The sequence below is a fragment of the Nicotiana sylvestris genome, chromosome 2 (genome assembly GCF_000393655.2).
Source record: "Nicotiana sylvestris chromosome 2, ASM39365v2, whole genome shotgun sequence".
Classification (NCBI taxonomy): Eukaryota; Viridiplantae; Streptophyta; class Magnoliopsida; order Solanales; family Solanaceae; genus Nicotiana; species Nicotiana sylvestris.
This window is the reverse complement of record NC_091058.1, coordinates 202,561,072-202,633,160: the sequence shown is the minus strand read 5'-3', so window position 1 is coordinate 202,633,160 and position 72,089 is coordinate 202,561,072. Positions and strand designations below refer to the sequence as shown.

Below are 72,089 nucleotides of genomic sequence, written 5' to 3'. Positions count from 1 at the left end.
TTAATATTTATTGATTTAGCCAAATCAGTTAGCAATTGAAACCTAAATTAGAGCTATGTGTGTAATCACCACTGAGGCTTTCCAGCTATCATGCAGAACCAACAGTTACTAACTGATATAATTTACAGCTTAAACAAACATCTGATCAAATATTGGCTATCCAAAACCCCTAACTCTAACTGATAACAACATATAAACTTCATAGCTAAAGATCAAATCATGTAAATAATTAATTTCATACAAATCCACAAATAACTTCAACTAAACGGATTTCAATCATTGTTTAACATGATGCACGCAGTAATTCAGTTCATAACCTAAAACTGCATTCTAACAATAATCAAACAACACACAACTTGATAGATACCAAACGATGTTCCCAACACTAAAACTTGACAGGGCAACAAACACCTTCATACTTCAAGCAAAACTGAAATTTACATTATTTGATCAGGGGTAATATCTCAGTAGCAACAAGAAGCAAAAGAAACAGAAAATAAGTCTCTCAACTTGGGAGACAACTAAACAAAGATTCCAACAGAGCTTGATAATAATAGCAGCAAATAACAGAAATTATAGCTGGACTGGACTTTAGAAATCAGAATGTGAAACCCAATATCAAGCAAAGAGCTAACTAGAGACTTTTTTTTAGTTTTCTCATGTTTTCTCTAACTAGAATGCTGAAATTCCAGAATTTCTTTTGTGAGAACTTAGAGTAAAGATGAGCTAGAAAGTATCTCTAAAAAATGCAGGAATTAGTTTGTAAAACCAGCCTAAAAATGAAGAGAAAAGTGTGAATTCATGGGGTATTTTCGTTTGTGTGTGTTCAGAATTCAGAGAGAGTAAAAATGAGAGGAGATGAGGTCTTATATAGAGAATGAAATATATCATATGCTCAATAGAATGAAGAAAAAATCAGAGAGGTGTGAGAGAATCTCTGGGAATTCTGTCAGCTGAAAATCAGATGATAAGCATCTATTTTCAACAGAAATAGACAATTGTCCCTGTTTCTAGATAGTTCTTTTTATTTCCTACCCTTTAGCTTCTGAAAATCATTTCTTTTAACACCAATCTGACCTAATTCCTTCAATTTATTGCAGTTTAGCCCCTTTTCTAGAAGCTTCCCATATAACTTAAATATGTTTCCCCCTTAAGTTCTGTTTATTACAGATAGCCACCCCAAAAGAGCAAACATGCTCAAACAACTGAATCAACAGTCTATTTCCATTCCCAAACGTCCCCTTTAACTTCTGGTTAATGATAAATTAGCCATAGCTAAACCATACGGATCAAAATAGAAACAATAATGCAAAATCAAACCAATTAGCAACTAACTTATTTTAATACCTAATTAACTTAAAATTGATTAAACTAACAACTTATGCGATTAAAATAATTAACATGTAATTAACTAAATAATTCTATCAATCAAATAAACCAATCAAAAATTAAAACCCAACTGATAAAAGAAAAAGAAACAACGGAATATGAGAAGAGAAATATATTGAATTTGGACCAAAAATAAATCGACGATTGAGGCGAATCGACAAGCAATGATGGCGATTGAGCTTTGGCCGATCAGTGATGAGTTGGCCGGAATCCGGTGGCCGTGAGATGAATCAAGACTAGCATCAATTGATTGCTCTCATCAAGAGCAATCAGTTGATGTAGGTTTCAAGTTCAGGCGGGCCTAGATTGAGGAGAAATCAAAGAAGGACGGATTTAGGGTATTTTCGGCCTTCTTAGATATGAAATTCGAAGGATTTGGGGAGGTTTTTGGAGAAATTGATGGGGGGATAAGGTTTAGGAAGGTGTGGTATCAATTTGGGGTGGTTTGGGGGTGTTGCCACCGCCGTAGGCGATTTTCGGCGGCGGCGGACGGCGAGGGTTTGAGAGAGGTGAGAGAGATGGTCTATGAGAGATCATTTGGGGGTAGGGGGTCTCTCTCAAACAGTTTCAAATGAGAGGTTTGTTGAGTTCTCAGCAATTAGATTGAAGATAACCAAGGGTTGAGATAAACCACGCCCAAACGATGTCGTTTTGATTCAAAGGGGGCTTGGACCGGTTGGGACTGATTTGGGCTTGGCGGAATTGGTGATTTTTTAGGAAATTGGGCCATGAAAGTTGGCCCAGTCTGAAATTATAGCCAAGGCTAACCTTTCCCCCTTCCTTTCTTTGTTTTCTTTTTCCTTTTAAGTTTAAAAATTAAAAATCCTAAACATACTAACTAAAATTCTAAATTAATCTATTTTGTAAAATTATTCTTAACTTATTTTCACTAATTTAAATACTAATTAATTTAAAACTAAAGCTATTACAATTTAAAACTAAAAGCTAAATAATCTATTTTCACTAATCCTGAATTACTTACTTTGATTTTTGTTTAATAAAGCACTTAATTAATGTTATTAAATCCTAAATGCAATTAAAATCTAAAATACTATGCAATAAAGAATTAAATATTTTTGGTATTTCTCATGACTTTAAAATATTAAAAATGCACAAAACTGCAGTTACATGTAAACAATTAACAAAAATTCCCAAAAAATTATATAAAAAGTTCAAAGAAATTAGGAAAAATATTTATTGATTTTTGTTGGAGTATTTTCGGTGAGGCAAAAATTACGTGCTCACACCAACAACAACAACAACAACAACAACTCAGTATAATCCTACTAGTGGGCTCTGGGGAGGGTAGTGTGTACGCAGACCTTACCCCTACCCCGAAGGAGTAGAGAGGTTGTTTCCGAAAGACTCTCGGTTCAAGAAAACAAAAAGAAAAAAGGAGACAATATTAGTATCAGCACAAAAATCATAGGAAAAATAGGAACAACATGAAATCTTGAAAAAATATGCAAAGCAAAAGCGATAGCTAGTAAATAGGTCATGCACTGAAAAGCGAAATAGTAAGATACAACATTGCTACTAGCTATCTTAGACAAAAATCTTACCATACTAGTCTTACAATGATACAAAGTAGGGCAAGACTTAATTACCTCCTAACCTACAACCCTAATACTAGACCTCCACATCTTCCTATCAAGTGTTTTGTCCTCGGAAATCTGAAGCCTTGTCATATCCTGCCTTATCGCCTCTCCCCAATACTTCTTAGGCCTCCCTCTACCTCTTCTCGTGCCCTCCACAACCAGCCACTCATACCTCCTTACCGGAGCATCTAGACTTCTCCTCTGAACATGCCCGAACCATCTGAGTATCAACGGGCCCACTTTTTTTTTAAAAAATTTTACGCGCTTTTATTTTATTTCCTTTTTTTTCTTTCATATCAACCTTTAGGGTGTTATTTAATTCACCCCGAATAAGAATAGGAGGGGGAGGGGTAAAAGAACACTCGTTTAGTTTAAGTGTTCAAACTTATTTTTTGGACAAGTTTTTTTAGAAAAATTACAAAATAAATTTTAAGTTAGCACATAAAATAACTCTTTAAATGCGCAACCACAACTCTCGATTTAAACTCACTTACATACTAAATTATTACAATAAATTGAAACCGCTTCGCTAAATCCTGCATGCCAACTCATATAGGTGTTTCACGAATAAATTACAAATAAGTAAAATACATTTGAGTGATTGATCCAGAATTTAAATTTATTGGTTCAATCTTTGTGATCTTTAACATAGAACTCATTGAATTTTTAAAGTTATGAGTTCATATCTACTATTTATTGCATTTAGTAAATTTTAATAAATTTATGCTCCGCATAAAAAATATTGGATTCAAATAAAACACATACTCATGTGCTACATCCGTCCCTAAATCTATTATCTAAATTAAGTTCTCTCGATAGTAGGATTTCAAGATTTGTCTGAATCAAATTTACTTGTTCCTTTGTTAGTATGTGAAGTAAACGATGTTCATATTGTTTACCCTAAAATCGGATAACAATTGAATTTATATGCGGTTTTAAGGACATGTGATTAACTTGGTACAAATTAAGAAGAATAAATTCGTATTGAAATTGACTATAAAAGAATAAGAGTGATAGCCTTGGCCCTCGAGTTCAGTCACCCTTGAACCAACGATGTTTCAACTGTCTTATGAACAAAATAACAAGATAATGAAAGCTAGAAAATGATGCTTTGTATTATATAAATATGATCGTCTTTTACAAATGATCAAACCCCCTTTATATAGTAGGGGAGTCCTACTCTTGTTAAAATTCTATATGAGGTAAGAAATCTCATGATTAGCTAATTAATCGGCCTTTCTTCATATGTGTCGGGATGTCCGTCGTTATCCTCGCTCGATTGCAGATTTTTCGGCTTTCCATTATTTGGCTCGGTAAGCTTTCCTCGATCTTGCTCGATCTTTATCTTGCTCGGTCTCGATCTTGGTTGATCTCAATCTTGATCAGTCTCTGGGTCACGAACTCGACAATCTAACTTTGCATCATGGTTCGATATAACACAAGGTTGAAACTTCAAACTTGGCCTGTCATGTTTTGGTCTCAATTAGTCATACAAAAGGACAAGCCCGATTTTGACCATATACAGATAGTCCCCTTGTTTATCGGAGAGAAGATGACGAGAAACAACATGAATTTCTGAGCTCCGCCTCGATAGGCCATGACGTGAACGGTGAATGTCATTGATACACCCGATCATTATGTAAGCAACAACTCGAAACGTCCTGTCGGTCCAGTTACCAAGGTATTAAAAGCCTGTCAGTTGCTGGTCGGCCACCATGAGTTCTAAGCCGTCGTCGGCAAGCTATAAGTATTGTAATCTTCCTCTATTCAGACTTTACGTTCAAAGCTTCTCCCCTTCTTGCTTCTCTTCAAAAATCTCTTTGCTTTGCAATTCTTGTACCAAAATTTCTTGAACTTTTAGCAAACTACATACCATCCTAATTCCTTTTTCTTTTACTCTATAATGGCAAAGACTTCTAAAATTGTACCACAAAAGGAGGTTGCCTCTTCTTCACGGCCCGCCAGTGACGGAGCTACAACGGAATATCCCCTTGAGGATTTTATTCCAGGTGGGTGCCTTACTGTCGCCGATTTTAAGATTGAAAAGACCTCCTTAGTACCTGGTTGATGTGAACCGGTCTCGAGGTAAATATGCATGATAACCGATGATCTCCTTCCCAAAGTTAAAGAGGATTGCCACTGGGTCGATAAACATGTTGTGGTACCTTCGCCCGAGGAGTCGATCACTACCCACGTGGAGGGTTTCCTAAGTGTTTACACTTACCCTTTCACGTTGGGTCCCTTAGAACCTATCATCATCGCCTTCTGTAAGAGGTATGACGTGACCCTTGGCCAGATCCATCCTTCCTTTTGGAGAATAGTGATTCTCATCCGATTCTTAGTGAGAAAAATCGAGGGATGACCTTTCACCCTCGATCACCTTATGCGCCTTTACAGTCCCCGACTCTATCGAGGCAGGCTAATCAAGCTTGCTCGCCGGGCCAGCAAGTCCCCATTCTCGAGCATAGACGAGGTTCGTGACCGAGGTTGAATGGGCCGACTTATCCAAATAAGGACTTCAGACCTGATCTCTGCTGAAGACATGTCGTTTCCTGCGAAATGGAACATGACTCGTGAGTGTTACTTTGCCTTGAATGTTTAGTTTTGACGTTTTACTTCTTATCTTCTTTCCTCATCTATGTTTTTGGTATTGCAGTTGTGGCCCAGGTGTCGGAAGTAGTCCCCAAACTCAAGAAATGGGTCGAGGTCATGGTGTCGCAGAGACCATACTCCTAGCGTGCTTGGATGGAGTTATCGAAAGATTGATGGGAGGCCCGCAATCATGGTAATTTTATTTCTTAGAACGATTATCGTTCAAGCTTTTTCTCGAGCTTACTCATCTTTTATCCTTTGTAGGCCTCGGGAAGAATGCTGAAATGAGGCCCCTATCTGGTGATGAAGAAGTCCTTCCCCGACCACCTGCTCCAAAGCAGGCCAAAGAGAAGAAAAAGAAAGTGGCTTTGAGTTCCCCGGGCTCGAAAAAGAAGAAACCGACGAAGAGGTTGCGCAAGCCCAGGGGAGACACCTATTTGTGTCCTCAGACTCAATTTTCCGATTAAGGGATGAGTCCGAAGAAGAAGATAAATCCAAACTAGTGGCCCACATGCGGGCTGGTGTCACAGTACAAAAATTCTCGAACCGGCGAGCGCTGAAACTGAAACATCTCGACATGAGAAGGTCAGTGACAAAGCTTTGGCTGAAGCTTCCAAGCCAAAAAGAGTCGAGCCCATTTTGCTCCAAGTTAGGGGGTTGAGAGAGAGACCGGGGCGATGGTTCCCGAGCTGCGGAAAGTGCCCCGATAGACGAACTTGGAGCGATCGACATCAATAGGTCACCTCAGATTTCGGACACCATGCTTCGTGAGGCCAGTATGTTGAGTCCTCAAAGGGTGACTGATATTCATGGCTTCTTGGATGGGGTCAAAGATGCTGCTTTGGAAGACGTCACCGGGCTTGGTGACCTGTCGGTGCCAAGGAAAGAGCCTTTCTCGGGTGCTACCGGGTCTTCATTGAGCCCAAAAATGGTGGATCAATTCCCGGCCCCAAATGTTAATCCCGACCAAAACGGTCAATAGCATTTTCTATCCCGGAGGACGCTTGGGTTTTCTCTGCCCCCGTGGGGGTCGCGAGTTACCTTCGGTGTTTAGTTACCGAAAAAGATCAAGAAGTGATGGACGAGGTGGAACCCACTGCCTATTCAATGAAGCCCAACATGTATTAAATCGGGTAAATTCGCGTGGCTTTTCTTATCATATATTCTAACTTTTAAAGTTACAAATAACATCTTCCCTTACGCTTGCAGGCTTCGGTGCTGCATTACGAGGCTTTCCTCCGATATCGGGAGGAATTAACTCATTACAAGGACGAGGTCCGAGATCTCACTGAGAAAAGTTATACCTATAAGCTTCTCAGTGAGAAGCTTCAGTTCGATCTAGTAACGGCTTGGGATAAGCATACCGAGATAGCCGAGTAGGTATTCTGAGTGCTTCACGATAGTGAAGACGAATTGGAGATAATGACTAACAATCTGATTCTGCAAGTCTGGCAGAGGCTTGAACAGATTGGGGAGCTTCAGAAATAAGTAGATACTATTCGAGCTAAGGCAGAGGAGTTCAAGAAAAATATGGACATCTTAGCCTTGAAAAGGGAAGATGCCCAAGCACAACTAGAGTCAGTCGAGATCCAGCTCCGATCTAGAAGAGAGAAGGCCTCAGTGTAGGTCAAGAAAATCGAGGAGCTTCAGTCCCAATTAGCAAGCTTGGCCAATGAGCTCGAGGCAGCCATATCTGAGGTGGTCGTGGCCAACACCAAAGTTGATGCTAATGTGACCCAATATAAGGTCGACGTCGAGGCCATCTTGGCTCAGGCCAAAAGCATGACAGATCATGCAAAGTGGCAAGCTCAAAGGGAAGCCCTCGAGGGATTCCATGCTTAGGGCTTCGATATACAGGCTGAACTCGAGAATGCCAAAGCAGAGGAAGCCATGGCTCGAAAGCTGGCCTTTCTCGAGGAAGACTCAGATAGTTTTAATGAGTCTGGAGGCAGGGAAGATCCCGAGGGCGGAGATGTTGCCTCTGATGAAGACCAAGCCACTTAGTCCTTTATATCTTTTGCTTTTCTTTTGCATCTTTCTGAGGCCATTTTGGCCATTTTAAATTTTTTCGAATTAAGCCATTTTGGCTTCGGTAAAAGACTATTGTGTAAATATATACAAGGCTTTCTTTTCCTTTTGGATTTCGAATACTCCTTTGCTTTATTACTTGTATTCACAAAGGTTGGAACGAAATGGCTTAGGTTGTATAAATTCAAACAATCTTGGCTTCACATTATTTTTGTTTTGAGTCCTCTTGGAGGTTCGGGGTTACCAGGAACCTTCTCCCAAAGTAAGTAACTCGGACCGTAGTTTGCCGAGGGTAGCCTTTAAAACCGGTTATGAAATTTCAAATGCCTATTTTTTATTACGGTTCTCGGACATCGCCTAGCCGTGTTAATGTGGCCGTAGCCTTTTAATTCGGGTGTAGCCTAGTGAGCTTGCTTTCCCAAGTTATCCAGGCTTGCCTAAGATAAAAGTCCCCGAGTGGGTATGGTCGTGGCCTTTAAAATTTAGGGGTTTCCTGAGAGGTCTTGTGCTCCGATAATTAATAGTTTGATATGTTTGAGTTTATTTTTCGGACAACAATCCTCGAGTGTGGGGGTGATCATCTGAAATCTTGTTATAATCGGCCCTGTTGCGCCCCTTTTTTTCCCTCCACGGAGAGAAGGTCCGGGTTTCGACATTACATGGGGGAAATAACTCGTTTCCTTTTGGGAATTGGGTATTTGAAGAGTTGCCACCTAACGGATTATGGTGCATTAGGGCACCCAAAGTGATTAACTCTTGGATTGGTTTGCATTACCAGATATTTAGGGTAAGGGCTCGAAATAATCTCGATGGGAAGGTGTTAGGCACCCCTCTCGGTCCACAACGATGGGTCCCGACCGAACTTATACTTGTGAACTAGTCCATTAACAAATAAATAGTTTTAAACACATAATTACAAATAAGATCAGGTTTTACATGACTCAAATAATGAGACAAAGGAAAGGCTTAAACAAATTGTATACATATAGAAAAGTAAAGTTTAAGCAAAGGGAATTTGGGAAGTAGGGGTCCTAGGTTGGTTAGCCTACAGGATCACCCCATGCAATGCCCGGTAAACACTCCTCAATGAGGGGCTACACGTGACATTAGCGCGTAGTCATCATATCACATATCTACCCTTCCCACCCCTTAGCAGTTATTAAATCAAGTGTCGGTTAGCGACCTCTATTGTGTGTTGTTACCCGTCCCTTCTTAATGGTCCTGGAGGAGGTTAGGACCTCTACCTACAGGCAGTTCTAGATAGACCTCTAAGGTTTAAAGGAGAAAATACTAAGCAAGTAAGAACACATAGGACTTATAGAAAATAAAAGCATGAAGGAGCAAATAAGAGGCTCAGGTTTACCTCCGCAGATAATGCATGTAAACAACACGACTCAAACACATACAAGGGTAGTATTATTAACAAGATCCTAAGACATGATGTCTAGGTGAGTATCAGAACACAAGAGACATGCAGATTGGTTTATAACTCAGAAACGGGAGCCCTAATCAGTTTGCCTACTAATTTTAAGCATGTTAACCATTAAGAAGTAAACACAAAGAACAGTTTCCAGTTTTATAGAGGTTGATTACCTGAGGCTTGCCTAGGCGTAGGATAATGCACAACAGTTATCAGAATTATTAAAACAGTTTAGAAGTTATTTTACCCAAAGCATGCTATTCTAAGTGTTGCAAAGATACATGGATTATGACTAGTTTTACTTAAACAGGATAAATATGACATTGTTTTTACATCTTTCATAACCAGTAGTTTAAACTAGGAATGACTGAGCGAGTATGAACGAGATCCTAAAATAGGGGTATCTAACATGCACATATAAATTCAGAATGATTTCAAGATATGCAGAATTCCTAAAGCATGATTTCTAGACGTACGGAAAGTTACAACATGATTTCAGGATGTGCAAGAGCAACAATTTTATGTTAGTGCTATTATTTAGCCTAAGCAGGGTTTCTAAGTGATAAAATAATGTCAAATGAGATGTTGAAACAGTAAACCTAATAACATGATACCTAATGACATGCTTGGAATGTATTGGTCCTAAACATGGATTCTAATGCACATATGGGAAATGTAAACCTAAGGCATGGTTTCTACCCATTGATATGATAACATGTATGACTACCCTCCCCTTTTCACTAGCCAACCCCAATATCCGTTTACAACAAATTATTATAGACCAATATTGCATGAATTATATAAGTAGATAAGAAAAATAAGAAGTTACACTATAGGGAGCCTGAAAGTAGGCCCAGATTTCCAAAATTTCCAATGCCAAATTGCCTCGTAGCCTTTCACATAATCCGGGTGTGTCAGAGTTCCCTAAGGACCTCAAGGGATTCCGGGCAGTGCTCATACCTAGATTTTATAATCATAGTTGAGTAAGTGTAGTGTGGAAGGGCCAGCTCCAATGCATCAGAGTTCAGAGGGATCTCATGGGGATCCCTAAGCAGTCACACATTGGAGGGGCAAAACTTAAGGACCTAAGAGTAGAGTGAGAGTGTTTGGCATAGTTTGAAAAAGTTTAAGCAGGAAAACAGTTTGAAAAGAGACTTGTTTGAAATAGTTTTGTAAAAATAACAAAGGGAGTTATTCAATAAGTCAGTTTTGCAAAGAGAGTAGAGTAATAAGCAATAGTCCAAACACATCACCCAAAACAGGTTTATACATAACCAAAGAACATAGAACCAAGGTAGGTTCAGCAACCACAAACAGGGGTAATGGGATTTGGGGACACATAGGTCACATAAGTAAACACATAGTTGCAGGAGCACTTAAGTACATAATCAGCAATATGCTAAGGGGTTAAGGAATTTGAGAATTAACACAGAATCAGGTAACTTAAGGATAGCCAACTACTTTGCATAGAAAGGTTCATGCCAGAAATCAAAGAAACATAAGTAAGGAAGAGTCACATTGGGGTATACTGAAAGGGGATAACATTTCATAAACATGTTGAGTCTAAGGGAGGGGACACATTTAGAAGCATGCAGATAAAGCGATGATGCAAACATATTAGTTGCAAGTTGAACAACAAAACCATTAGTGAAAACACACTAGAAACAGGATGAATCGAAGTAATAAAGGAAACATGTTGTTTCTGAAACTTTGAATTGAAATCAAGACATACCAGTAAGAAGACAGTAAGCACAAAGTGAAGGAGAGCACAATAGTTAGCCTTGGTTTACAGTCGGCTAACTCAGAATAATAGCAAGTAACCAAATAAAGAGAGCAGGAAGTTTTGAGTGTGAGAGAGTTTGAAATAATGTGTTCGTGTGTTTTGTTAATGAGAGAGCATATGTATATATAGTTTGAAACTAGGCAGAACAATAAGGTAAGAATCAAAGTCATGCAGTAATTATGAAACTAGGTATCAATTAGTATAAAATCAGTATAAGTACTCCCTTAATTAAGGGAGTTAACTTCAAACGGTAAAGACAAATAAGGAAAGAGATCACATAAGACTGGAATATAACACATAAGGAAATAATTTCAGCATAGTGCAGGTATAGAACATGTAATTAAGGCTAAGTACATAATATTCCAATTAAGGAAATAACATAAGAATCAGATTTGACAGTATAGTCGACCATAAAATAAGGCAAGAGAATAACTTAGAGGTTGGAAATCAATAAGGAGATCATCATAAGATATTAGTGAAAGGCATCAATTACAGGAAATTAGGGGTTCAAATAGAAGTAGTAATGATTAAGGGGAATTAACACAAATCGATGTAAATAAACGAAATAATCATAATATAGGCAAGAAGGAATAAAATCAGAAACCCTAATAAGCATAGTAAAAAAATCACATAAAGTCAGGAATTCAACTAGAAAAATAGTATTGATTAGAGGAATTAGCACAAATTTCTGTTAATAAATATAATATAGGCGGAAGAAGAAAAATCAGAAACCCTAATGAGCATAATAGGGTACAATCATAGAAACATAGAACATATTCATGAATAACAAATTAAACGAACAAATAAGCAAGGACAATTCTCAGAACCCAGGATTAAGACCAAGAATTAGGGTTTTCAACATAATGAATCAGATAAAAGGAAAAACTTAAATAAACTGTTTAAACATAGTAAACATCATAGAATAATACTGAAAATCAAAGGAGAAGTCATTTTGAAAAAGGGTTAAGAAACCCTAGTTTTGAAGACGAAGAGGCGTTTTTGAAAAATCGGAGAGATTATCATGGAAAACAGTAAAATAACTTAGAATACTCTTAGATCTGTTACAAATCTAAGAAGTCAAAAGATAAATTAGGGTTTCAGAGAGAGATAACCCAGAGATGGAGAGATTCCGGCTTAGAAGCCATGGATCTAGCCGGAGAAATAGAAAGGTCTTACTCAGACGGGGCAAGGTTGCTTGAGAATGGCAAGAACAGACCATAGGTGTGAGTTGAATAGTCGTTGGTCCCCTGAGGACCTCAAGATAGCAAGAATCCGGCATGGGGGAGCCATGGAGGCTAGGGGTGGTGATGGAACTACCATTGACACCGGCGAGCCAACGACCGGCGAGTAGGAGCCATGATTTAGTAGAGAGAGCTTGAGAGATTATGATAGGGTGTGACGACGGAGACTAATGAGAGAATGAGAGAAATGAGGGTTGGGGGGGTAAACTATTAGGTTAATTATAGTAAGGACGGATTTGGTCCGTTGATCAAAATTGATCAACGGTCCAGGTTAAACAGGGATTGGGTCGGGTAGGATGGTGGATTGTGCCTTGGGGGTATTGGGATATTTTAATCAGGTTTGGGTCTGGTTTGATTTAGGCTAGAATTGAAATGAAATTAGGCTATTTGTTAAATACCCAATTAAATTAAATAAAACAATTTACAAAAATAGCTAATAATTGTAAAAAATAAATTTCATACATAGAAAATAGTTAAAAATGATTACTTAGTATTTAAAAATATAAATGATTAATTTCTGATAAAAAATAGTATAAAATCATATGATTGGGCTATAATTGCAAAGTTATTGTAATTGTAGCCAAATGATATCAATTTGGCTAATTATGAACTAATTTAGTTTAAATAGGATAATAAATAATAAATTAAATCAAGATATTCTTTTGAAATCATTTGTAATTCCATTTTCTAATTATTTATTGGAAATAAAATGCTAGGTAATTTAATAAAAATATAGGAAAATTATGGAAAAATACCAATTGCTATTAATGCATGATTTTGAAGGTATATATGCAATTTTAAAATATTTTGGAGAAAAATTGGGTATCAACAGGCCCTTGAGCTCGTTTCCTTAAGAGATCGAAAGTACGAAATTGTAAAGTGGAAATTTTTTCTAAGATATAAGATAATTGCAAGGAAAGTACTTCTCTTTATTCTTGTGAAAAATGGTTACACATGCGTACATGTTTTATGCCACGGCTCGAGCAACCTATGTGGGCACAGTTCGTTTGACTGTTTGGCCCTTACAACAAATCTTACCTATCGAGGTCCTTTTATTACGAAGTAATTTCCTCGCAAAAAGTTGACATCCGAGGGTAATACACCCCAGTATTCGAGGTTGATTATAGAGGAACCTCGAATACTGTTAGTGTTGTCTTTGACACCGATTTGTGATCGGCCTTCGATTCTAAGTTAGCACGATACACTGTTGCTTCGTTAAAAACCTTGCCGAAAAACCCAACTGGGACAAAAACGGTTCAAGGGAAAAAGAGTGCAACGCGTGCTTTCAGGCCTAAAGGCTTCGTGCCGCTCCTTGTCAATCACCTGCAAGTGTTAGTCCAAAAATAGAAAGAATTGAAATGGGCTTGTACCTTAGCAGTAATATCGTTTAAGATGAGTTACGTTCAAATTGTTCAGTAGTTGTTCTCTATTTATCATTCCGAGCTTACAGGACCCTTTCCCTATGATCTTGAGAATCTGGTATGGCTTTCCTAGTTCGGACCCAATTTCCGTTTGTTTGGATTCTGGGTGTTTAATGTGAACCTCTTTAGTACTAAGTCCCCGACATTGAAGTATCGAAGGTTGGCCCTTCGATTGTACTACCTTTCGATCTGTTGCTTTTGGGCGGCCAATCGAACAAAGGCAGCTTCACGCCTATCATTCAATAGATCCAGACTTATATTCATGGCCTCGTTATTCGATTCCTTTGTTGAATATCAAAATCTGATACTCGACTCCCCGACTTTGATCGATATTAGAGCTTCGACGCCATAAACCAATGAGAATAGGATAGCCCCAGTATTGGATTTCAAAGTTGTGCGATATGCCCAAAGAACTTCAGGAAAGATCTATTTCCATTTTCCCTTAGCATCAGTTAACATTTTCTTAAGGTTTTGGATTATGGTTTTGCTGGTCGATTCGGTATGTCTGTTCCCACTAGGGTGATAAGGTGTTGACAATATCCTTTTGATCTTATGTTCTTCGAGAAATTTGGTCACATTACTGCCGATAAACTGTTTTTCGTTGTCACATGCAATTTCAGATGGTATCCCGTATAATGTGGACCTAAATGAAGTCAATGACTTCCTTCTCCCTGACCTTCTCGTATGCATGTGCTTCAACACACCTAGAGAAAATAGTCAGTCATAAATAAGACAAATTGAGCCTTACCTAGTACCGATGGAAGAGGGCCGACGATGTCCATCCCCCACTTCATGAATGGCCACGGTGATAAAACCGAATGCAGCAGCTCCCTAGGTTGGTGAATCATCGGAGCATGTCTTTGGCACTTATCATATTTTTGCATGAATTCCTTCGCATTTTTTTTCATATCGAACCAGTGATTTGGTGCCGGAGTGGTTCCCACATGTGCCTTCGTGGACTTCCCTCAAAACATACTCGGTATCTCCCGGTCCCAGACATATTGCTAACAGACCATCGAACATTCTCCTAAGCAAGGTTCCATCCTCGGACAAGCAAAATCGGGCTGCCTTTGTGCGCAGGGCCCTCGATTCCTTTGGATCTGAGGGAAGTTTACCGGTCTTCAAATACTCTATGTATTTATTTCTCCAATCCCAAGTTAAGCTTGTGGAGTTTATTTCGGCGTGACCTTCCTCTACTACCGACCTCATGAGCTGACGACTGCCCTCAAGTTGAGCTTGTCGTCTTCGACCGATGATCCTAAGTTCGCAAGAGCTTCGACCTTAGTATTTTGATTTCGAGGCACGTGCTGCAAAGTCCGCTCTTTGAATCAATGTAATGCTACCTGTAACTTGTCTAGGTATCTTTGGATTCGTTCTTCTCTGACTTTGAACGTTCTGTTAACTTGGTTTACTACAAGGAGCGAGTCACACTTAGCTTCAACCACCTCCGCCCCAAGCCTTTTGCCAATTCGAGACATGCAATCATGGCCTCATATTCGGCCTCGTTGTTAGTCAATTTTATAGTTCTAATAGATTGTCTAACTATATTTCCTATGGGTGGCTTCAAGGCGATGCCAAGTCCGGACCCCTTTACGTTCGATTCCTCATCCGTAAAGAGGGTCCAGATTCCCGAAACGTTCCCGAGTTTACCAAAACCTCTCTTTCGACTTTAGGTATTAGGGCCGGCGTAAAGTTAGCTACGAAATCTGCCAAAATTTGGAATTTAATGGCTGTTCGGGGTTGATATTCGATATCATACACGTTGATTTCCACGACCCATTTGGCCAACCCCCCCGAGAGTTCGGGTTTATGCATTATATTTCGTAAAGGGTAGGTTGTCACAACATATATAGGATGACACTAAAAATATGATTTCAGTTTTCTAGAGGCACTTAGCAAGGCGAGTGCCATTTTTCTAGGTGAGAATATCTAGTTTCGGCCTCACCTAAGGTCCTACTAACATAATAAATCAGAAATTGTGTACCTTGCTCTTCCTGAACTAGGACTCCACTTACCGCTATTTTTGATACTGCTAGATACAAGTATAGTCGTTACCTACCCTTGGCGTGTGAAGCAATGGCGGGCTCGATAAGTATCGCTTAAGTTCTTCTAAGGCCCGCTAGCATTCTAGGGTCCATGTGAAGTTGTTTTCTTTTTCAGCAACGAGAAAAATCGATAGCTTTTATCGGACGACCTCGAGATGAATCGCCTTAGGGCTGCAATGTGACCGGTTAACCTTTGTACAACCTTCACATTATCCACCTTCGTGATATCCTTGATAGCTTTGATCTTGTCAGTGTTGATCTCAATCCCTTCGTTGGATACCATGAACTCGAGAAATTTACCGGACCCGACCCTAAATGCACACTTTTCTGGATTCAGATTCATGTTGTATTTCTTCAGTATACTGAAGGTTTCCTGCAAATGCTTTAAATGGTCCTCTACTCGCAGGGACTTAACTAACATATCGTCAATATACTTCCATGGTTTTCCCTATTTGTTCTTCGAACATTCGGTTCACTAGTTGTTGGTAAGTGGCACCGACATTTTTTAATTTGAATGACATTACATTATAGCAGTATGCGCATAATTAGTGATGAAAGAGGTTTTTTCTTGGCCACCCGGGTTCGTCCATATTTGGTTGTACCCAGAATAGGCATCAAGAAAACTGATAATCTCGTGGCCGGCCGTGGCATCGATCATGTGATCGATGTTAGGCAAAGGGAAAGAATCTTTGGGGCATGCCTTAATTAAATCTTATAATCAAGAATTTTTAGGGCATGCCTTATTTAAATCTTTATAATCTACACACATTCTTAATTTGTTCCCTTTCTTAGGAACTACTACTACGTTTGCTAACCATTATGGGTTATTGACCTCCCGGATGGACCCTATTTTAAGGAGTTTAGTTACCTCATCCTTGATGAAGGCATGCTTGATCTCGGACTAGGGTCTCCTTTTCTGCTTTACCGGACGGAACTTCAGGTCTAAGCTCAGTTTTTGAGTACTGATGACTGGTGGAATCCTTGTCATATCGAGATGGGACCAAGCAAAACAATCCATATTAGCTATAAGAAATTGAATGAGTTTTTTCCTGAGCTCAGGAGTTAACCCCATGCCCAGGTATACCTTTCGATCGGGCAGATGTTCGATCAACACGACCTGCTCCAGCTCTTCAACCGTTGATTTGGTAGCATTGAAATCATCGAGGGCGATAAGGATCGAGGAACCCCGTAGTCATCATCTTTGTCAATCCCTTACTTGTCCGATTGGGTCGAGGCTGGCATCGATGATTGCTATTTGGCTTCCTGCTCCGCTTTCAAACCTGAGTCCTTTGTCAATGAGAGTTTTGATATTGGAATTACTTCATCGATGACAAACATCTCCTTTGCGGCGGGTTGTTCCCCGTAAACCGTCTTTATCTCCTCTAGTGTTGGAAATTTTAATACCTGGTGAAGGGTCGAGGGCACGACCCTCATGTTGTGGATCCATGGTCTTCCGAATAGGACGTTGCATCTCATGTCCCCCTCGATTACATAAAACTTAGTCTCCTAGGTGGTACCGATAATGCTATTTCTCCCTTAGTAGATTCGCAAGCCGTGTTGATTTTGTTTAGCACTTGGGCCACAGGTACGATCTAGTCTTGTAGGCCGAGTTGTTCTATGACCCTTGATCGAATGATGTTGGACGAGCTACCTAGATCAATTAGCACACATCTAACTCGAGTTTTATTCATAAGTACATAAATTATTAGTGCATTATTATGGGGTTGCATGATTCCTTTTGCATCCTCGTCGTTGAAAGATAGAGTCCTTTCTGGTAGATAATATCGAGTCCATTTTTCCCTTGTGATTGACACTTTGGTACGTTTCATCATCAGACCTTGAGGAACATCGATCCCTCCGATGATCATATGGATGATGTGCTGGGGTTTGTCTTGTTCATTTTGTTTGTTGGAGTCCCTATTTCTGAAGTGGTTCTTAGCTCGGTCACTCAGAAATTCTTGAAGGTGACCATTGTTGAACAATCAGGCTACTTCCTCCCTTAATTGTCGACAATCCTTCATCATGTGGCCATGTGTGCCATGATATTTGCATATTTGGTTGGGATCCCTTTGTGTTGGATCAGTTTGCAAAGGTCAAGGCCACTTGGTATCTTTGATGTGTCCAATGGCTGATACGATGGCAGCTGCGTCCATATTAAAGTTGTACTCCGATAATCATGGTGCCTCTTTGGGACCGATAGATCTATCGAAGCCGTTCTTGCTCATGAGTCCCCGTGAACCTTGACCTCGATCATTTCTCCTTTTATTCTATGCAGAATTTTGCCCAAATCCACTGCCTATACGATCTTCATTATACGGCTAATATTGATCTTTGTTCGACCTTGGTTCTCGGTCTTTATCCCTCTTGATTCTATCGGCGGGTCTGATAGGATAAACGGACACCAAAGGAGCCCCAAGTTGATCGTCCTCAACACTGATCTTTGACTAATACCGATTATGCACATCGACCCAAGTAGAAGCTTCGAATGTTGTGAAGCTTCAATTGTTATGAAGCCACTGAGTTTGAATGTTGAGCCTTTGAGTGAAAGCTTGAACATCCCAATCATCAGCGACCGGTGGCAAGTCCATCCATTCCATTTGGAATCGAGACACGAATTTTCTGAGCATTTCATTCTCCTTCTACCTTACATTGAAAAGGTCCGGTTTTCTGGTTTCGACCTTGATGGCCTCGGCGTGTGCCTTTACAAAGGAATCTACAAGCATAGCAAATAAGTCAATAGAATTAGGTGGTAAATTATGGTACCATATCATAGCTCCCTTTGATAGGGTCTCCCCGAATTTCTTCAACAAGATGGATTCGATCTCATCATCTTTTAGATCATTCCCTTTGATAGCAAATGTATAGGAGGTGACATGTTCGTTTGGATCAGTCATTCCATTATACTTAGGAATCTCGAGCATGCAGAACTTCTTGGGGATTGGCTTCGGAGCTGCACTCGGGGGGGGGGGAAGGTTTTTGTACGAACTTTTTGGCATCCAGTCCTTTCAATATTGGTGGTGCCCCTGGGATTTGGTCGACCCTTGAGTGATAAGTTTCCACCTTCTTATCGTTTGCCTCGATCTTCTTTTCTCCCGAATCAATTTGCTTTCTCAGTTCTTCGAGCATCTTCATGATCACAGGGTTGGTCTCCGACTCTTTCTCGCTTGATTTTTTGAAAATGATTTGATCATGTGTACAACATCCTGGGACGGCTCGGGCTCGACCTTGCTCGGTGTGTGATTTTGGTTTTGGAGCTAGGCTATTGCTGCCTGTTGAGCCTCCAACATTTCGAAGATCACCCGCAGGCTGATCCTGTTATCTTCACCACCACGTGTGCTTTGAGCGGCTGATCGAATATCCCCATGGACGCTGCCTTCGGGATCGACGACCAAATTTCCGTTGATGGCTACATGTGAACTAACGTCGATTGGATCTACAACCGAAACTCCATCGAGGCCAACCGGGGGTACATAGTTCTCTGGTGCTATGTTATCATTTTTTGTCGTGGTGGCCAAGATCATTGTCAACGTGTATAGGTGCTGGCTGCGAGTTTGATATTTTTTAATCTTGTAATCAAATATACTTCAAAGAACAAGTGTAAAATAGTGTGTGTTATGAAAGTTTGTACCAGGTAACCACTATTATATTATCCTTAGCCTCACGGTGGGCGCTAAACTATTTACCCTAAAATCGGATAATAATTGAATTTATACGTGGTTTTAAGGACACGTGATATAACTTGGTACAAATTAAGAAGAATAAATTCGTATTGAAATTAACGATAAAGAAATAAGCGTAAACCACACAAATTGAATAGTCTTGGCCCTCGAGTTCAGTCACCCTTGAACCAAAGATGTTTCAACTGGCTTATGAACAGAATAACAAGATAATAAAAGCTAGAAAATGACAGTATATTGCTTTGTATTGCGTGAATATGATCGTCCTTTACAAATGATTAGACCTCCTTTATATAGTATGGGAGTCCTACTCTTGTTACAATTCTATATGAGGTAAGAAATCTCATATTTAGCTAATTAATCGGCCTCTTCTTGATATGTGCCTGTATTTCCGCCGTGATCCTCGCCCAATTGCGGATATTTTGGCTTTCCGTTATTTGGCTCGATAACCTTTACTCGATCTCGCTGGATCTCTATCTTGCTTGGTCTCGATCTTGATCGATCTTAATCTTGATCGGTCTCTGGATCACGAACTCAACAATCTAACTTTGCATCATGGTTCAATATAACACGAGGTTGAAATTTGGCCTATCATATTCCGGTTTCGATTCATACAAAAGGGCAAGCTCGATTTTGACCGTATACATATATATAGAGAGGCTAGGATACTCGGGTAAGATGTATAGCCTTATTGTGCAGCATCAAACAAGGCTAAAGTTAGCAAAAGAAATGAGATATATAAAGAATTGAAAGTAAAAATAGACTGCCTAATTGTTGATAAGCTTATCAAAGAGGTAAGACATCCCGTGTCACTCATCACTTGGGACTATAATTGAAGATTGTATGTATTTATTGTAAATCGACAAGGCCAGTATTAAGCATATTTGGAGAGATGCAAATCAATATGCAGATTTTCGGGCAAATGAAGATCACAAACACAACAAAAAGTTGATTCTGGGAGGTTACGGTCAAAGAAAATGAATTTAAATAATGTAATAAGGGATTTTAAGTGTTTTATTAACTTAAATTTCCAATGTGCCAAAAATATATAGAGAGAGTATATTCTCTACAAGTTGATGACTAGTACTACATGAACTTCTAAATTCATAGAGATCCCAATTTGTTAAACACCGACAGATGACACAACAAGCGAAGACTCTTCGTGCTTTTTCTTCTTTTGTTCCAATTAAGTTCGAGCCTTTTGAGAGTGGTGCCATTAATATACGCTTTATTTTAATTTGTGTGATGCTTTTTATTAGGGCGGTTCAAAATCGAACTGAAACTGTTAACTGAATCGAACCGATGACTTATTGGCTTATTGGTATCGAATTATCGGGATAATGGATAGTAAACAAATTGAGATTATATAATTAACGGATTAACGGTTTGGAGGCGGATTACTCAATTTTCTTATCGGGCAAACTGTTAATCCGTTAAGAATTTTTATATTTATATTTTTACCCCTATGTATATAAATTATTATTAAAACCTAAATGGCTAAATCCCTAATTTCTAATTCTCATCTATCTATAGCTATGGCATTGGCGGTCGTCTTTGGCTTCTAATTAGGAAAAACTACTGCAACTAACAGACACAGTTTGAACTATGTATTTGGCCGTTTGGTATTGATTGTTCAAAATTTTTTTATTTGGTTTAGCCGATAAACCCCCCGATAAGTGCCAGATAATTATTAATCCGTACCAATCTGCCCGTTGTTTTATTAAATGGCTAGCGAATTACTATATTTATAATCCGATAATCGATAAGCCGAACAGTTAAACATAATTATCCGTCTGATCCGCCCGATAAGCACCCCTACTTTTTACGTTATAAGGGTTGGGAAAATAGCTAGGGAAAATTAAGAAAGAACTTTGAAAAATATTTTCTCTCTACTTCATTAGGAAAATATTTTCCAAAATTATATATTTTTAAAATTCCTTTTTTTTTAAAGCTAAGGACAAGAAAAGAAAAGAAAAAAAGGGTCAAAGAAAAAAGATGCTGGTTGCTAGCATTATTGGAATTTGCATGCATTGGAAAAGGCCAAACAAATAAGAATGATAAAAAAGAAAGCAATACGACCGTACCCCGAGAGGTGAGTGAGTGGACTACCTGTGATTATATCGAGTAAAAGGCACGAGAACAAAAAAGCAAAGAACAAAGAAGAAGAAGAAGAAGAAGAAGAAGAAGAAGAAGAAGAAGAAGAAGAAGAAGAAGAAGAAGAAAAAATGCCGAGGAGCAGATTTTCAGCATCATTAGCTTCTCCAAAGGTGGATTTAGTTATTGATATGGGCAACCCACTTCTCAACCAAACTGTTGATGCTTTCTTGAAAATCGGCACTGTAATTTTCTCCTCTCTGCTGTTAATTTGGTGATTTTTGCTTCTTTTTTGGATTTTGTAAACATGGGTTGCTTGATTTTTACCCCTTTTTTTGTTCTTACTTGTTTTAGGTTGCTGTCACCAAAACTGCTGTTGAAGAAACTTATCACATCGTCAAAAAAGGTTGATTCTTAAATTTGATTTCAGTTATCTAGACTAAAGAGTCTTTACTAGATCAAATGGGGGAAACTAGACTGCTCTCATTTTTTTTCGTCTTTTTTTTTTTGGCTCAGTTTTATTTTATGTGATGATGTTTGGTTGGACGGAAAAAATTGTGATCTTAAAGAGCATTTCATCAAAGTAGAATGAGAAGTTTAAAGTCAAATAGTTTCCAAATTTAGAAATGTATCATATATTTTGAAACAGATTTAAAAAGTAAAGAATATATCATTATGTAACTGAAGTGACCAGACTTCTCAATTTCCTAGTTATCGCCTATGTTACGGTACTTGTTTACTGGTGCATACTATCCGTTAGTGTATGTGTACCTTCTCAGGCCCACTTGTGGGATTACACTGGGTTTGTTGTTGTTGTTGTTGTAAACGAAGTTCCTGTACCCATATCACACTAATTATAAGGGTAGGTCAAGACAAAAGAAGGATCCATGACATAGCCGATTCGCCAATTTTTGCCTTTTTGCTTCTTTGACTTTTTTCGATGTGCTATGTAACCTGAGGAATTCAAAAAAAGAATGGATTGGGGATTGTACTTGATCTCCCAGTTATATTAAAGTGTAAATTGAAGTTCTTTAAGTTACCAGCAAACTATCCACAATTCAGCTTACTATTTCACAATCAACATGGTCTTTGCAGGCAGTGTGTCGAGTCACAACTTTGAGAATTCGGTAAGCATGCCTTAAACTGTATACTATATCATTTTACTAATTTGTGTAAATATTCTAGTAGATTGTCTTGGAAGTGTTTATTCAGTTTTGTATAAGAGAAATGTTCTAGAATCAAAATTTGGCTTAACAATGTGATCCTCCTCTTTTAGATTTGTTTGGCCACCTATGAGGTGTGATTTGTGAAGAAGGCTTATTCTGGTCTGAGCACAAGATATTATTGTTAAGATACTAATGGATAGTCACCGAGCAAAAAAGGTACTGATGAATAGTGGCTAAAAAAGACTTTAGTGGTTACGGATTAAGAAGACTTTCAGAATTATATCAGTTTCTTTTGGTGGTGCCGATGAGCAAAATATTTAACAAGCATTAACCGAGAACTTCAATGCATATAAAACCAAATGTCCTGTTTGGCTCAAAAACAGCCTACCACACCTGAAATTATGCTTTAGTAAAATTTCATGGTACGAGCAGCATCTCTCTTATGTTCAGCTCAAAATCTATTTCACTTATGCCACCACAGAACTTAAGTGGCTATTCTGGAGGATTTAGTTATGTTGACTGGAAAAAAAAGAAGATTGATTGACATGCTTGTTGTGTTTTAACTGAATTTACCTTTGGTTGCAGTTGAAGAAAATGTGTAAAGAAGGTGCTTATTGGGGTGAGTAATCTGCACCAGTTCCACCCGCATATTAAATTTCAAAATGGACGGTTAGAAAAGAGTTTTTAGTTTCCCAATTTTTTGAATCTTTGAGTGGATTATCTAACAATTCTTGTCTCTTTATTCAGGGACTGTGGCTGGGGTATATGCTGGAATGGAGTATGGAGCAGAGAGGATCCGTGGAACCAGAGATTGGGTAATTTGTATTTGCATTTTATATGAATTTGCTCAACTAATTGGACTTTGAGGACCTACACCGCGTTATAATCTTTCTTCGCCCTTCTGTGTGTTTCCTACTTGCTCACCCCAACCAATTGCATCCTCTCCACATTGTCTTTGCTTTTAATCCTGCTAGCATTCAGTTTCTGTTTCATCAACCGATGCATAGTACCAGGTTTTCCCCATGGTGGCCACTATTTTTGTTTTGATGAATCTTTCAGAGTTCCTTTAAACTGCACAAAGATTCTGTGTTACTTACAAAAGTGCAACAACAACAACAACAACGTACCCAGTGTAATTCCACAAGTAGGGTCTAGGGAGGGTAGTGTGTACGCAGTTCTTATCCCTGCCTTGTGAAGGTAGGCAGGCTGTCTCTTTACAGAAGTGCATGTAAAATATACATCAAACATTTCAAAAATCTAGTCAACTGCCCGTACAAGTTGGTATTTACGTTTTACACCAAAAGAACAAAGAAATAGAAGAGAACCCTCGACCCTGAACGACAAACACTCTGGCGCTTCAAAGTTCTCCTGCTTCTTCCCTCCACAAAAGCCCAAAAATACTGAAAGGGAGCCTCTTCCATAGCTTCTTTCCTCGAACCATTTTTCTCGGTCTGTCTCTACAGTTGTCTTACAGAGAACCCACTTAATGTTGACTGCCAAATGTTGCAAATATCAAGGAACGCAGTTTCAATGTAAAATCATAAGGTGGTAAAGAACAATACTCATCCTCCCCATGCTTTTACCACGTGCAACACTGCCGTCAAAATACGAGTGAGGAAATGCACTTTCTTGATTCTTCAGTGCGCTGCATCTCCATAGAGATTTCACCATTGGATTAGGGTCTTCTCCCACTGAATAAACAACTGTAATAAGATTGTATTAGAAATGTGTTCGAGAAGGAACCTTTCATTATGATAGATTCTGCATCTCCAAACTGTGTATGGCTATATAGTCTCAGCAGGAATGCATCCACCTCGTCGTCTCCGAATCCTGTTGGAAGTCATCTGAAGTTATATCCCATGACCTGTGTTTTCCATCCTGCCTTAGAACCTTAGCTACTGCGATCTTCTTATCATTAGCTTATGAGAATAAGCTAGGGATGTAATCTTCTAGGGTATCACATACAATACGTTAAGCCAAGATCAGATTCTATTCCCATTTCGGACAAAAAACACATTGTACTCGGGAAAGTTCACTTCCCTATCATGATCCGTTTTCACCCGCTCGTCCTGTTGTGGGACAACACCTCCTTTATGAACCAAGGTTAACTATTATAACCATGTTTCACCGAAATAACCTTCATCCGGATGATGTACTGGAGAGAGATGATTAGGCAAGACATGTCATTGCTTCAGCTTATCAAGGACATGACCCTCGATAGGAAGATGTGTGTGGGGTCCATCCCATTAATTAAGGAAGACTTTTCTTCCTTGTTGATTGTTTTCAAAGTTGGCAGCCATCATATCTTTTGCATTTGTCAAATTCGGTAGGTATAGCAGATCTGCAGGTAGAAAATGTCAAATGTAGTAGGCGTGAGAGAGTGACACTCTGCCTATAAAAAGAGAGCTTCAGCTCTCATCTCGACACACCAATCTCAGAGGAAAAATATATGTGAGAGTTAGAAAGAAAGAGTGAGGTTTCACAGACAGGGTATAAGAAAATAGTCTGTGAGAAAAATAGGGAGTGAGTGATATTGTAGTGAGGTGGGAATATCAAAAGAGGGTTATTTCTTTTGAGTGTTGTAGTGGTCTTTTGAGTATTTTACTCGAACCTACAAAGTGTAAAATTCCTTGCTATAGTGATATCAGTTGCTCTTCTCAGGGCCGTGGTTTTTTCCCTTATTCAAAAGGGGTTTTCACGTAAAAATCTTGGTGTCGTTGTTACTCTTTTATTCTTGTTAATTACCGTATCTCGGTGCTACGTTATTATTCCGCTTTTATTACCGTGAATATTATTTTGTAGGGGGTTTATTCCCAACAACTGGTATCAGAGCACATGTTCTGCTCGTTCACTGAAATACTATTCACTGTCGGTAGTACTATACTCGGTGAAAAATAAAAATGTCCGGAGTAAAGTACGAGGTAGCAAAATTCAACGGAGATAACGGTTTCTCAACATGGCAAAGAAGGATGAGGGATCTGCTCATTCAACAAGGATTACACAAGGTACTAGATGTTGATTCCAAAAAGCCTGATACCATGAAAGCTGAGGATTGGGCTGACTTGGATGAAAGAGCTGCTAGTGCAATCAGGTTGCACTTATCAGATGATGTGGTAAATAACATCATTGATGAAGACACTGCACGTGGAATTTGGACAAGGTTGGAAAGCCTATACATGTCCAAAACGCTGACAAATAAATTGTACCTGAAGAAGCAGTTATACGCCCTACACATGAGTGAAGGTACGAATTTTTTGTCACATTTAAATGTGTTTAACGGACTAATCACACAGCTTGCCAACCTCGGAGTGAAAATCGAGGAAGAAGATAAAGCCATCTTGCTATTGAACTCGTTGCCATCTTCGTACGATAATTTGGCAACAACCATCCTGCACGGTAAGACTACTATTGAGTTGAAAGATGTCACATCGGCTCTTCTACTCAATGAGAAGATGAGAAAGAAGCCTGAAAATCAAGGGCAGACTCGCATCACAGAAAGTAGAGGCATGAGTTATCAAAGGAGTTCGAGCAACTATGGTAGATCCGGAGCTCGTGGGAAGTCAAAGAACCGATCCAAATCAAGAGCCAGAAATTGCTACAACTGTGATCAACCAGGTCACTTCAAAAGAGATTGCCCAAATCCAAGGAAGGGCAAAGGTGAAACCAGTGGCCAAAAGAATGACGACAACACAACCGCCATGGTGCAAAACAATGATAATGTTGTCCTCTTTATAAATGAGGAAGATGAATGCATGCACTTGTCAGGTCCAGAGTTGGAATGGGTGGTTGACACAGCGGCATCTTACCATGCCACACCGGTAAGAGATCTTTTTTGCAGATATGTAGCAGGTGATTTTGGCATAGTGAGAATGGGTAACATAAGTTACTCAAAGATTGCGGGGATTGGTGACATTTGTATCAAGACAAATGTCGGATGCACATTGGTTCTAAAGGATGTGCGGCATGTACCTGATTTGCAGATGAACTTGATCTCGGGAATTGCTTTAGACCAAGATGGATACGAGAAATATTTTGCAAATCAAAAGTGGAGACTCACTAAGGGATCATTGGTGATTGCAAAGGGAGTTGCTCGTGGCACGTTGTACAGGACAAATGCAGAAATATGCCAAGGTGAATTGAACGCGGCACAAGATGAGATTTCTGTAGATTTGTGGCACAAAAGAATGGGTCATATGAGCGAGAAGGGATTGCAGATTCTTGCCAAGAAATCACTCATTTCTTATGCCAAAGGTACAACGGTAAAACCTTGTGACTACTGTTTATTTGGTAAGCAGCATAGAGTCTCATTTCAGACATCGTCTGAAAGAAAATTGAATATACTTGATTTAGTATATTCTGATGTTTGCGGCCCAATGGAAATTGAATCAATGGGCGGTAACAAATATTTTGTTACTTTTATTGATGATGCTTCACGAAAATTATGGGTTTATATTTTGAAAACCAAAGATCAGGTGTTTCAAGTTTTCCAGAAGTTTCATGCTCTAGTAGAAAGGGAGACGGGTCGAAAGCTAAAGCGTCTCCGAAGTGACAATGGAGGTGAGTACACTTCAAGGGAATTTGAAGAGTATTGTTCAAGTCATGGGATCAGACATGAAAAGACAGTTCCTGGAACCCCACAGCACAATGGCGTAGCCGAGAGGATGAACCGCACCATTGTGGAGAAGGTGAGAAGCATGCTCAGAATGGCTAAACTGCCTAAGTCATTCTGGGGTGAAGCAGTTCAGACAGCCTGTTACCTGATCAATAGGAGTCCATCAGTTCCGTTGGCGTTTGAAATCCCAGAGAGAGTTTGGACCAACAAGGAGGTGTCCTACTCGCATCTGAAGGTGTTCGGTTGCAGAGCTTTTGCACATGTACCAAAAGAGCAGAGAACAAAGCTGGATGATAAATCTGTTCCCTGCATATTTATCGGATATGGAGATGAAGAGTTCGGGTACAGACTGTGGGATCCTGTAAAGAAGAAGGTCATCAGAAGCAGAGATGTAGTCTTCCGAGAAAGTGAAGTTGGAACTGCTGCTGATATGTCAGAAAAGGCGAAGAATGGTATAATTCCTAACCTTGTTACTATTCCTTCTACTTCTAACAATCCCACAAGTGCAGAAAGTACGACCGACGAGGTTGCCGAGCAGGGGGAGCAACCTAGTGAGGTTATTGAGCAGGGGGAGCAACTTGATGAAGGTATCGAGGAAGTGGAGCACCCCACTCAGGAAGAAGAACAACCTCAACCTCTGAGGAGATCAAAGTGGCCAAGGGTAGAGTCATGCAGGTACCCTTCCACAGAGTATGTCCTCATCAGTGATGAGGGGGAGCCAGAAAGTCTTAAGGAGGTGTTGTCCCATCCAGAAAAGAAACAGTGGATGAAAGCCATGCAAGAAGAGATGGAATCTCTACAGAAAAATGGCACGTACAAGCTGGTTGAACATCCAAAGGGTAAAAGACCACTCAAATGCAAATGGGTCTTTAAACTCAAGAAAGATGGAAATGGCAAGCTGGTCAGATACAAAGCTCGTTTGGTGGTTAAAGGCTTCGAACAGAAGAAAGGTATTGATTTTGATGAAATTTTCTCACCTGTTGTCAAAATGACTTCTATTCGAACAATTTTGAGCTTAGCAGCTAGCCTAGATCTTGAAGTGGAGCAGTTGGATGTGAAAACTGCATTTCTTCATGGAGATTTGGAAGAGGAGATTTATATGGAGCAGCCAGAAGGATTTGAAGTAGCTGGAAAGAAACACATGGTGTGCAAATTGAATAAGAGTCTTTATGGATTGAAGCAGGCACCAAGGCAGTGGTACATGAAGTTTGACTCATTCATGAAAAGTCAAACATACCTAAAGACCTATTCTGATCCATGTGTATACTTCAAAAGATTTTCTGAGAATAACTTTATTATATTGTTGTTGTATGTGGATGACATGTTAATTGTAGGAAAAGACAAGGGGTTGATAGCAAAGTTGAAAGGAGATCTGTCCAAGTCATTTGATATGAAGGACTTGGGCCCAGCACAACAAATTCTAGGGATGAAGATAGTTCGAGAGAGAACAAGTAGAAAGTTGTGGCTATCTCAGGAGAAGTACATTGAACGTGTACTAGAACGCTTCAACATGAAGAATGCTAAGCCAGTCAGCACACCTCTTGCTGGTCATCTAAAGTTGAGTAAGAAGATGTGTCCTACAACAGTGGAGGAGAAAGGGAACATGGCTAAAGTTCCTTATTCTTCAGCAGTCGGAAGCTTGATGTATGCAATGGTATGTACTAGACCTGATATTGCTCACGCAGTTGGTGTTGTCAGCAGGTTTCTTGAAAATCCTGGAAAGGAACATTGGGAAGCAGTCAAGTGGATACTCAGGTACCTGAGAGGTACCACGGGAGATTGTTTGTGCTTTGGAGGATCTGATCCAATCTTGAAGGGCTATACAGATGCTGATATGGCAGGTGACATTGACAACAGAAAATCTACTACTGGATATTTATTTACATTTTCAGGGGGAGCTATATCATGGCAGTCTAAGTTGCAGAAGTGCGTTGCACTTTCAACAACTGAAGCAGAGTACATTGCCGCTACAGAAACTGGCAAGGAGATGATATGGCTCAAGCGATTCCTTCAAGAGCTTGGATTGCATCAGAAGGAGTATGTCGTCTATTGTGACAGTCAAAGTGCAATAGACCTTAGCAAGAACTCTATGTACCATGCAAGGACCAAACACATTGATGTGAGATATCATTGGATTCGAGAAATGGTAGATAATGAATCTCTAAAAGTCTTGAAGATTTCTACAAGTGAGAATCCCGCAGATATGCTGACCAAGGTGGTACCAAGGAGATAAGTTCGAACTTTGCAAAGAACTTGTCGGCATGCGCTCAAACTAGAATCTTCGGTGCTACCTCCTTCAAGTGAATGAGACTGGAGGGTGAGATTTGTGGGGTCCATCCCATTAATTAAGGAAGACTTTTCTTCCTTATTGATTGTTTTCAAAGTTGGCTGCCATCATATCTTTTGCATTTGTCAAATTCGGTAGGCATAGCAGATCTGCGGTAGAAAATGTCAAATGTAGTAGGCGTGAGAGAGTGAGGCTCTGCCTATAAAAGGAGAGTTTCAGCTCTCATCTCGACACACCAATCTCAGAGGAAAAATATATGTGAGAGTTAGAAAGAAAGAGTGAGGTTTCACAGATAGGGTATAAGAAAATAGTCTGTGAGAAAAATAGAGAGTGTGTGATATTGTAGTGAGGTGGGAATATCAAAAGAGGGTTATTTCTTGTGAGTGTTGCAGTGGTCTTTTGAGTATTTTACTCGGACCTACAAAGTGTAAAATTTCTTGCTATAGTGATATCAGTTGCTCTTCTCAGGGTCGTGGTTTTTTCCCTTATTCAAAAGGGTTTTCCACGTAAAAATCTTGGTGTCATTGTTACTCTTTTATTCTTGTTAATTACCGTATCTCGGTGCTACGTTATTATTCCGCTTTTATTACCGTGAATATTATTTTGTAGGGGGTTTATTCCCAACAATGTGGAGGTCGAGACTTAGGGTTGAAGGTTGACAGGTAGTCGTGAGTTTCTCCTAGTCTTATCAGTAGTAGTAGTAGTAGTAGTAGTAGTAGTACTATTTTTATATTTTCTTATTCCTGGTTCTTTATTATTACGTGTCGTTTTATTCGCTTCCGTTATTCTATTACCTTGTTATTGCTATTATTTGTTCCTTTATTTTTACTGTTCGTTGAGCCGATGGTCTATCAGAAACAGTCTCTCTACCTTCATAATGTAGGGGTAAGGTCTGCGTACATATTACCCTCCCTAGACCCCACTTGTGGGATTATACTGGATTTTTTGTTGTTGTAGTTAACCTTCATCCGGATGGTCCGCTTTTTTATTGCAAATTTCCATAGCCATTTTCTGAACAATGCTCGATTAAAGATTTCCAACCTCTGAGATGTGCAATCCCCCAACTGCCACCAGTGGTAGATTGTGAATGCTGAGTCTCCCATTTACCAGTGGAAGCCAACATTAGTGAGGTTACTGCCTTGAATACCGGTTTTACTAAAGCATCCTTGATGAAGACTAGCAATTTATATTTGCATCTGGAATTGGGATTTTAGTTATGTTAAAGCTCCTTGAATCGAACTTTATGTAGGTCTTACATGTATACAAACTTCCTGTTGTATCTTGTCTGATGAAACCAGCTTTATGGTTCTAATATTGCAAAGGAAAAAGGAAGGTAATTCAGGCGATGTAACATCAGTATATGGGGTTTTACTCTGGTTATGAGTGATAAACATTGCAGCAAAATCTTTAATATGATAATCACGATAGAGAAATTGCAATGGTTTTTGTTAAGAGTTGTGTAATTTAATCGTGGCTTGTATTCCCCTCAAGGATCCTGGTGAAAGAGGATTGAAAATTTGAATGTTCTCTTCTTGAACAAACGTCTATCTTTTGATTTTTCTTCAATCTGTTTGCAGAAGAATGCAATGATTGGGGGTGCATTGACTGGAGCTCTCATATCTGCTGCAAGCAACAACAATCGCGACAAGATTGTGATGGATGCCATTACAGGAGGTGCTGTTGCAACTGCTGCTGAGTTTCTTAATTATCTCACATGAATTTCTTACCAACTACTTAGAACGTTGCTAAGCATTTGCTCTGTTTCTCGAATTGTATCCATTTGAAATTACAAGCTTATGACATATGAATCTTATAATATTTGACTATGTTTAAGTGAATCTATAAATTAGCCATCTTTTTCAATCATTTGCTTTAAATATCGTCTATCAAGATGAATCAATTCATGTATTAACAATTTAATCAGAAGAGTTATAAATTGAAGCGTGAATGCATATTACTTAACCATGGCTAAGTCACTAAGTGTTTATATAAGAAAAATATGGTTTACATTCATTTGCTTGTTATAAATATCAGGATCAACATGTTTTTTTCACATGAAAATGACACCGTATATCTATGCGTTACTGTGATTGACTTATAATGGAAGAGTACATTTGTCCGCAAGGACCACTAGGTTCTAGATATGGATTACTACCATCATGCACATATATATACCTTACGTGTAATTTATGTGGAATATGATGCGGATTGAGAATATGTATATTAACAACGATTTACGGATAAACATATCTAAAGAGAAAGGTGTCTTCTTGCAACTATGTATTATAACATACATATTATCCGTTGTTGGCAATTCATATGTTAATTATATAATTTACTATAGTATAACAATCTTCAGAAGATTATTCATCGCATAAATAATTCCTGCAACTGTAAATAAGAAAAATGATTATAGATGAGATAATAAAGTGGCTAGAGGAGTACCTGTTAGGATCGAAAAAATCAGTCGTCATGCGGAAGCTAGTTAAACAAACCTTCAGCGACAATTAGATAACAAAAGAGACACAAACATATAACGTGGTTTGGTCAACTGACCTACATCCACGACGGAGATGAGCAATCCACTATATAAAAGAGAGCACAAAATATCGAGAGAACAACCTCACGAAGAGGCAAACACAAGTGACACACTAACACTTGTCCCGTAAAGTTCTCCTCCTAAACACGTCTCTCAAATCCCATATGGCTACATTGTGGATGTTGCTAAATGAGAAAGACAGATCTTCAATTTATTGAACTCGAAACTTTTTCTTACAAGAAAAGGGATTATCCAAATATGGAAGAATTATATTTTCCTTCTAGGAAAAGAAAATCCCAATTATGGTAACTATGTTGTCCTTTCCTTCATGAGATAGGAAAACCAATTATGGTAAGAAAATCTGGACAAACACCTAACAATTTTCCCTTTGGCCTTAATTTTCTGATAAAATAAACTTGACCCACCTTATTCACATAGCCTTCAACAGGTTGCATCTCCAAATCTCCACCACAAAGTTTGTCTCAACGTGCATAGCACACTGGTCAAATTTCAAAGACAAAAATCACGATTATTGTCAAATATGTTGCGGTTAGAACTGAACCTGCCAAAATGAACCTGTCTTGAACCTCGCTCTAATACCACTTGTTAGGACCGAAAAAATCAGGTGTCATGCGAAAGCTAGTAAAGTAAACCCTCAACGACGATAAATCAGATAACAAAAAAGTAATCTACCAAAAGAGACACAAACATATAACGTGGTTCGGTCAACTGACCTACATCCACGGCGGAGATGAGCAATCCACTATATAAAAGAGAGTACAAAATATCGAGAGAACAATCTCATGAAGAGGCAAACACAAGTAACACACTAACACTTATCCCATAAAGTTCTCCCCCTAAACATGATTCTCAAGCCTCATATGGCTACATTGTGGATGCTACTAAATGAGAAAGACAAAGCTTCAATTTATAGAACTCCAAACATTTTCCTATAAGAAAATGGACTAGCCAAATATGAGAGATTTGTAATTTCCTTCTATAAGAAGAAAAACCTAATAAGGTAAACATGTTTCCATTTCCTTCAATAAAAAGGAAAACCAAATATAATAAGAAAAATATGGCAAACACCTAACAGTACATTTGAACAACGACAGAGAGTAGTGCTAGTGAGAAATGGCTGTTAGAATTTGATAAAGTAAATAATTTAAACTCAAAGAAAGAAAATAAAAGAATATGGCAAGAATGAATAAGTGGCAAAAAGGAAAAGTGGAGTATTGACGAAAAGGAGGAGCTTAAAAAGTAACAAAGGAAAAATAGAAATGAGAAATTACATAACAATCTCACTATATTTGGTTGTTCGAAAAAATAATTCTTTTCTTTTTTTAAATGACAATTGATCTAAAAATGCAAATAATAAATTAGATTATGATTTAATCAACAATTTTACAACCCGACCCCCACTCAAATAAAAATATTTTCAACAATCTATTAGTATAAAAGCTACTAACCTTCATGGAATAACTGAATCTCTTATAGAAATCTCGTGGGAAGCCTCCTTAGTTCGGGAACCCTAGCAGCAGAAATTGGAAAAAATGATAAAGGGGCTTTTGATTTTGTGGGGGAGAAACAAACGAGGGTAAGGGTTTAATAACTGGTAACTAAGTCTATGTGGCAAAAAAGATGTTGAATAATAAGTTTAATTATCTTTTAGTGGTCAGTCGTTTCGGTAAAAGGTATTTGTGCTTCAGTTGAGTAACGACAAGGGTATGAAGAGGCCCAACTTTTAACGAAGGGTATATTTGCTCCTGGTCGTGAAGTTTAGGGGTATTTTTGAACCATTTACGTTTCTTATATTGAATTAGCTAAATACAATTAAAGTATATCATTTTCAAGTTATTTTGTAAATCAAATATATTTATGAATATTCTTAGGTCTTTTTTGAAATTTTATTCTCATTGACACAGAATACACGCGCAACGCGTGTGTCCAAATACTAGTAAGAAGATAAAATGTCTTGGAAGCACTTTCATATTGGAATAAAATATGCAGTACTAGTATTTATATGTGAGAAGTCGTTTTCTGAGCATGATATTCAGCAGTAGGAATATTTGAGATTATTGTGATGACCCCCCATGTCATCATGCCACGTAGATACCATTTGACATATATTTAGTGCCACATGGAGCTTACATCAGAGGAAATCTAGCATTTGTGAGAAAATTCTAGAAAAGTATATGGACATTTCCTTTGAAAGACCCTAGATCCCTATGGATTTACTAGGAAATTCCTTAAAATTTTCTAGACTTGTTGAGAATTCTAGAGAAAACTCTTATCTTGTAAATATTAAGGACTTAATTAATATTTATACACTATCCCCTAGGAGAGTAGTATATAAATGGGGTCATTCATTTGTAATTCATCAAACAAACAATTCAAGTTCTCTCTAATACAAAGCTTCTTTAGCAAGATCGTGAGCAATTTGCGCAAGAACGTGAGAAATTTTCAAGTGCCACATGTGCGGTTAGTTTTAAGACTAAAAACGTGACAACGTGGTATCATAGCCAGATTGCAACTAAGGGAATAGTGAACGACAGAGAAATTAACACTGCCAATACCCAAGCCTACGTCATCCAGGATGTTGCTAGCAAGAAGGGCTGTAACAAAAAGAGGATGCCACCAATAAGAGCCAGGAGGTGCCGCCTGAGGTTGTGTCAAACGAATGGTTTACATCCCAAAAACCATCTACCACTGAGGCAAGCAAGGATGAAGTGGAAGTCCTGCCCGAGAATGTCTCGCTCGGTACCGAGTAGGTTATGAAGGTGAACACGGGAATAGATGCCGTGGAGATTTTTGGCCAAAGGGAAAGGTGGAAGGCACCCTTAACGTTCTTGAGGGGCACAATTTTAATAAGTTTGAGAGTATCTAAAATGACTTGGAGGGACGTACACAGACTGAGGTGGAACTAAGGCAAACCATCACTGCCTTGGAGTGCAGACTCATGGATGCTTTGAGTAATATCGATGCTATGAAGGCAAATATAGAGTCACTCGAGAGGCTTGTCGATGCTGGCATAACTGAGGCAGGAAACAATGTTGTGGTTACGAGGGAGTCCAAGATCGAGGCTCTCAAAACCCGGGTGTTCAAAGGTGTTCGTGATGCACAAGAAGTGGAGAACTTCCTATAACGACCCGGCCAATCGTTTTGAATATTTTCATCCCGTTAAGCTATTTGAAGTCTTGAGTAGCATCTTTCTATGTATTATGACTCGTGTGAATCGTCGATTTTGGTTTGCAGGTTCTTCGAAATTGATTTGGAATAAGGATTCTCAACTAGGAAGCTTTGAATTGAAAGAATTGACCAAGTTTGACTTTTTAGTATTTGACCCCGGATTGGAGTTTTGATAGTTCTGTTAGATCTGTTGGGTGATTTTGGACTTAGGAGCGCATCTGGATTGTGATTTGTAGGTCCGTAGTTGAATTTGACTTGAAATGGTAAAAGTTGGATTTTTAAAAAGTTTATCCGGGAGTGGACTTTTTGTTATGGGATTTGGATTGTGGTTCCGGGAATGGGAATAGCTTCTTTTTGTCATTTAGGACTTGTTTGCAGAATTTGGATTCATTCCGGATTGATTTGCTATGTTTCAGCACAAATTATTGAAGTTGAAAAGTTCAAAGTTCAACAAGTTTGAATTTAGGTGTGATTCGTCATTTCGATATTGTTATGTGTGTTTTGAGGCCTCGAGTAGGTCCGTGTTATGTTATGGGACTTGTTGGTATACTCGGACGGGGTTCCAAGGGGCTCGGGCGTGTATTGGATTAATTTCGGATTATTTTTCTTCATGTTTTAATTGCTGAGGAGCTGCTGGTTCTGGTGTGACAGCACCTGCAACTGGTTTTGTGCAGGTGCGATGGTCGCAGAAGCGACAAAGCAGTCGCAGAAGCGAGGGATAGCTGGCTGGAGAGTCTTCGCAAAAATGGTACTTCAGACGCTGAAGCGTGATCGTTGATGCGACCATAGCCATCACAGAAGCGGCCTGTCTCGCAAATGTGAGCCTTTTCCCCGCAAAAGCGAAGGTCGCAGATGCGACCTCTTGTCCGCAAATGCAGAATCGCTGGGCAGAAGGTATATTATTGAGGGTTTTGGTTCTTTCTTCATTTTGGGAGCTATAGAGCTCGAATTGAGGCGATTCTTGAAGAAAGTTTTACTATGTGGATGGGGGAAAGTGTTCTATACTCATTTTTGATTTTATATCATGAATCTAGGGGTGTTCACGGTTCGGTTTGGTCGGTTTTTGATTAAAACCAAAACCAAACTAATTTAATCGGTTTTTAAAATTTTAAAACCAAAACCAAACCAAATTAAATACAAACCATAGGTTTGATTGTTGTTGGTTTGGTTCGGTTTTTCGGTTCTTAGTAAGCTAATGATAAGTCGATAATAGTAAAACAACGCTAGACAACAATTTGAAAATAATTTGCTAAATTTACGCTTTTTTATATATTTCTTTCAGAACTGAAAGTTTATTTACCTGTTTATATGAAAAGAATGAACAAAAAATAAACTAAAATCTTGCTTTCTCAAGCTTTAGCCATTGTTGTCTTGCAATTTGAATGTGGTTTCTTTACTCTTGTGGTGGTTTTTTTTAACTCTTCTGTTAGGCAAAAGTATGTGCGGAGGGTTAGAGAATTAGAGTCTATTAATGAAAAGAAAATTAGTCGAATCCTATTGTTTTGGGCTTAGACAATCTTTTAAGATATAACAGGATAAACCAAAATTTAAAAAAAAATTAAAATTATTTACAAAAAGATATTATATTGTATATAAATAATTATTAAATTTTATATATAATTAATCGGTTTGGTTCGGTTTATTTTTCGGTCTTTTAAAATAGAACCAAAACCAAACCAAATATTATCGGTTTTTAAAATTTAAAACCAAAACCAATCCAAATTAAAAAAAATCAGTTTACTTAATCGGTTTAGTTCGGTTTTCGGTTTGGATCGGTTTTCCGTCAAACCGTGAACACCCCTACATGAATCTATCTTCATTTTCGGCATTTGATAGTAGGTTCCAAAAGAGAAATTGGAGGTTTTAGCCTAAAGTTTCATAATGTGAATTTTCGAGTTTTGGACACCGATTTGGAGTCAGATTTGAGTAAAACTAGTATGGTTGGACTCGTAATTGAGTGGGTTGTCGGATTTTATGAGTTTTGCCGAGTTCCGAGGCGTCGGCCCGGGTTGGACTTTTTGGCCAATTTTGGGTTTTTGATTCAAGATTTGACCTTTGTCGATTGGAATTGGTTCCTTTAGCATTGTTTGATGTATTTGAGTTGTTTTTAGTTAGTTTTGAGCCGTTCGTAGGTTGGATCGTGCAAGATGGCATTTTAGAGCATCGCTTAGCTTGCTCGGTGTTGGAATTGGCTTGTTCGAGGTATGTAATACTTCTAAACTTGGTGCTGAGGGTATGAAACCTTGAATTACATTTTATGTGATTGGTGTTGAGGTGACACACATGCTAGGTGACGGGCGTGTGAGTGTGCACCATATAAATTGTAACTCCGTTATTTCTGTGGCACTGTGTAGTTACCTAATCTTATCTGTAACCATGAAATTTCTACGTACTTGAACTATTGAGCTGTGATCCATGTTAGAAACCATATCTAGGCTACATATTTATCCTGTTAGGACCCACTGAGGTCATTTATGTTGTTGAGTTATCTGCTTTCAATGCATTACATACTTATTCATACTCATTCATATGCATATCATATCTCAATCTCTATTGTTATTTATTGATATATCATATCATCATTTTCGGGTTAGTTTGATGACATTGTGATCCCGTGAGAGAGAGAGAGAGACTGGAGATATTGATGACTAAGTAAGGCTGAGGGCCTGAGTGTGAGTCATATTATGGAATCGAGCTGAACGCCGCAACAGGTTATATTGATTTGTGCCATGATTGGCTTGATATAGCGCTTGGGCTAAAAGAGCCCCTCCTAAGTCTGCACACACCCTCGGTGAGCATGGTTGATTATATTGAGGGATGGATCTTCCCTGGATATGGATCTTGTCTGAAGAATTTATATACCTGCGAATGGATCTTCCCTACGGGCTGGATTGGGCCCTACTTAGTACTGAGCGATTGTTGGTCAATTGATATATATATTCTGGGATGGATCTTCCCTGGGCCGGATTGGCCATATACAGTACTGAGTCATTGAGCATGATGAGGATAAAGTGTGAGGCAGTGAGATTGAGTAATCTGAGAGTATGAGTACACGATTCATCTCTGAGATACATGGCATTCACATGCACACATGACATACATGCATAGAGATACATTTTCTTCATGTTGTATGGTATCACGTCATTTATGACTTCTCACACATATTGATATACGGGCATAGAGAGGTATTTTACACTTACTATCTGGAAAGAAAAATGAGACATCTTATTCATTGTTGAAAGGATTTTTGGGGAAAATTATAGTTTTCAAACTTACTTGTATTTTCGACGATTTCGATAAAGGATTTGGATTTTTCACTGATATACTTGAAAAGCGGAACTATTTTTCGGGAAGCTATGAGAAAGTTGAGCATTTTATCCCTAAGTTGCTTCTTTTTGTTACTTGCTTTTTGTTGTTACGAACTATTGTTGGCTATTGGTGTTGGACCCGACCTTTATTCCAGCTCGTCACTACTTTCAATCTAAGGTTAGGTTTGTTACTTACTCAATAAATGGGGTCGGTTGTACTCATACTACCCTTCTGCACCTTGCGTGCAGATGTTGGATGCTGACGTTGCTATGCTCTACGGGAGCTGGATTTAAAAATGTACCTGCATTCCGGTTGTAGCAGTCTCTTGTTCATGGTAGCCTTAGATTCATAAAACTCTATTTATATACATTTCGAACAGATGTATTTATTTCATACCAGCTTTGTATATTCTAATCTTAGAAGCTCATGATTTGTACTACCAGTCCTTGGGAAATGTATCAACTTTAGAGATTTTCTTTTATGTTAATTGTCTTATTAATTTCATTGGAATTGGTCAGTTGTTAATTGGCTTACCTAGCGGGTTGGATTAGGTGCCATCATGACTAGTTGGGTTTTGGGTCGTGACACTTCCTTTGGCACTTGGAAAACTACTTCTAGCACGACAAAGTGAGGACGGCGAGGCCAAGACCAACACTATAGTGTTGTACCTCTCAGAGACTGCCATGCTATGGTGGAGAAGGAAGATGGCCGATATAGATAAAGGTCTATGCACTATTAGCACGTGAGATTAGTTCAAGCGATAGTTCTTTCCAAATAATATCTTGTACGAGGCAAGGCGCAAGCTTAAGGAGTTGAAGCAAATATGGAACATACATGAATATGTCAAGGAGTTCACCACCCTTATGATTCAAATACCTAACCTGACTAATAATGACTTGTTGTTCCACTTCATGGATGGGTTGCAAAATTGGGCTAAGCAGGAGTTGCAATGCCTAAAAGTTGCAGATATAGACCAAGCCATAGTAGAGGCTGAATCATTGATGGATTTTAGGCATGATAAGCATGACAAAGGCAAAGGCAATGAGTCAAAGGTAGGTGAGACCATGGCAAAGGCAAAGAGATACAACAACAATACTCTAAGACTCAAGATTCCAAAAAGTTGAGCGGTCGCCAGGGCTATACCGAGAAGAAGGGATGCATCATATGCAGAGGGTTGCACGGCTCCAGGAATTGTCCCGACCTAAATAGCCTCAGTTCCATGGTCTGTGAACAGAAAGAGTATCCAGAAGGAGAGAGTTTAGGAACCGCACTGTTGGGTATGATCGAATTATGTGATGTTGTCACGAAGGAAGTTATCCAACCTACCGGGAATACCAATCATTATGTGGATTTGACTATCAACAATAAGCTCGCTCATGCAATTGGATATTGGAGTGACTCATTTTTTCCTTACCGAGGCTGCAACAAAAAGACTAGAGTTGAAGCTCGCTCCAACTAACTCTCGCATCAAAACCGTAAACCCGAGGTACAAAACGCCCATGGGGTAGCTAACGGAGATGGTGTCAAATTGGAAAGTTGTAAAGGTGTGAAAATCTTTACCATAACCGCTATGGATATCTTTGACATCATACAGGGCAAGAGTTCTTTAGACATTGTCATACATTGATCGACCCTTACCTCCAAAGTCTCTTGGTTATGGAGAGAGAAGAAGCTAGCATGGTGCCTATAGTAACTATGCCACATGGATAGAGCCAAGCACAACTTTCAGCTATGTAGCTTTTTAAGGGGCTCAAGAAGGGGGAGCCGATGTTCATGGCAACCATTGTAAGTCTGAAGGAAGAGAAGAATTTTCAGGAGACACTGCCACCTTGCATAGAGAAGTTGCTTGAGAAGAACAAATATGTCATGACCGAGGTGCTACCTAAGCACTTGCCTCCTAGGCGAGAAGCAGATCATAAAATTGAGTTGGAGTCAAGGGCCAAAACACCCGCATTTTCCCCATATCGTATGGCACCCGCCCGAGCTGGAAAAGCTTAGGAAACAATTGAAGGAGTTATTGGATGCTGGTCATATCTGCCATCGAAGAAGGATGGATCGTTGTGCTTATGCATAAAATACCGGGTACTTAATATGCTCACAGTGAAGAATAAGTACCCGATCCCGCTCATTGCCGACTTGGGCAAGCCAAGTACTTTACCAAGGTGTATCTTCGCACTGGCTATTTCCAGGTTCGCATTGCAAAAGGGGATGAGTCGAAGACAACATGTCTGATGAGATATGGAGCCTTTGAGTGGTTGGTGATGCCCTTCATCTTAATCAATGCACCAGCCACATTTTGCACCTTTATGAACAAGATTTGTCATCCCTACCTTGATCAGTTCATAGTAGTGTACCTAGACGACATAGTCATCTAGAGTAACACCTTGGAGGAGCACATGGTGCACTTAAGGAAGGTCTTCCGAGTCTTGCAGGAAAACGAACCATACATCAAGAGGGAGAAATGCAAGTTTTCACAATCAAAGGTGCGCTTCTTGGGCCATGTAATTAGCAGTGGTAAGTTATGGATGGACGAGGCTAAGGTACAGGCCATACAGGAGTGGGAAGCACCTACCAAGGTACCCGAGTTGAGATTCTTTCTTGGTTTTGTTAACTATTATCGCGGTTCATCAATGACTACTTAGCTAAGGCCGCACTATTGACTGAGTCGTTAAAGATGAACAAGCCGTGAGTTTGGACGAAGTATTGTAAAAAGGATTTGAAGGCCTTAAGGCAGCTGTAATAGATGGGACATTCTTGGTATTACCTGACTTTGCCAAGACATTTAAGATGCATACAAATGCCTCAAATTTTTCCATTGAGGGTGTCTTGATGCAAGATAAGAATCCCATATCATTCGAGAGTCGCAAGTTGAACGAGACGGAGCTTCATTACACCGTGCAAGAGAAGTAGATGACTGCCATTATGCATTGCCTTCGTACATGGTGACATTATTTGCTTGGGGCGAGGTTTGTGGTCAAGATCAACAATATGGCTACTAGCTACTTCAAACGCAGAAGAAGCTCACACCAAAACATGGTAGGTGGCAGGATTTCCATGTCGAGTTTGATTATGTGTTGGAGTATAAGTGGGTCAAAGGTAATGTTGTAGTTGATGCCTTGAGCCGAAAAGACGAGCTTGCTGCCATCACTTTAGAGTTAGGAGATTCGTGAGGCTATAAAAAAAGGCATGAAATATGATCCGGTAGCCAAACAACTTATGGAGTTAGCCACCCAGGGTAAGACGAGGCGTTTTTAGGTAGAAGATGGCCCATTTCTTACCATGGGTCGGTCAATCAACATACCTAAGTTTGGAGATATTAGACGGTGGATCATAAGTGAGAGTCATGACACAATGTGGGCCGGTCATCCAGGTCAACGTCACACTAGGGCGATGGTTGAGTCAGTCTACTATTGGTCATGCATGTGAGATGACATAGAGTGTTATGTATAGACATGTCTTGTCTGTCAACAGGACAAGGTTGAACAACAACAGCCTAGAGGGCTTTTGGAGCCACTACTAGTTGCAGAGTGTCCATGGGAGAGCGCGACTAAGGACTTTATCACTTGTCTACTGAAGTCCAACAATTATGGTACTATTACGGTGGCTGCCTCTCCAGGTTTCATAGCCAAGGAAGCCGCCAAGGTAATTTTTAAGAACGTGGTGAAGTATTTAGGCTTACCAGGGCATATCATCAGTGATCGAGATCCCCACTTCACTGGGAATTTTTGGAGAGAGTTGTTCGACATACTTAGCATGGAACTGCAATTTTCCACTAGTTTTCGCCCATAGACGGATGGACAGACGGAACAGGTCAATGTCTTACTGGAATGCTACTTGAGGAATTATATGTGCACACATCAAAAGATTGAGCAATTATGGACATCACTCAATTCTCTTATAATTGCAGCAGAGTGAGTCCACGGGGCAGACACCATTTAAGCTAGCCATAGGTCAACAAGCAGAAACTCCACATTCATTACCAGCCATGTTCGAGAGAAAGACTTTGGGGGCTTATTATATGGCCAGAGGATGAGAGGAGCAGCTTGACATTTATGAGTCTTACTTGGACAAGACAGTTAAGAAGATGAAGAAGTTTGCAGACCGTAAGCAGCATCCCACAGACTCTGGAGTTGGGGACATGGTCATGGTAAAGATTAACCCAAAACAATTCAAGGCACTACGGGGCATGCATCAAAATTTGACTCGCAAGTATGAGGGACCATTTAAGATCTTCACCAAGGTAGGCAAGATCTCATACAAGCTTGACATGCCATCGTATCTTAAAATATACCCTATCTTCCATGCCAGTGTACTTAAGCCATATCATAAAGACAATGATGATTCGAGTAGGGGTCAATCAAGTCGAGCGCCAATTACTATCACCGCCTCACATGATGGGGAGATTGAGGCTATCATTGATTACTAAGGCCAGGCGAAAACAAGGGTAGAAAGCCACCGCTATTTCCTTGTCCATTGGAAGGGGTGGTAATCACCGGAGGAATCTACGTAGGAATGATATGAAGACTTATGGCAATTCAAAGATAAGATCCGAGAGTTTATGCACAACATTGCACCATGATCATGGCAACATTAGGTGGGGGAGATTGTGATGACCCGCCATGTCATCATGCCATATATGCGCTATTTGGAATATACTAATACCACATGAAAGCTTTAATGGGAGGAAGACTAGCATTTATGAGAAGATTCTAGAGAAGTATGCACATTTCCTTTGGAAGACCCTAGATCCCTATGAATTTTCTAGGAAAGTTCTTGGAATCTTCTAGGCTTGTAGAGAATTATAGAGAAAGCCTTTATCTTGTAAATACTAAGGACTTGATTAACAATTAATATTTATACACTAGCCCCTAGCAGACTAGTATATAAAGGGGGTCATTCATTTGTAATACATGAAGCAAACTATTCTAGTTCTCTCTCTAATACAAAGCTTTCTTTAGCAATTATCTTGTGTTCATCATTCCCTTAGCGATCTCTAATATCTTAGGATGATTTGGCATAACAAGAACGTGAGCAAGTTGTCAAGTACCACATGTGCGCTTAGTTTTGAGACTAAGGACGTGACATAATGGTTATTGTCTTATTGTAGGGAGAATGGTCGTTTAAAATTTAGTCTAGTACCGAGTCTGGAACTCAATTAAGAGAGCTTTGGATAGAGAGAGGCGGTAGAGAATAGAAATTAGAGGAGAGGAGGAAAAAAAGGGTGTCACTAAATCCCCTAATTTAAGACACTAATAATGGATTATAAATGAACTGTATGAAAACGATAGTTATAACGGGTAACACACAAATTTAGGACAACTTTGGTAATAATTTTGAAATATTGTATAAGAAAAAAAAATTCCCGAAAAAATGGGTTGGATAATGAACTTTTTAAAAGCGGGTCAAGTATGGACAAGAACTATATTAGCCACTTAGAAAATGGATAACCAATAGATAACTAATGAGTTTAACTTTTATATTTGTAAAGAGATAAACTGGGAGTTCCTCAAGTTTGAGAGACTAGAAATTCTCCCTAAAGCGATCATATTTAAGAAGCTATGGATAATATGGATATCCATACTATTCGTCGATTTACCCGTTTTCTATCCGTATTAAATATGGATCGGGCCAAATAATTTATTTATTTATTTTTGCATTACCCGTTTTTAACCTGTCCATATCATTTCCGACTAGACCGTTTGCCACCCCTAGTTATACCCTTAAACTATTTGTATTCTTAATTACTTACCCCATGAACTTGGGTATTCAATAGCTATTACTAGGGGTGTTCATAAAAATCCGAAAAATCGAACCAAACCGAAAATCAAACCAAACCGACCAAAAAACCTGATACGTTTTGGTTTGGTTTGGTTTTGAAATTTAAAAAACGATCAAATTTGGTTTGGTTTTGGTTTTAATAAAAAAAACCGAATCAAACCGAATATAGGAGTATTTATTATTACACCTATATATATGTAACTTTTATACAAAGTTTTAAATTTTTATAATAAATGTTAATCGTTTGCACTTTTAGTATAGTTCTTTACCTTTAATTATAGTTTGATTGGTAGTTTTCTTTTGTTAAGTGTAAGAATCTATTTCATGTTAAAAATAATATATTTTTAATTGAGTCCTTAAATTATTCATCACTATTTGATTCAATATATTATCATCAATATATCTTGGTAAATAATAGATTTCTCAAAGGGCAATTGATTTGATAGTGTTAAGTTAAAAATGTGGTTGCCGAAATATGTGTTTGGTAGTGTATGTCTTATATTTAAGAAAAAATCGACAAATAACCGAAAAAATCTAAAAACTGACATAAACCGAATCGAGAAAAAAACGACTTAATTGGTTTGGTTTGGTTCTAATATTTGAAAAACCGACTTACTTGGTTTGGTTTTTTTTAGGGAAAAACCGATCCAAACCAAATCATGAACACCCCTAGCTATTACCCCCTTAAACAATCTCATCTCAGAAAAATGGCATGTACGCGCATGCCACGTGAATTTTTCCATCAATCTAATATTTTTAATATATATATATATTACCTTTTAACTGTATTAGTTTCTTAGATCATCTTTTTCGAATAAACTTTGTAATATAATTTAGCTAGAACTCCAGTACTTATGCTTTTTTTTATTTAGATAAAAATGATGAAGCTTCAGTTAATTTTTTTTTTAAATTTATCTTCAAAAAGAAGAAATACGCCAATAAAATAAATAGTCATAACATCTAAAAATGATATAAAATACATATTTTGAACTTTATTATTTAGGCTTAAACTTTTTATTTAGCTAAAAATTATGGAGCTCTAAGCAAGTATATCTTATTACAAATTTTGCCCAAAAAAATACACAGTTAAAATAAATAGCTATAGCATATAAAACAGAAATAAAAATGAAGTACACAATTGCAACTTTATTATTTTGGCAATAATTATTTACATTTGATAAATAATAGTGGAGCTGCACCCAAGTTTTTTTTACTAGTTTGATTCGAAAATAAAAAATACACAATTAAAATACATAGCCATTATATCTAAAGAAAAAATAACAAGAAATTTTCATTTGGTACTCTATTATTTTAGCTATAAATTTTTTATTTGGCTAAGGTATGGAGTTCTGGCCAAATTATTCACAAATTTGGCCCGAAAAGGAATAAATAAATAGTTAAAATAAATAGACATTATATTTATAGAATAAATTAATACAAATAAAAGGGAGTATATTCATGGTCTTTGCTCCAATAATGTTCAGGGGTAACGATTATCAAATAACCAGTTCAGGGGGTAATTAGGTCTCAAATAATTTAAGGTTACAATTAATAATTCATGCCAAGTTTTATTTTAAAAAAGTTTTCCGCCTATTCGTATTCATCAAAGGAAGGAGAAAAACGAAGAGAATATACCGTTCTTAAAATAGTAGCTAAAAAAATGTGTATTTCTGTATGATATATACAAAAATATTATTCTTTTGTGGCTACCATTTTAAATGTTGAGGCTAAAAGTGATTTTCGTCCAAAAATGAAGTACATTGGGCCGTGGCCTTGTTCGATTAGTGACTTTATATTCTCAACCCATAGAAGCCCAAAAGACGAGTCGGACCAACCCTTATCATTCTCTAGGGTTTTTACTGTAAAATTCCATTCCCCCTTCTCCTCTTTCTTCGTTAGCTTTCTAAGTAAATCACAGTTCCAGCTTACAGGTTCGAATCTTTTCTTCTTCAAAATTGGTGTTTGTAAAACCGCTGAAGAGGCAAATTTATTTGTTGATTTATTCTCAATCTGATATTTTTATTTTTTATTTTGAGTAATTCCAGGTCATTCTATCTCCGTTTCTCGAAGAATCTTTTTGAAGAAGTATGGCGTCCCGTTTTTGGACTCAAGTAAATGAATTTTTCACCTCAATTAATGATTTAGTTTTTTTCTTTATGTGTTTGGATGAATAAAATAATCTATTCACCAATTTACAGTGGTAAAGATTTAATTTTTTATTAATTTATAAGATCTCTAGTGATAGATAATCCTACATTATTGAATATTGGAATGAATCAGATCTAAATAGAGCTAAATGGATAGTGATGATTCATATAGCCAACCCCAGCTAGCTTTTGATTGAGGCATAGTATATTGTTATGTCATTGTACTTGCATCTGGATGTTTTGAATTGCAATTTCATAATCCAATTTTTCAAATTTTAAGTGACCTTTGGATACAAATCACGAGAATGTGTATTTGTTCACACTTTTCACCAGCTATTCTGCTGAAGAGCAATTTACTTGTTTGTGTAAACAATAAGATGTGAAATATATTCTTAAACTGTTAATAAGGAATTGCTTAGTGAGCCTAGAAAATTAAGGTGCTGTGAGTGACTGATTTGTTTTTGTATATGGCAGTCTGTTGGGCATGGCTCATTCTGCATAACGTATAAGGGTTTAGGGAAGGTGTTATTTAATTCATTCATACTACGGTATTTGCAGGGAGATAGTGAAACGGAGGACGAAGAGGAGAGTGATTACGAGCAGGAGGATGATGAAGGGCTGGCTGAGACTACCGCTGCAGCGGCTGGGTCAAGATACCTTGCAGCTGGTGACAGCGACAGTGATGAATCAGATGGACAGAAGCGAGTTGTCCGGTCGGCAAAGGATAAGCGCTTTGAGGAATTGTCTGCTACCGTTGATCAGATGAAGAATGCTATGAAGATTAATGACTGGGTCAGCTTGCAGGAGAGCTTTGATAAGATCAATAAGCAGCTGGAGAAGGTCATGCGCATTACAGAATCGGTTAAAGCACCAAATCTCTATATCAAAGCTCTAGTGATGCTGGAGGATTTCTTGAGTCAGGCCTTGGCCAATAAGGAGGCAAAGAAGAAGATGAGTAGTAGTAATGCTAAAGCCTTGAATTCGATGAAACAGAAACTGAAAAAGAATAACAAGCAGTATGAGGAGTTGATTAACAAGTACAGGGAAAATCCTCCCGAGAGTGAGGATGAGGCTGGTGATGATGAAGAGTCAGAAGAGGAAGAAGAGGATGATGAAGAGGAGTTTGAGGAGGACCCAACAAAGATTGCAGCTGCGTCTGATGAGGAAGATGACGAAGATGAAAGTCGGGATGAGACAGCGGAAAGCGGTACTGGGTGGGAGAAGATGCTGAGCAAGAAAGAAAAACTTTTGGATAAACAGTTCAAGGATCCAAGTCAAATCACGTGGGAGACAGTTAACAAGAAGTTCAAGGAAATTGTTGCTGCTAGGGGTAGAAAGGGGACTGGAAAGATTGAATTGGTTGAACAGCTCACCTTCTTGACCAAGGTGGCCAAGACTCCAGCACAAAAGCTTGAAATTCTGTTTAGTGTTGTGTCTGCCCAGTTTGACGTTAATCCAAGTCTCAGTGGACACATGCCTATAAATGTTTGGAAAAAGTGCGTGCAGAATATGCTTACCATCCTCGATGTTTTGACCCAATACCCAAACATTGTGGTTGATGACATGGTGGAGCCGGATGAAAATGAGACCCAGAAAGGAGCAGACCACTCGGGGACGATAAGGATCTGGGGAAATTTGGTTGCCTTTGTTGAAAGGATAGATGTAGAGTTTTTCAAGAGCTTGCAGGTAATTGATCCACATACCCGTGAGTATGTTGAGAGGCTGAGGGATGAGCCGTTATTTTTGGTTCTTGCTCAAAATGTCCAACATTATTTAGAACGGGCAGGAGACTACAAGGGTGCTGCGAAAGTGGCTCTCAAACAGGTTGAATTCATTTATTATAAACCACAAGGAGTGTATGATGCTATGAGGAAGTTGGCTGAGCTTACGGAAGGAGAAGGTGAGGCAGAGTCTATAGAAGAAAACAAAGTGGTTGAGGAGAGTAGAGGTCCAACTGCATTTGTTGCAACTCCAGAGCTTGTGCCCAGGAAACCTGCTTTTGAAGAGAACAGCAGGACATTGATGGACATTCTCGTTTCTCTCATATATAAATATGGGGATGAACGCACCAAGGCCCGTGCAATGCTCTGTGATATATACCACCATGCTATCTTGGATGAGTTTTCAACATCCCGTGACTTGTTATTGATGAGTCACTTGCAAGATAATATCCAGCACATGGACATTTCAACTCAGATACTTTTCAACAGAGCCATGGCTCAGCTCGGTCTCTGTGCATTCAGGGCGGCACTTGTTGCAGAAGCACATGGCTGCTTGGCTGAACTCTATTCTGCCGGCAGGGTGAAGGAGTTACTCGCGCAAGGTGTCTCCCAAAGTCGTTATCATGAGAAGACCCCAGAACAGGTTTCTTTGCTGAAAAATTTCATTCTTTTTCTTTTATGGAAGAAATTTATTCTTATTACGTGCCCTTATGTTCCTCCATTGTTATGTTTTGGGATTAGCTGCTTTATTCTACTTCATAATTGTGGTAACTAGTATGTTTCAGAGTGTTTGTATGGCGCAGCTCAACAAGAAAGTGGGTTCCAGTTGAAACTCGAAAAGAAAAATCAGTTTATTTGTTGGTTTACTTAATGAGTTAAGTGGGTATCTAAAAGTTTCCCTCATGGTTTTCATAGCTAGCAGAACTTGTTCTTTTGGAGAATGCTCGGGAGTAAATCAGTGATAGTAAAATTTAAAGAACTTCACAGAACTTTAAATTAATTCCATCAGTTTTAGCAGTGTATAAGTTGATTTCCAAAGTAGGGACTAACCACTTGATTGAACATGTACACATGGACAATTAATTAGCCAAACTCGAACAAATTCATAGTAACTGAAATAATCGTATATTTTATATCGGATTGCACCTTCTACTGACTCATTTATCAGAGTAGGTTTTTTTTTGTGAAATTTCATCATTATGATTCTTACCAAAGCTTCTAAACTATGCATGTTGGACACTTTTAGGAGCGGATGGAGAGGAGGCGTCAGATGCCATATCATATGCATATAAATCTTGAGCTTCTTGAGGCCGTCCATCTGACATGTGCAATGCTTCTTGAAGTGCCAAACATGGCAGCTAATAGCCATGACATGAAGCGCAGGGTTATTAGCAAGACATTCCGGAGATTGCTTGAAGTAAGTGAGAGGCAAACTTTTACCGGCCCACCTGAAAATGTGAGGGACCATGTAATGGCAGCGACAAGGGCCCTCAAGCAAGGAAACTTTGAAAAGGCTTTTGATGTTATCAACTCCCTTGACGTGTGGAGGCTGCTTCGCAACAAGGATAGTGTTCTTAAGATGCTTAGGGGCAAAATAAAGGAAGAGGCACTGAGGACCTATCTTTTCACATATTCTTCTTCTTATAATTCTGTGAATTTGGATCAGCTTGCAGGGATGTTTGACCTTTCAGATTCACAGATCCATAGCATCGTGAGCAAAATGATGATTTCTGAGGAGCTTCATGCAAGCTGGGATCAACCATCCCGATGCATGGTCTTTCACGATGTTGAGCATACAAGACTGCAGGCTTTGGCATTCCAGTTGACGGAAAAGCTGTCAGTATTAGCAGAAAGTAATGAAAGAGCAACAGAATCGAGGATAGGTGGTGGTGGATTGGAGGGCATTCCCCTGAAGCGCAGGGACGGCCAAGATTATGCTTCTGCAGCTGCTGGTGCTGGTAAGTGGCAGGACTTCTCCTTCTCACAAGGCAGACAAGGTGGCGGTGGTGGCCGAACAGGATATGTCGGTGGTAGATCAGCTTCTGGGCAAGCATCGAGGGACCGTACTAATCAGGCCCGGGGGACTTACAGTGGTCAAGGCTCAAGATATCAGAGTGGTGGAGGTGCGAGGGGAAGTCAGATGGATGGATCAGGTCGCATGGTTAATCTTAACAGAGGGGTCCGCGCTTAGAGAGCTGTGCACAAAGTTTTGCATAAGAGAGAATCACAGAGCACTTTGAGGTCCTGGTTGTAGTAAATTTATAGCTTTCTTTGTTTCATAACCCAACGTTTCATTGTGTTACATTGTTTTCAGCGACTTTATAGCATCCTTTGGCAATGCTTTACTGCTTCTCTCACTTAATGACATTCATTATGTTGGGTACATTCCTTTTTAATGTAATCTGCATTGATTATTAGCTGGTGGTACGTACAACCTAGAATTTTGTCACCTTCAAAGTTGTTTCTTCTTTTATTCTTCGCTAGATAATGCACAATAGTAATTGGGAGATTAGGTGTATCATTACAAGTATCATTAGCAGCAGGCATGGAAAAAGTTGTTTTTTCAGGAAGTAATCAGAGGCTGAAAACCGTAATTCCCTGTGTAAGAGTGGTGCAGTTTAGGCCATAATTTCATGAGTGTAATAAAGCAAATTCAAAACTGATTGTGCCAAAGGACAATATGACTATGTACAGTAGTTTAGAATATCTCTTATGAATATCTATTGAAATTGCCCTTGAACTATTTAAAATTAAGCAATATTGATCTATTAAACTTTTTGTCTAATGTTACTCCCGTCGTTAGGAATGTCTCACTTTTGGCCTTGAACTCCAAATGAGAGTAACTTTAAACGTCATAGTCAAAAGTTTAGAGGTAAATTTAGATCTTTTTTCTCAAAGAATTAGACACATTGAAGGAGAGAATTGAAGTCCAACGCTATAGATGAAGAGAAAAAATTGTTGTCGCAAACAGGTCTACCAAAGCTTTGCTTTACAACAACAAAAACAACGACCCAGTATAATCCCACAAGTGGAGTCTGGGAAGGGTAATATGTACGCAGACCTTACCCCTACCCCGAAGGGTAGAGAGGCTGTTTCCAGGAGACCCTCGGCTCAAAAAAAGCAACAGGAGACGAGGATGTGTATTTTAACCCAAAACCTTAAGACAATGGTTGGAGTAGTTGATACGAATCTAAGTACGTAATTGAAGAAATTAAAGATAAGATAGAAATTGTGTCACGCCCCGACCTCAGGAAGCGCGACCGGCGCTCAACCGAGATACCCCGATCGAGCAAGCCTGCACAATACCGTCTACCCAACTCACCCATGAATAAAGAGAAGGATACATATTCATTAATTAGACGGTAAGAGGTCATATGAATAGCACCGGTCCATTTTCATTAGTTACGTCTTTAACAAGTCTCCAATTAGTACATTATACATTCATAGTTGAAGTAGTACCTATGATACAATTACAACACTTTGAGTTTAACCTTCCAAACATTAAATACAATCCACACTATGTCCACAAAGCCTCTAACAGAAACAAAAGAGTGTTACGACAGTGCCGACAATAAGGTTCCGGCTATACCTCAAAATGCTATGCACAAGGACAAGTGATACGGGACTCCGAAATGAAGTGGGGCACACCAAGTCAGCTGAGGAGAGGGTATGCTGCTATCACGGATCGACACCACCTGCTGTGGAACCACCTGCATCCATTAAAGATGCAGCGCCCTCGACAAAAGGGATGTTAGTACATATGGAATAGTACTAGTATGTACGAATAAACACCCTCTTAATAGAACGAGTAGCAGTAGAGAAAGAAATATGAAATCATCAAGGTGTCAAGTTAGGGGAAAGGTAAATTCAATTAAGTTTCAATCTTTTAAGTTGGAAGATCCTTAGCACCGATACACCACCTTTTTAGCACAGAGTCCGATCTCAGCCCGATCGGCTAAGCCATCTCACCCCGATACATCCACCCATAATACCACCATGTGTGCGGCATGGCACCCGATCTCAGCCCGACCGGCTAAGCCGTCTCACCAAAATGGCAAGTGGATCGACATCACATCACATATTGCTAGCAATAATCTCATCCCTCTCAAGGGAAAACATCTCAACACATCAATATCATCTCACATAAGGGGAAACAACCTCATCACATTAACACGAGGATTTACCTCTCAATCACTCCTATACCGGCACTTGTAGTTTCAGGCTTAAGTTATTTTGACCTACCCTTTCTTGGTGACTAAACGATACTCCAAAAGCATTTATTTTTAAAGGGGTTTACTACTCATTTCATAATCTTTTACATATCATTCATTTCATCGACACCAATGGCCATAACGCGATATCATTCTTGGCACGTTGGCCGCACATCATATTTTATGCTCTATTATTTCACTTTCAAATATCATCATGGGTAATTCAACAACAAGACTTTTCAACTTTAGACTTTTAAATATACAAGTGAGCACATAAGGGTGATAAGCACATGGAGATTTCTTATACAATTTGACGCAACATCTTTCATTTGAACTTGACTTGAAGTCACAATATTTCAATACATGACTCATGCTTTGAACACGCCCCCCAAGAACAACATGATATCATAACAATATTCGAACCACATTTTGAACACACACACACATACACAAATATATATACCTTTCGATACCAAACTTATTCGGAATATCAAGTATATAATGAACAACTCGGAACTTAGCGAAGTTGTGAGATTTAGTTCTAAGAGAGAGGTTTAGCCAACATATCTCGTTTTGAGCTTTCCTTAATCCACTACAGTTCCAAAATCTTAGCAACTTCGATCTTTTAGAAATATAACAAAATTAAACTAAAATTAGAAAGGCGTTCATGGCTCCAGCTCATTTGAGCATTTTATCGAACACTAGGTGGCCATTATGATTTCAAGGTCTTCCATGGTGGATTCCTTTATTTCACTATCCAAAGTCTAGCCAATTGAGCTCAACAATCTTCCCACAATCCTTGATAGTACATGCATGCATAATGAATAACTCCCACACCCAAGAATTGCTTGACTTATTATCTATTTCAGTTAAATCTCAAAATTGAATGCTAGGGCTAGTACCTTACCTTTTTGTTTAAGACCTTGGGAATTACCCTTGTGAAATCTTCAAGGCTTGAACAAAGATTGATGAACAAATGACTTAGAAATTCTTTTTCTCACTCTAGACCACCTTCCTCTCTCTAAAATATAAGTTTGAACCTTTTAAAATAATCCCTAAGATTGTTTTATAAGAATGGGGTCGGGTTTATAAAATAGAAAAATGAAACCTTATGCGACTGCATAACACTCATGCAGTCCGCAAAGTGGGACGCATAATGGCCCTCCGGAATTGGGCATTTCTGCTTTACTCTGCGACAGGTCTGCGGTCCGCAGATCAATTCTGCGGTCGCATTCATCCGGAAATTTTTACGGTGGATATGCGATGGATTGTGCGGCCCGCAAAATGATTAATGGGCTACGAAATCGACTGCAAAATATCATCCAAAGTTTGCCCAGTTCTATGCTTCACTCTGCGGCAGATCTGCGGTTATATAGTGGACTACAGAAATACCCTACTCTGCCAAAAATTTTCTTCAACTCCCCAATGCGCTGCTCAACCCAAAAAGTCCGTACCGCGGCTATAATCATCAACACATACGTCTACCTCGGCACCACGAAACCCTAGGTTTTAAGTAAAATTTGTTGCGGCCTTATATCCTTCCCCCGCTTAAGATTATTCATCCTCGAATGAGGGTCAAAATTTACCATTAGCATCCAATGTGACTCAGTTGCTGTATCATACGAGCAATTCCAAATTTTGACTAACTCCCTGAATTTTTTATAAATTTTGCCAGAATTTTCCTTGTAACTGGACCTATCCACGTGTAAGAAAATTCCAGAAACTAATACCAACAACATGTACATAACCCAACGACGCAATAAGACATGGAATTAGCACCAACCGTGACCTCATGAGCAATATATTATTAGAAGGGAACACCCTTAGCATAAACTGTACAAATGATACATAATTCATAGGGAATAGTTTCATAAAATCGAGTACATAGCTATTCAAACAAATGAGGGTACTTCTTCTTCTTCATCTCTTCCTCAGCCTCCCAGGTGGCCCCTTCAACCTGTTGATTTCGCCGTTGTAGTTTTACGGAGGCAACTTCTTTATTTCTCAGCTTACAGACTTGCCTATCAAGAATGTCAACTGAAATTTCTTCATAAGTTAATTCCTCATTAACCTCAATAGTCTCAACTGGAACAATAAGCGATAGATCTCCAACCACCTTCTTCAACATGGAAACGTGAAACACCAGGTGCACAAAAGACATCTCTGGAGGTTGTTCTAGCCTGTAAGCCACCTGACCAACCCTCTGAATGATTCTGTACGGTCCGACATACCTCGAACTCAATTTCCCTTTCTTATCAAATTGTATCACCCCCTTCATGAGGAAACCTTCAAGAATACCCAGTCATCCTCTTGGAACTCCAAATCCCTGCGACTCACATCACGTCTAATTGCATACCTTAATAGAGATATGTAACGATCGTATGCAATAATAAATACCCAACTAGGAGTCGGGGTCGAATCCACTGGGAGTTATGATGGGAGCTAGGGGTATATATTCGAAGTAAGCATATGGGCTATCTAGATTGCACTTCTACAACAAGATCTTTTTGTTCTTATTTATAATGTTAATCTAATGATTACAAAATAAAGATAGGAGACTAGATATGATTTTCTTTAAGGATTTTCTAATTGGATTAAAGGCTTAGGGCTATGAGTATAACCTAGGTTTTTGCCTAATGGGGTAAAGACATTAATGCTTATGTAGTTGATTGGGGTGTACACTGTAAAATAGCTCACAACTCTACATTACCCACTCAATACCTCTCGGTCAGAGAGCAGTTTTAACCAATTTGGCTTTCTCAAGACCAAATAGGTATCTACCAAAACAATTTATAAGAGCTCAAGTTAGGTTATTACAATCTCTAGGTTAAATCCTTTAACTGAGTTAATCAATCTCTCAATTGACCCAATTCCTTATTAGCTAAGTTATCCTAGACTAGGTCCTTCTTTCTCAAGTAGAGACTAAGTCAAATAGGCATGAATCATTGTTTGCAACTATCAATTTTATAATTGAAGCATGAACTAAGCTAAATAATAAACACTCAATCATCAACAAACACTGAATTAATCACCCATAAGGTTTACATACTAGGGTTGGGTCACATTCCTAGTAAAAGTTTAGTTACTCATAATAGAAATTACAGAAAATAGAGAAGAAAAACTATTTAAATTCATATTGGAAGATTAAAATAAAGAAATCTAATGTTAATATATCAAAATAATGCAAAAATTACTAAAGTAGTAAAGAAAAATGGCTACATCAACTTCAGATGTTCAAAACCTGACCTAATTTATGAAACTCGTCTATTTATACATGGCTAAAAATCTCGAACAAAAATGCCCTTCAGGAGGATCTGCGGCTGCACAATTCCATGTGCGGTCCGCAGATTTCTTCATCTGGAAGGAACTGGAGTTCTGCGACCACGGGGCAATCTTCTACGGCCGCACACTTCTAGATTGCAGTCGCAAGGCACTTCTTCTACGGTCTGCCCAATTAGGACTGCGGCTGCAAGGCATTTTTCTGCGGCCGCACAATTCTTATGCGCTCTGCAATTCATAGAGGCTCCTGGACTTGGTCTTTTTGCATACTCTCTCATCTTCGACTATTAGCCCAGCTTTGTGCAAATGTATGCTAAATTCTTCCTCTTGGTTTGCGGCCGTAGATGGAATTTTGCGGCCCGCAATTTCTTCTACGGACCGCACATCTATACTTATGTGCCTTTTATTGAATTATGCTTCGGAATACTCTTTTTTGAGTCGGATTTCATCTTTGGGAGATCAACTTCCATCTTTCCTACAATTTTGCACAATTTCATCAATTTCGGGAATACAATTCAATGCTTTAGACTAAAACAAAAGCTAAAAGGTGCTAATAAACAATCAAAATCCCCACTTATCAGGTAGTTTTCAACCGCTCCTTAATGATCTTAACTTTCTCCATAGCCTGATGCACGAGGTCTAGCCTTATCAACTCTGCTTCCCCAATCTCAAACCATCCGATGGGAGATCTACATCTCCTACTGTATAAAGTCTCGAATGGTGCCATTTGAATGCTAGCATGATAATTATTCTACGAGTGGAAAATGATCATCCCAGCTACCCTTGAAGTCAAGAACACAAGCGCGTAACATATCCTCAAGTGTCTGAATACTTCGATTTGCATGCCCGTCAGTCTGTAGATGGAAAGTTATACTAAGATTTACCTGAGTACACAATCCTTGCTGAAATTTCTTCCAAAAATTAGCTATGAACTGTGCCCCCCGATCAGAAATGATAGAAACTGGAGTGCCATGCAACTTGACTATTTCCTTGATATACAACTGAGTATACTGCTCCGCTGTGTTGGTAGCCTTAACAGGTTAGAAGTGTGCTGATTTTGTGAGTCGATCACAATCACCCAAATTGAGTCAAACTCGTGAGGAGTGCGAGGTAGTCCTACTACAAAATCCAAATTGATCATCTCCCACTTCCATATTGGAATTTCTATATTCTGTGCTAACACACCTGGCCATTGGTGTTCGGCCTTTACTTGCTGACAATTTGGACATCTCGCCAAAAGGTCTGTTACATTCTTCTTAATATAATTCCACCAGTAGACTTCCTTAAGGTCATGATTCATCTTTGAAGAGCCCGGGTGCACGAAATATCTAGAAGTGTGAGCCTCGGTCATGATTCTTTCCCGTAGACCATCCATATTTGGAACACATAGTCGCCTTTGGTACCTTAGTGTACCATCATCCATGCCAATAGAAAAAGCCATAGTCTTATGTTTATGATTACCCTCCTTCAATTGTACCAGCAATGGATCATTATACTATTTCTCCTTGACATCCACAACCAGTGATGATTCGGTCCTGTTCTGCACAATTACCCCTCCTTTACTAGAGTCCGCAAGACGAACTCCCAAACTAGCTAATCGATGAACCTCTTTGGCCAATGGCCTTTGATATGCCTCCAAGTGAGCCAAACTACCCATAGATTTACGGCTAAGAGAATTCGCCACAACATTAGCCTTCCCCGGATGGTATAGAGCATCGATGTCGTAATCTTTGAGTAACTTAAGCCATCTTCTCTGCCTCAGATAAAATTCCTTCTATTTGAAATATATTTAAGGATCTTATGATCCGCGAATATATCCACATGGACCCCATACGAGTAATGAGGCCAAATCTTCAATTCAAATACAACCGCCACAAGCTCTAAATCATGTGTTGGATAGTTCTCTTATGATTCTTGAGTTGCCTAAAAGCGTAAGCTATTACCCTGCCATGTTGCATTAATACACACCCAAGTCCGATTCTCTAAGTATCACAATATACCACAAACCCATCCGTACCCTCTAGCAGGGTCAACACCGGTACCGTAGTCAATCTTGATTTCAACTCTTGGAAGCTTCTTTAACAAGAATCTGATCATTGGAACTTAACCACCTTCTGCGTCAATATAGTCAACGGAGAGGCAAGAGTAGAGAACCCCTCCACAAACTTCCTGTAATATCCAGCTAAGCCCAAGAAACTGCAGATCTCTATTGGGGTAGTAGGTCTAGGCCGATTCTTCACAGTTGCAATATTCTGAGGATCAACCTTAGTTCCTTCTCTGGAGACGACATGACCCAAGAATGTGATAGATTCAAGTCAAAATTCACATTTCGAAAACTTCGCATACAATTGGTGCTGATATCGAGTCTGTAGAACTGCCCTGAGTTGATCGGTATGCTCCTCTCAACTGCGTAAATAAACCAGAATATCATCAATGAACACTATCACAAAGGAGTCAAGAAAAATCTTGAAGACTCGGTTCATAAGATCCATGAAAGCTGCCGGGGTATTTGTTAGCCCAAAGGACATTAGCAGAAATTCAAAGTGCCCATACGGGTTCTGAAAGCTATTTTTGGAATATCCTGCTCCCTGATCTTCAATTGATGATACCGAGATCTTAAATCAATTTTAGAGAAATACTTACACACTGCAATTGATCAAACAAGTCATCTGTCCTTGGCAGTTGGGTACTTATTATTGATCGTAAACTTGTTGAGCTACCGATAGTCAATACACATTTTTAGTGACCCATCTTTCTTTCTTACTAAGAGAACCACGCGCCCAAAAGCGACACACTAGGCCAGATGAAGCCCCTTTATAACAAGTCCTTCAACTTCTCCTTTAGTTCCTTCAATTTTGCTGGTGCCATTTTGTAGGGTAGAATAGATATAGGTTGCATTCCAGGAATCACATCAATCCCAAAATCAATCTCCCTGTCTGGTGGAATCCCAAGGAGCTCATCAGGAAAGACCTCAGGGAATTAATTCATAACTGACATGGACTCAAGTATAGGTGCCTCAATATCGGTGTCTGTAATCCGGACCAAATGGTAAATACACCCCTTGTTAATCATCTTTGTGGCCTTAAAATAAGAAATAAACCTACCCTTCGGCACCACATTATCCCCCTTCCATTCAATCACTGACTCATTTGGAAATTCAAACCTAACAGTCCTAGTTCGACAATCAAGCTTGGCAACACATGAATAAAGTTAGTCCATCCCCATTAGTACATCAAAATCCACCATCCCTAATTCAATAAGATCGGCCATGGTGTCCCAACCACACAACATGACAACACAATCCTGATAAACCCATGCAGCCATAATAGACTCATCTACCGGAGTAGATACAGAAAATGGCTCATGAAGTTGTTCCGGTGCTTTCCCAAATTCCATAGTAACATAGGATAAAGTGGATCCGGGATCAATAAGAGCATACACATCATGAGATTGGACAGTCAATATACCTGTGGCAACATTTGGATAAGCTTCTAAACTCTAGCGATCCATATCATAAAAATAGCTGGGTCCTCCCGAATTCTATGTACCACCCCTAGCTGCACCATGCCCTGCAGGTGCGGGAGTGCCTCAAGCTGGAGGAGGTGCTGCCGATGTAGTGGCTGCAGAACTTGCTGGTTGTGCTGCACCCCTGCCCATGCTCTGATGGGACGAATGATAATCCCTCTGAATGTGACCACTGATACCGCACCCGTAGCATATGGGTTGGTCCATGAAGTAGTCCCCAAAGTGAATCTTCCCACACCTACGACATATGGGCCTCCGCTGCTGTTGAAATTTCTCACTAGGTCAACCTTACTGGTAGGATCCCATGTTGCCTTGGCTGGGCCTAAAATAATTCCACTCCTACTGACTGGGCACCGATGGTTGTGCACTAACTGAAGACTAAGCAAAGGACTGAGATGGACCTAACAACCCTCCCCTAAATGCTGACCTGCCACTACCACCAGCAGAATTACCACTAAAGTTTCCTGTTGACCGGGCCTTGTTGCTACCCTCTCGCTCCATTTTATTCTTTAGCTTGCGGATCTTTGTGGCCTAAGAAAATTCCACCATCTTACCATAGTTCATATTGGAATTCAAAGCATTTGTAGTGGCCTCATTAATAACCAAGTGGATAAGGCCTTGCATAAACCGGCGCACTCTAGCCTCCATAGTGGGCATCATGTAGATGTCATACTTGGATAGGCACACAAACCTCATATGATACTCTCACACACTCATGCTACCTTGTTTCAGGCTCTCAAACTTGGCGGCACGGGCTGCCTTAGTCTCGACAGGAAAGAAATGATCAATGAAAGCATCGACAAACTCACTCCATCTCGCCGGAGGGCTCCCCTCCTCATATGAATCCTCCCACATCTCAAACCAAGAATAGGCCACCCTTTTCAGGCGGTAAGAGGCCAACTCCACTCCCTCCGTCTCAGTATCACGCATAACTTAGAGGGTCTTGCATCTCATCAATAAAGTCCTGGGGGGTCCTCCTCAAGATCATTACCTATGAACACTGGAGAATCTAACTGGAGAAACCTGTTCACCCTGGAACTAGCCGAATCTTTTGGCTGACTAGAAGAAGTGGGTGTCATATTCGATCTTTGGGCCTAGGAAGCCACTATCTGAGCCAACATCTGTATAGCACCTCTAAGATCCCCATCAGACACATAGGGACCGGAAGTTCGGGCTGGAGTTGGAACTTGAATATCAATCGAGGGTGGAATAGTTTCACCCTAAGTAGGTGCAGGAAATGGTATCGTCTGGTCAGGTGTAGTAGAATCAGGCAGTGTAGTAGTTGAGGGAATATTGCCACCCATCGGGTGCTTACCCGAATCATCAGGTAAAAATCAAATGCCACTCCTGGGGCAGCATTGGCTCCTTGACTAGTTCTTGCTTTCTTCCTAGGCGCCATGTACTGAAAGTTAGAGCAATGCACGAGTTAGAGGAGGAACAATCTTACAATCAGCTTATCGCACGATCTAGAACATCAAGGAAGGGTATTATTCCTAAATGCCTAAGTAGCCTCCTAATTATATATGTGGTTGTAAACACACCGATAAGAAGGAATTTACTAGATACGGCTCCGAGAAATCCTAGAAAACTTTAAAACCCTTGGCTCTGATACCAAGCTTGTCATGCCCCGACCTCGGGGAGCGCGACCGGTGCTCAACCGAGATACCCCAGTTGAGCAAGTGTGCACAATGCCCTCTAAACTCACCCATAAATAAAGAGAAGGATACATACTCATTAATTAGACGGTAAGAGGTTATGTGAATAGCACCATTTCATTTCCATTAGTTACGTCATTAACAAGTCTCCAAAATAGTACACTATACATTTAGAGTTGAAGTGGTACATATGATACAATTACAACACTTTCAGTTTAACCTTCCCAAAACTAAATACAACCCACACTATGTCCACAAAGCCTCTAACAAAAATAAAAGAGTGCTACAACAATGCCGTCAACAAGGCCCCAACTATACCTCAAAATTCTATGCACAAGGACAAGAGATACAAGACCCCGAAATGAAGTGGGGCTCATCAAGTTAGCTGAGGAGAGGGTATGGTGCTATCACGGATCAACACCACCTGGTGTGGAACACCTGCATCTATTAAAGATGCAGTGCGCCCGACAAAAGGGATGTTAGCACATATGGAATAGTACTAGTATGTATGAATAAACACCCTCTAAATAGAACGAGTAACATTAAATGGAGAAGGAAACATGAATTCAATAAGAGACTCAAATAGTATCAAGGTCTCAAGTTAGGGGTGTTGCGACCAAAACACTCACGCAAGTGTATGCGATCTTCAAGTAATATAGTAATAAGTAAAGTATCGTTCCCACGAGGACTTATGATCAACTTATCAACTGATGCAAACTCAAATAGTTATCGATTTAAGCTAATTCATCACAAAATACATAAATAACCAATTTACAATCTAACTAGTAGTCAAACAATAATACAACACAAAGTTACTATGCCACTTATGAAGTTTTCTTTTAACAATTAATAAGAGAGATATTCCAGGGTTATGGGCTTGCTAGAGATCATGCTACGTTTTTAGCTTAAAAATGATTTATTGAGTTATCTGGGTTATTGATTATAGGGTTGATAATATGCATAAGAATCTGTCAAATTCTTATGCACCTATTCAAGTTAAATTAATACCTATATTTATATGGAATTAATATTAACTCAAATGTATTTACAATTCCTATTTTTCAACCAAACAAGGCAATTAAGTATAGTTCTATCTTAATCGCGAATCTTTCACCTGATGCCCAGGATTCAGATCTTGTTCTATTTGATTCTATATGCAATCAAGAATTTCCTTTCTCAAGTTTAACTCAAGATTCGTAAATAGTATTTCACTGTTAGCTACGCAATAAAATAATTAACAACATAATCAAATAAACAAATCTTAACGATAAATTCAAGATCATCAATTTAAGCTTCAAACAACATAATCATCTAACACCCATAACCCCAGAATATTTGGGTTTTTAGCTACTCATATTCATAAAACATCAACAATATAAGTCTTAAACATCAAATAAATAGAAACTAGAAGAAAGTTTAGAAAAACTCTTTTAATCTTTGCTCCAAAGTATTGTCTCCTCTTGATTTTGATCCTCCAAGATGGATATCCTCCTCTTTTTCTCTCCAAGTACAGGTCTGCCCTCCAATAATGGATGTTTTTACCCTTTTTAATTGTGTAGGAAGGGTTTTTGACAATTATACCCTTTTTAGACAGAAATAGAGTAGTTCTGCGATTTTAACACGTCCGCAACACCCCGTGCGATGCCCCGTACGACGCGTACATGGATTGGACAGAGGCAGAATACATTTTAATGGAGCAGAACAATGCAGCGCAAAATTTTGCACTGCCGCGGCGCGATGGTGCATTTTTTGCGCTGCTTCATTTTTTCATTTGTTTTGCTATCCCGACTTGATTTGCGACCCCCGAACACGATCCCGGCTGGATTTATTTAGCTTTTACTCAGACTTCAAAGCCCCAAATTAATTAAATTCATCCCAAATTAAATTCTTAAGTCGGATTAGCTTCCTGCAAGGCATAAAGCATGAATTTAGTACAATTCATTATCATTTAAGCTCAAACCTTTGTAAAATGCAATAATTAAAGTATTGTTACAACGACTAAAACATGAGTTTTTAGCCTATGATCAACACCCCATACTTAAACCATTGCTCGTCGTCGAGCAATTAACATATATTTCACATAAGGACGACCTTTTTATCAAACAATTTCCTAAACAACACATGCTGGCACTTAAGTACCAATTCATAATAGTTCAACCTCAAGACATGACTCACAAGTGCCACGCATTTTCATAACTTTCTTACTTACTCTAACACAAAGGTCAAAACGTTTCCTTGCTTTTACAAATCATGTGACCTCCCACAACTAATATAGACTAGTTCCTCTCAACATAGTATTCACGAATATTTAGGAACTCAAAATAGGAAGAATTCTTAACTCACTCTCAGAATTGAAATTCATGTGCAACAAATGACATACCATATGCTTGCCCCCAGTGTAATACTCTACTAATTGAGCTTATTCAATCAAGGATCAAATAGGACTTTAATTGGTTGTAATGCAGGCTGAGGAAGAGTGTGATAAATATATATAGTAGCTACACCTCTTTGAGCACTTCCATACATACACCATTTCATTTCACAATTTCAGCATCACTCTTATTGTTAAACCATCTCCAACATTTTTGAGGTTTTACATAATAACAGCAAATCCCATTCTCTTTAAGCACCATAAGCTAGGGAATGTTACTAATGAAAATTCATCCCCTATATATATATATATATATATATATATATATATATATATATATATATCTATATATATATATATATATATATATATATATATATGTATTTTTTTCAAATAAACCAACAATCTCTTTCCAACTTTAACAACATTAAAACAATACTAAGTGCTCATGAGAGATAGAGGTTCAAACAACTGATATATTTACATAAATTGGTAAGGTTTATAATGTGGATGCCAAAGAAATAGGATTAACGACTCAAAAGGTTTGACTAAAATATATACAACTAGATGGGAACAATTAACAAACTGGTTCAACAAAGAAATGTCTATATCATCTCCTAAACTGAATAATGCTACTATTTCGCTTTGCAAAACACTTAAAGGCAAGTTCTAGATATCAACTGTTATGCACAAAATATTTCAGCAACCTCACTCACACATTGCCACACAACTCATTCAAACTTGGATCTTTATCGACTCTCTAGTTAAAGCAGTTAATCATAGTTATAAATACACAATTTAAGGCACTTACTTTAGAATCAAGAACTGAGATTGAGCATCACAAATAAGATACATACAACTTCTGAAGCATGTGCATTTGAGGAGATTAACTCTGTGAGTTAGGAACTTTTTATTCAATTGAACTAGAAAATTACACGATACCCGGTTCAAATACACCCTTGGAAAAGAACCGTGGCGTAAAGAAAAACCAAGGGGAAAATTTTAATTTAAACCAAAACTAGCATACACTAAACTGAAATAAAAAGCAGAAATTTTTTTATAGCATTTTTTTTTTAAATTTTTACAAATTTCAACTTTATTTCCCTCAAGAAAATCCATCGTCGGGAAAAAAATCGAAATTAGTACCACTACTACCTACAAACGTTATAGTCTACCAAACCAAAAAGTTTAACAGTCTAAACAAAATCAAACAACCAAAAATACAAAAAATACAAAAGTAAGTACATTACAATAGGGGCAAGTCACCCCACACTTAAAAATTTGCATTGTCCCTAATGCAAAAGATCAAAAATAGATCAGAAAAAAGACTCCCTGAGGCCATTGGCCTAAGCATCTTCATCTTCAAATGTGCTAGAGGGTGTGCCCTTCTGCCTCACCGTCGGCTACTAAATGCAACCCCAGATAGGCCAGTGTTTGATCTTTTACTTGGGCGCCGAGACATTATACCTACACAACATGATTAATTAGCCAAAACACACAAAACTCATTTTAAAAGAAATTGGAGTAAATACCCCACACTTATGTTATTATCATGTTGACACTTAGCATGTAGAACAGGGATTCAGACTACCATGTTCTTCAATTAATATGATATAATGCTTATCGACTTACCCAATCATTAGAGAGAATTGCAACAATTAAAAATAAAAATAAAAATAAAAAACTAAGCTAGATTTTGATATTATTATAACTAAGCTAGACTAATATTAAACATGAACATAAAAAGAAATTAGTCTATTTTATAAAATTCAAAATTATTATACAAATACACTACATAGGTACATTAGCATGAATCCTACATATCATTTTACATCTAGCAAGCGAAAAATCATGGTGTAGCCTAATGTCATGGTTGTTATTAAAAATAACATCTCACAATGCAATTTATTTCTCAATTTGCAACATTACTCAATTTCATGTCACTTAGACATTTTAACAAACACATTGTAAGCATGTCTTGTATTCTTAAAATTTCAACTTGAAATGAGGTAAATTCACCATATCAACAATACAAATATACCTCACTTCACAACTATAACATTACCGCATCTTCACAATAATTTTCAATGCACAAATTCATGCTTGTACCTGACTAAAAACATCATAACTTCTAAAATCTAATATTTCTAAACTACAATTAAAAGTTAGTGATGTTAGTCATTGGGTTGCCTCCCAACAAGCGCCTGATCTAACGTCGCGACACGACGTAAACCACTTTTTGTTTCCACCTTGAACTTATGAATTGTACCCCTAACAGGGCATCCAGTCTGTGGCTATGCACATTTGGTGGGACTACAAAGATAACCAGGCCAAGTAATAAATTTTTCACTCGGCACTTCTCGGCCTTTAGATGAGGAATGTAATTTTTGCTTTTTGGCACAACAAATTTAAGAATATAGGCACTTTCACCCTCACTCTTTGACTCTCCCATAGGCTCATATGGCTCGATTACTATCTTACTATCAAAAAATAATGTGGAAAAATGATTGGAATGAGGTCTAATGCTCCATAACTCATGAATTTTACTACTATTTACATCCCCATTTATACACACACTCAATTCCCTAAAGTAATGTTATCTACTCCCTCACATGACTCTAGAGCACTCTTCTTAATATTGGCATCCTCAAGAAAAACATGATCTAATGATTGGTATTCTTGTTTTAGCTCCTCAATTTGGTATAGAAGATTTTTTTCCAGCTTCATAGAATTCATCACTAAATTGTTGGGCGTTACATGCATCAACCTTTGCACTTAAATCTGAATCCAAGTTATGCACAACCAATCTAAAATTATCAATTTTTTGTGCAAGCTTATCTCTCTCCTTAGACCAATCTTTCATCAACGTTGTTAGTAAACAACGTCGTTCCGCAGATTCCCCTAATCGAGAATATCCGTCCCAATAACAACCCTTACTCCCGTATTCAAATTCAGATCTCCAAGAGGTGATGCCATGACTAGCCCAAAAATACGGGACATAAAAATCTTCCGTCAACCAAGCGTCTTCATCATTAACCTTACCTCTGTATATTTCATCCCCATATGTCATCCTGAGAGAACTAGAAACATACTAAGAGAAAAATCAAATAGTTATAAAAATAAAATATTTACAAAAAAAAAAGAATAAGAAGAAAAAAACTTGTAAAGATAAGAATAAAAGTCTGATCTAGAAAAAAAGTTAATTTCTAAGTCCCCGGCAATGGCGCCAAAAACTTGTTGCGACCAAAACACTCACGCAAGTGTACGCGATCTTCATGTAATATAGTAATAAGTAAAGTATTGTTCCCAAGAGGACTTATGATCAACTTATCAACTGATGCAAACTCAAACAATTATCGATTCAAGCTAATTCATCACAAAATACATAAATAATCAATTTACAATTTAACTAGTAGTCAAACAATAATACAACCCAAAGTTACTACGCCACTTATGGAGTTTTCTTTTAACAATTAATAAGAAAGATATTCCAGGGTTATGGGTTTGTTAGAGATCATGCTACGCTTTTAGCTTTAAAATGATTTATTGAATTATCTGGGTTATTGATTATAGGGTTGATAATATCCATAAGAATCTGTTGAATTCTTATGCATCTATTCAAGTTAAATTAATACATATATTTCTGTGCATTAATATTAACTCAAATGCATTTACAATTCCTATTTTTCAACCAAACAAGGTAATTAAGTATAGTTCTATCTTAATCGCGAATCTTTCACCCGATGCCCAGGATCCAGATCTTGTTCTATTTAATTCTGTATGCAATCAAGAATTTTCTTTTTCAAGTTTAACTTAAGATTCGTAAATAGTATTTCACTGTTAGCTACGCAGTAAAATAATTAACACCAGAATCAAATAAACAAACCTTAACGATAAATTCAAGATCATCAATTTAAGTTTCAAACAACATAATTATCTAACACCCATAACCCCAGAATACTTGGGTTTTTAGCTACTCATATTTATACAAACGTCAACAATATAAGTCTTAAACATCAAATAAATAGATACTAGAAGAAGGTTTAGAAAAACTCTTTTAATCCTTGCTCCAAAGTGTTGTCTCCTCTTGATTTTGATCCTCCAAGATGGATCTCCTCCTCTTTTTCTCTCCAAGAACAGGTCTGCCCTCCAATAATGGATGCTTTTACCTTTTTTAATCGTGTAGAAAGGGATTTTGATAATTATACCCTTTTTAGACCGAAATAGAGTAGTTCTGCAATTTTTACACGTTCGTGACGCCCCGTGCGACGCCTCGTGCGACGCGTACATGGATTGGACAGAGGCAGAATACATTTTAACGGAGCAGAACAATGTAGCGCCCCACGCAGCGCGACAGTGCAATGTTTTTGTGCTGCTTTGTTTTTTCATTTGTTTTGCTATCCCAGATTGATTTGCGACCCCCGAACACGATCCCTGCTTGATTTATTTAGCTTTTACTCAGACTTCAAAGCCCCAAATTAATCAAATTCATCCCAAATGAAATTCTTAATTCAGATTAGCTTCCTACAACCATAAAGCATGAATTTAGTACAATTCATTATCATTTAAGCTCAAACCTTTGTAAAATGCAATAATTAAAGTGTTGTTACAACGACTAAAATATGAGTTTTTAGCCTATGATCAAGGGGCAACGTAAATTTCAGTTAAGTTTCAATCTTTTAAGTTGGGAGATCCTTAGCACCGATACACTACCGTATTTTTAGCATGGAATCTGTTCTCAGCCAGATCGACTAAGCTGTCTCACCCCGATATATCCACCTATAATACTACTGTGTGCCGGCATGGCGTTCGATCTCAGCCTGACTGGCTAAGCCATCTTACCACAATGTTGTGTGGATCAACATCACATCACATCTTGATAGTAGTAATCTCATCCCATTCAAGGGAAAATATCTCAAAACATCACTATCATCTCATATAAGGGGAAACAACCTCATCACATTAACACGGGGATTTACCCCTTAATCACTCCTACACCGGCACGTGTAGTTTCGGGGTTAGGTTATTTTGACCTACCCTTCATCGGTGATAAACGATACTCCCAAAGCATTTATTGCTTAAAGGTATTTACTACTCATTTCATAATCATTTACATATCATTCATTTCATCGGCACCAATGGCCATAACGCACTATCATTCTTGGCATGTTGGCCGCATATCAGATTTCATGCCCTATTCTTTCACTTTCAAATATCATCATAGGTAATTCAACAATAAGGCTTTTCAATATTAGACTTTTAAATATACCAGTGAGCACATAAGGGTGATAAGCACATGGAGATTTCTTACACCATTTGACGCAACATCTTTCATTTGAATTTGTCTTAAATTCACAATATTTCAATACAAGACTCATGCTTTGAACATGCCCCCGAAGAACAACATGATATCATAATAATATTCGAAACACATTTATATATATATATATATATATATATATATATATATATACATACACACACACACACACACACATATATATATATATATAAACACCAAACTTATTCGGAATATCAAGTATATAATGAACAACTCGAAACTTACACGAACATCGTGGGCTTTAATTCTAAGAAAAAGGTTTAGCCAACATACCTTGCTTTGAGCTTCCCTTAATCCACTACATAGTTTCGGAAATCTAGCAACTTCGATCTATTTATAATAAAATTGAACCAAAATTAGGAAGAAGTTCATGGCTGCAACTCATTTGAGCATTTTATCGAACACTAGGTGGCCATTATGATTCCAAGGTCCTCCATGGTGGATTCCTTCATTTCACTACCCAAAGTATACCCAATTGAGCTTACCAATCTTCCCACAATCCTTGATAGTACATGCATTCATATTGAACAACTCCCACACCCAGCAATTGCTTGACTTATTACCTATTTTCAGTTAAATCTCGTAACCGAAGGCTAGGGCTAGAACCTTACCTTTTGGTTGAAAACCTTGGGAGTTACCCTTGTGAAGTCTTCAAGGCTTGAGCAAAGATTGATGAACAAATGACTTAGAAATTACTTTTCTCACTCTAAACCACCTTCCTCTCTCTAAAATATAAGTTTGAACCTTCTAAAATAATCCCTAAGAGTGTTTTATAAGAATGGGGTCGGGTTTATAAAATCAGAAAAATGAAGCCCTGATACAGATCTACGGTCGCATATATGACCATGTAATGCTCATGCGGGCCGCAGAATGGCCCTCCAGAACTAGGCATTTTTGCTTCACTCTGTGACAGGCCTGCGATCCGTAAACCAATTTTACGATCGCATAATTTGCCATAGAACTCCCCTCCGAAATTTTTTATGGTGGATCTGCGATAGATCGTGCGGCCCGCAAAATGATTATGCGGCTGCAAAATCGATCTCAAAATATTATCCAAAGTTTGACCAGTTTTCTGTTTCACTCTGCGGTAGACCTGCGGTCCGCAGAGTGATTCTGCGGTCGCATAGTTGATCGCAGAAATGCACTACTCTACCAAAAAATTTCTTCAACTCTCCAACGCACTGCTCAACCCAAAAAGTCCGTACCTTAGCTTGCAAGCTCACCGCGAAGAATCTCTACAATCATCAACACATACTTCTACCTCGACAGCACGAAACCCTAGGTTTTATGTAAAAAAATTTGGTGCCTTACAAATTGAGAATAGACCCAACAAAGAAGTAATTGTCAAACAATTAAAATAATTAATTACCCAACAAATTACAATACTTAGTAGACCTAAACTATAGGATTACCCTTAAGAGGAATCATTCCTCTTGTGAATATACCCTACAAGAGTTTGAATCAACAAGTTGGAAACACATGCTCCGCACAATTCTTCAATATTCAAAGATAAGCTAAACTAGAAATGATCCCATCATATGTTATTTACAACCAAGTTCATCTAACACGAAAAATTTCATCATTAATTGCGCAAATTCTAGCTTTTAAGTTATTTGATGCAGTGGTATTAACAACAGTATTATCTAATGTGATAGTTAAAACTTTATTAATAAGACTATAAAATTAAAGTATTTCTAGAACAATAGTTGTAATATATGCTCTAGTGTATTTTGTAACAACAAATTTATAATCAATAATACGTTTTTGCATGTTCTAGTGAAGATCAACCCAATAACATGTAACATTTAAATAATCATTGTCATTAGGACTATGGCCTATATCAGATGTGATAGATATTTTACAATCTAATTGGTAAAATACACAACGTATGTACTAAAGATAGTCACTTTGAAATTTAAAAATATTATTTTTAATTATGGTCTTAGGAAAACCTTGAAAAGCATGATTATAAGTTTCTTGTATATAATCCACAAAAGCAGGGTGAGAAGGAAAAGTAAAAGGTTAGTCAAAGAAATCGACCACTTTTGCTAATTTTTCACGATCTCTATCTTTGTTATAGAGACGTAGTATAGTTTCAGTAATAGGGTGAAGCTGTTGTTGGACATAGTTAGAACCCCCGCCAGATCCAGTAGGAGCGCAAGAACTGCTGCTAGGATCCGAATTTTTATGGTATCTATTTGAGCTTTTATCCATATAGGTTTGTGTTTACCAAGCAAGTGCCTGTTTAAACCCCTCATCCCACCCAATTTTCACGTGTACCATATGCAAATTGTGCTTTACATTTTTTACAAGTAGCAACTGAAGCAACTTTACTTAAATAAAAAAAAAACTCCATACAAGTGATGTTCTCGTACGTTCTGACTTAGCCTTACCCCTTACAGGAGATATATGAGGAGAGAAAGCTCCAGACTAAGATTGACTCTCAGTTGGAGCTTATATTATTGGACTAGTGGGTGTTTCATCTTATTCATCTTCCTTATTTTCTTTTTCCTCATTTTCTTCTTCTTCATTAAAATTAATATCATTGCCAAATTATCTTTGTAGGTTTCATAATCTAGTGGTTCTTCTGGATTAATATGATAAAATTCGGGTGGTTGGGTAAAGGAAGTTTCATCAACATGAGTCATACCCTCTATATATTTTCTAACTCTAGCAATCGGATTCATATTACTATTAGAACTAGTACCTTTACTACTTTTTTTTAAAAAAAATGGGTTAGCTATGCCAAATACTCTTTTAGGAGCCATAATTTAAATACGAAAAGTAAACAAACAAATAAAACAAGAAAAGTAAACACTAAAATTAATTACTAAAATAATATACAAAAATTAAATATAAAAATTAAGAGATAGAATGAGTGCACCATCATTAAATATTTAAACTTGAAGAAATTGCCGAATTAATTTGAAGCTTGAAACTTGCTCCAATAATTTGCTCAAATACTTGAAACGTAGTTGATTATGAGAAAATTGAGAGAAGAATATAGATAGAATGTGATGTTTGGCCAAAATGCTATACTTTTAGTACATTACTCGCCATATATTTTGTTGGTTTAGTGATTAATTGTGCGACCTTTGAGCTAAATTATGTTGTTTTATGTATAGGAGCATCGGAAGAAAGAGTCGAATGAAAGTTGCACGAAAAGAGGACGAAAATGCAAGAAAAGAGTACAAAATACCAAGTACCCAAACTGTGCTACAGGCCAAGCATAGCCAGCTATATAGTCAGCTTGACCACGCTACAGGCCAGGCGTAGCTAGCTCTGTAGCCAGGCTGACCGCACTATAAGCCTGGCCTCGCAAGGTCTATAGCTCGGTGATCAAAAGTTCACGAATTAAAAGGCTCTAACCCGGATTTGGATTGAAGTACTTCAACCCTACCCTGTAAATACGCCCTAAACATTTCTAAGAGAGGGAGAGACATGATTGGAGAGGTAAGAATGCTACGAGAACATTTGGAAACAACGAATCACAAGAGTTTTCTCTTTGGTTATTCCTTAATTTGTATTTTAATGCTTTCAATTACTATCATGATTGTTAGTATGATTATGAGTAACTAAACTCTTTTATCTAGGCTTTGATGTAACCTTTTGAAGGATGATTTTCTGTTGCGTTTAATATGATTTGCCATTGGATTTTCTCTTCTTGTTCA

At 38.4% G+C, this 72,089-nt stretch overlaps 3 protein-coding genes across 4 annotated transcripts; 2 read left to right on the top strand and 1 right to left on the bottom strand.

Moving 5' to 3' along the window:
* Positions 1-21,057: 21,057 nt before the first annotated feature.
* LOC104232214 (outer envelope pore protein 16, chloroplastic) lies at positions 21,058-31,216 on the top strand. Of its 2 annotated transcripts, XM_070168418.1 has the most exons (7): positions 21,058-21,533; positions 21,643-21,694; positions 22,384-22,415; positions 23,040-23,073; positions 23,202-23,269; positions 29,963-30,015; positions 30,931-31,216. In XM_070168418.1, exons 1-7 carry the CDS (start codon positions 21,420-21,422, stop codon positions 30,941-30,943), a joined length of 366 nt encoding a protein of 121 aa, XP_070024519.1. In that variant the 5' UTR covers positions 21,058-21,419; the 3' UTR covers positions 30,944-31,216. The 2 variants fall into 2 exon arrangements, with proteins under 2 accessions (XP_070024519.1, XP_070024518.1); XM_070168417.1 differs by lacking the exon at positions 29,963-30,015.
* Positions 31,217-45,990: 14,774 nt separating this feature from the next.
* LOC104216595 (eukaryotic translation initiation factor 3 subunit C) lies at positions 45,991-50,450 on the top strand. The gene is made up of 4 exons (XM_009766688.2): positions 45,991-46,099; positions 46,214-46,279; positions 46,874-48,679; positions 49,283-50,450. The coding sequence occupies exons 2-4, from the start codon at positions 46,256-46,258 to the stop codon at positions 50,225-50,227; spliced, it is 2,775 nt and encodes a 924-aa protein (XP_009764990.2). The 5' UTR covers positions 45,991-46,099; positions 46,214-46,255; the 3' UTR covers positions 50,228-50,450.
* Positions 50,451-54,135: 3,685 nt separating this feature from the next.
* Positions 54,136-56,967, bottom strand: LOC104216596 (uncharacterized). The gene is made up of 3 exons (XM_009766689.2): positions 56,712-56,967; positions 54,969-55,024; positions 54,136-54,519 (listed from the first exon to the last, which is right to left on the bottom strand). The coding sequence occupies exons 1-3, from the start codon at positions 56,965-56,967 to the stop codon at positions 54,136-54,138; spliced, it is 696 nt and encodes a 231-aa protein (XP_009764991.2).
* Positions 56,968-72,089: the final 15,122 nt, after the last annotated feature.

What these genes read in the sequence shown, in the direction of transcription:
- LOC104216596 (XM_009766689.2), bottom strand. Translation starts at nt 56,967, where the DNA reads ATGGCTTTTTCTATTGGCATGGATGATGGTACACTAAGGTACCAAAGG. An exon ending in GGCCGAACACCAATGGCCAG is followed by an intron (nt 55,025 to 56,711) that starts GTGTGTTAGCAC and finishes TTGTTTTGGTAG; the next exon opens with ATACCTATTTGGTCTTGAGA. An exon ending in AACTGCTCTCTGACCGAGAG is followed by an intron (nt 54,520 to 54,968) that starts GTATTGAGTGGG and finishes TTCCTCATGAAG; the next exon opens with GGGGTGATACAATTTGATAA.
- LOC104232214 (XM_070168417.1), top strand. Translation starts at nt 21,420, where the DNA reads ATGCCGAGGAGCAGATTTTCAGCATCATTAGCTTCTCCAAAGGTGGAT. An exon ending in TTATCACATCGTCAAAAAAG is followed by an intron (nt 21,695 to 22,383) that starts GTTGATTCTTAA and finishes TGGTCTTTGCAG; the next exon opens with GCAGTGTGTCGAGTCACAAC. An exon ending in TCCGTGGAACCAGAGATTGG is followed by an intron (nt 23,270 to 30,930) that starts GTAATTTGTATT and finishes ATCTGTTTGCAG; the next exon opens with AAGAATGCAATGATTGGGGG.
- LOC104216595 (XM_009766688.2), top strand. Translation starts at nt 46,256, where the DNA reads ATGGCGTCCCGTTTTTGGACTCAA. An exon ending in CGTCCCGTTTTTGGACTCAA is followed by an intron (nt 46,280 to 46,873) that starts GTAAATGAATTT and finishes CGGTATTTGCAG; the next exon opens with GGAGATAGTGAAACGGAGGA. An exon ending in ATGAGAAGACCCCAGAACAG is followed by an intron (nt 48,680 to 49,282) that starts GTTTCTTTGCTG and finishes GGACACTTTTAG; the next exon opens with GAGCGGATGGAGAGGAGGCG.